This window comes from Tachyglossus aculeatus, chromosome 16 (assembly GCF_015852505.1).
Source record: "Tachyglossus aculeatus isolate mTacAcu1 chromosome 16, mTacAcu1.pri, whole genome shotgun sequence".
In the NCBI taxonomy this organism is placed as follows: domain Eukaryota; kingdom Metazoa; phylum Chordata; class Mammalia; order Monotremata; family Tachyglossidae; genus Tachyglossus; species Tachyglossus aculeatus.
The window spans coordinates 4,188,598-4,260,686 of NC_052081.1; the positions used below are offsets into that span (position 1 = coordinate 4,188,598).

The following is a 72,089-nucleotide window of genomic DNA, read 5'->3' on the forward strand; positions in this document are numbered from 1 at the left end:
CCAGCTCTGCCTCTGTTAGTAGCCTCCAAAGTGACTGTGCGTGTGTGTTTGTGTGTTCTGTTCTCCGTTGTAAATAAAGATGGAACCAGACAATTCGGCCGACTCCTTTATCCACCCCGGTAGGGCAGACTGACGGGGGTCTGAAGCATCTGGTCCGGTGAGGGGGCTGGAAGGGCCTTGTGGGTTTGGCAGAGGGAAGGGGGCATATTCACGAGAACGTTGCCCGTGTCCAGGTGCTCAGTACAGCGTTCTGCAATCAGTAGATAAAATTAATCCATCGGTTGATTGAAAGAGCAGCACAGCCTGGTGGCTAGAACATAAGTCTGGGAGTCAAAAGGACCTGGGTTCTAGTTCTGGCTCTATCACTTGGGTGTTGTCTTTGTTACTGGTACCCATTCATTCATTCAATCGTATTTATTGAGCGCTTACTGTGCGCAGAGCACTGTACTAAGCGCTTGGGAAGTCCAAGGTGGCAACATATAGAGACGGTCCCTACCCAACAGTGGGCTCACAGTCTAGAAAACTGTATTGTATTGTACAGTCAGTCTAGAAAACTGTAAAATGGTATTGGTTAAGCGCTTACTCCGTGCCAGGCACTGTGGTAAACCCTGGGGTGGATACAAGCTAAGCTGGTTGGATACACTCCCTAACCCCCGTGAGGCTCGCGGTCTTAATCCCCATTTTACAGATGGGGGAATTGAGGCCCAGAAAAGTGAAGTGACTCACCCGAAGTCACACAGAAGACAAGTGGCAGAGCCGGGGCTAGACTGTGAAACCGCTATTGGGTAGGGACCATCTCTATATTTTGCTGATTTGGACTTCCCAAGCGCTTAGTACAGTCCTCTGCACACAGTAAGCGCTCAATAAATACAACTGAATGAAAGTAGGCATCAATATACATAAATAGAATTATAAATGATAACAATGATACTAAGCACTTAAATAAAATGATAACAATGTATTTAAGTGCTTAATAACACTAAGCACTTAAATGAAATGATAACAATGTATTTAAGTGCTTAGTGTGTGCCAAGCACTGTTCTATGCACTGGTGGTAACCAGATTGTTACCTTGTGGGGGTCCAGCCTGAATCCCCATTTTACAGATGAGGGAACTGAGGCCCAGGGAAGTGAAGTGGCTTGCCCAAAGTCACCCAGCTGACAAGTGGCGGAGCCGGGTTTAGAACCCACCACCTCTGACTCCCAAGCCCGGGCTCTTTCCATTGAGCCGCGCTGCTTCTCTAGATAGGTGCACATCATTCACAAAATAAATAGAATTATAGATAGGTACTTAGAGACAGCAGTGCTGTGGGGCGGGGAGGGGGGGAGAGCAGAGGGAGGGAGGCGAGGCGATGGGGAGGAGGAGCAGAGGGAAAGGGGGGCTCAGTCTGCGAATGCAGACGGCTTGTGGGGGTTGGATGGTAGGGATTTTAGGGGGGCTGGAGGGGTCTGCACCCCAAGAGCTCACAGCCCAGAAATCCCCAATCAATCAATCAATCGTATTTATTGAGCGCTTACTGTGTGCAGAGCACTGTACTAAGCGCTTGGGAAGTACAAGTCGGCAACACATAGAGACAGTCCCTACCCAACAGTGGGCTCACAGTCTAGAAGGGGGAGACAGAGAACAAAACCAAACATACTAACAGAATAAAATAAATAGAATAGATATGTACATGTAAGATAAATAGAGTAATAAATATGTACAAACATATATATATATATATATATATAGGTGGTGTGGGGAAGGGAAGGAGGTAAGATGAGGGGGATGGAAAGGGGGACAAGGGGGAGAGGAAGGAAGGGGTTCAGTGTGGGAAGACCTCCTGGAGGAGGTGAGCTCTCCCAACCTTGGCTGTCTGGTGGGAGACCCTCAGAACTTTCCAGAGGTCGGGGAAGAGCAGATTGGGGAACAGAGCCTGGCATGCTTTGCACATAGTAAGCGCTTAATAAATGCCATTATTATTATTATTATTATTATTATTATTATGGAGTATTTGCTTAACAAATAACATAAAAAAAGAAAAGAAGGCCTGGAGGGTTATGAGTGGGGTAAATATCAAACGCCCAAAAGTCACAGATGTAATACAAATAACACAAAAAAAAAGGAAAAGAAGGCCTGGAGGGCTGTGAGTGGGGTAAATATCAAACGCCCAAAAGTCACAGATGTAAAACAAATAACACAAAAAAAAGGAAAAGAAGGCCTGGAGGGCTATCAGTGAGGTAAATATCAAACGCCCAAAAGTCACAGATAATAATAATATAATAATAGCATTTATTAAATGCTTACTATGTGCAAAGCACTAAGTGCTGGGGAGGTTACAAGGTGATCAGGTTGTCCCACGGGGGGCTCACAGTCTTCATCCCCATTTTACAGTTGAGGGAACTGAGGCCCAGAGAAGTGAAGTGACTTGCCCAAAGTCACCCAGCTGACAAGTGGCAGAGCCGAGATTTGAACCCGTGAAAAACAAATAACGTAAAACAAATGTAAAACAAATAAGATTAAAAAAAGGAAAAGAAGGCCTGGAGGGCTATGAGTGGGGTAAATATCAAACGCCCAAAAGTCACAGATATAAAAAGGATCGATGGATTGGCAGGTGTAGGATGACACAGAGAGCCTCACAGGGATGAGATCAAAATCGAGAGGCGCAGACCCCCCTCTCCCACCCTCCACCTCCCCAGGATATTTCCACCACTAGAAGAGTTTCTTCAAAGGGGCTCTGCTTTATTTATAATTTTAATTAGCTCTTGTGGCTGTTCCTCAGGTTCCCTCATCTGCTGAAATCCTCGGTTGTCATGGGATTCCCCCGTCCCCCATCCTCTGCGTGGTAAGGGTGCATCTGTCGGGATTGTCAGAGAGCCACAGGGGTGGTTTGGGACCAGACCATGGAGGTAATGTGGCCTGGTGTGACAGAGCCCGGGAGTCAGGAGGACCTGGGTTCTAATCCCGACTCCGCTGCTTGTCTGCCGGGTGACCGTGGATAAGTCACTTTATCATCATCATCATCAATCGTATTTATTGAGCGCTTACTATGTGCAGAGCACTGTACTAAGCGCTTGGGAAGTACAAATTGGCAACATACAGTCCCTACCCAACAGTGGGCTCACAGTCTAAAAGGGGGAGACAAAGAACAAAACCAAACATACTAACAAAATAAAATAAATAGATTTTTACTTTACTTCTCTGTGCTTCAGTTACCTCAGGGGGATGAGGACTGTGAGCCCCATGTGGGACAGGGACTGTGTCCCACCTGATTCATTTGTATAATAATAATACTGGTGGTATTTGTTAAGCGCTTACTTTGTGCCAGGCACTGAACTAAGCGCCGAGTTGGATACAAGCAAATTGCGTTGGACACAGTCCCTGTCCCACGTGGGGCTCCAAGTCTCCATCCCCGTTTTACAGATGAGGTCACTGAAGCATAGAAAAATGAAGTGACTTTATATAGAGAAGCAGCTTGGCTCAATGGAAAGATCATGGGCTTTGGAGTCAGAGGTCATGGGTTCGAATCCTAGCTCTGCTGTGTGACCTTGGGCAAGTCACCTCCCTTCCCTGGGCCTCACTTCCCTGCTCTGTAAAATGGGGATGGAGACTGTGAGCCCCATGTGGGACAGGGATGGGGTCCTACCGGAGTTGTTTGGATCCACCCCAGTGCTTAGAACAGTGCCTGGCAAATGCTATTATTATTATTATTTTATTATTATTATCATTAGAGGAAGTGAGCCCCTTCCTTCCTCTCCCCCTCGTCCCCCTCTCCACCCCCCCATCTTACCTCCTTCCCTTCCCCACAGCACCTGTATATATGGATATATGTTTGTACGTATTTATTTATGTATTTATTTTACTTGTACATATCTATTCTATTTATTTTATTTTGTTAGTATGTTTGGTTTTGTTCTCTGCCTCCCCCTTTTAGACTGTGAGCCCACTGTTGGGTAGCGACTGTCTCTATATGTTGCCAACTTGTACTTCCCAAGCGCTTAGTACAGTGCTCTGCACACAGTAAGCGCTCAATAAATACGATTGATGATGATGATGAGGTCATGGGTTCGAATCCCAGCTCTGCTGTGTGACCTTGGGCAAGTCACCTCCCTTCCCTGGGCCTCACTTCCCTGCTCTGTAAAATGGGGATGGAGACTGTGAGCCCCACGTGGGACAGGGACGGGGTCCTACCGGAGTTGCTTGGATCCACCCCAGTGCTTAGAACAGTGCCTGGCATGGGGAACAAATGCTATTATTATTATTATTATTTTATTATTATTATCATTAGAGGAAGTGAGCCACGGGCCATCACTTTCCCCTGGCGACGACCGTTTCCAACCCCATCATTAATCAGCCTGGAGAAGATGCTTCATCTTCTTTATCTGGGTGAGCAGGGACCCCCAGAAGGGAAGGACCCGAGGGGGTCGAGGGAGACCAATGCCATTATTATTATTATAATATAATACACATGTACATATATATGTATACGTATTTATTACTCTATTTTATTTGTACATATTTATTCTATTTATTTTATTTGGTTAATATGTTTTGTTTTGTTCTCCGTCTCCCCCTTCTAGACCGTGAGCCCACTGTTGGGTAGTGACCATCTCTATATGTTGCCAACTTGGACTTCCCAAGCGCTTAGTACAGTGCTCTGCACACAGTAAGCGCTCAATAAATACGATGGAATGAATGAATGAACGTATATGTATATGGCACATAGGAAGCACTTAAATGCCATTATTATTATTATAATGTAATATACTTATACACATACATGTATATGTATTTATTACTCTATTTTATTTATTTCATTTGTACATATTTACTCTATTTTATTTTGTTAATAGGTTTTGTTTTGTTCTCTGTCTCCCCCTTCTAGACAGTGAGCCCGTTGTTGGGTAGGGACCGTCTCAGGGTGTTGCCAACTTGTACTTCCCAAGCGCTTAGTACAGTGCCCTGCACACAGTAAGCGCTCAATAAATACAATTGAATGAATGAATGAACGTATATGTATATGGCACATAGGAAGCACTTAAATGCCATTATTATTATTATAATGTAATATACTTATACACATACATGTATATGTATTTATTACTCTATTTTATTTATTTCATTTGTACATATTTATTCTATTTATTTTATTTTGTTAATAGGTTTTGTTTTGTTCTCTGTCTCCCCCTTCTAGACAGTGAGCCCGTTGTTGGGTAGGGACCGTCTCTAGATGTTGCCAACTTGGACTTCCCAAGCGCTTAGTACAGTGCCCTGCACACAGTAAGCGCTCAATAAATACGACTGAATGAATGAGACGGATCATTTGTCATTCAGGCTTTCCTACTTGCCTTTTTAGCCTTTTCTCGCAGGCAATTAATTCTGGCTGCTTTCCGGGACGTGGCTTTGACTTTTAACGAGGAGTCGACAGCGAGCGGGGAGTCGACCGGCGGGGGAGAGGGTCCCCCTGAATTATTTAGGGATTATTTATATATTTATCCGCACATTCGGTTGGGAGAGTGGTTGTCGGATTAGAGGAGGGAGCAGAAGGAGCTATGAGTCCCCTGACTAATGCGATTGCATTGTCTCTCCCCTTACAGCAGCCTGGTTTAGTGGAAAGAGCAACGTTTTGGGAGTCAGAGGTCGTGGGTTCTAATCCCAACTCCGCCACTTGTCAGTTGTGTGACTTTGGACAAGTCACTTAATAATAATGATGGTATTTGTTAAGCGTTTGCTATGTGCCAAGCACTGAACTTCTCTGGGCCTCAGTGACCTCATCTGTAAAATGAGGATGAAGACTGTGAGCCCCATGTGGGACAGCCTGATGACCTTCATCATCAATCGTATTTATTGAGTGCTTACTGTGTGCAGAGCACTGTACTAAGCGCTTGGGAAGTACAAGTTGGCAACCTGTATATATGTATATATGTTTGTACATATTTATTACTCTATTTATTTATTTTATTTGTACATATCTATTCTATTTATTTTATTTTGTTAGTATGTTTGGTTTTGTTCTCTGTCTCCCCCTTTTAGACTGTGAGCCCACTGTTGGGTAGGGACTGTCTCTATATGTTGCCAATTTGTACTTCCCAAGCGCTTAGTACAGTGCTCTGCACATAGTATGCGCTCAATAAATACGATTGATGATGATGATGATGATACAGAGACAGTCCCTACCCAACAGTGGGCTCACGGTCTAAAAGACAGTGGGCTCACAGTCTAAAAGATGACCTTGTATCTTCCCCAGCGCTTAGAACAGTGCTTGGCACATAGTAAGCACTTAGTAAATATCATCAACATCAGCACTTGTGAGGGGAGAAGGGGAATAATAATAATAATGATAATGGCATTTATTAAGCGCTTACTATGTGCAAAGCGCTGTTCTAAACGCTGGGGAGGTTACAAGGTGATCAGGTTGGCCCACGGGGGGTGCACAGTCTTCATCCCCATTTTACAGACAAGGTAACTGAGGCACAGAGAAGTGAAGTGACTTGCCCAAAGTCACACAGCTGACAACTGTAGCCAGGAGGCTGTGGGATGCCGTCCATGAGTGAGGGAGAGCCTGTGTGTGAGGGGCTGTACGGTGATGATGATGATGGCATTTTTTTATTAAGCGCTTACTTTGTGCAAAGCACTGTTCTAAGCGCTGGGGAGGTTACATGGTGATCAGGTTGTTCCAAGGGGGGCTCACAGTCTTCATCCCCATTTTACAGGTGAGGTCACTGAGGCGCAGAGAAGTGAAGTGACTTGCCCAAAGTCACACAGCTGACAATTGTAGCAGGGAGGCGAGGGGCTGTACAGGACTCCTGTCCCTCCTGACCCCGGGGACTGGGGTCAGGGACGTCAGATTTGAGCTCTTAATCCAGTTTCCGTGGCCAGATCATCATCATCATCATCATCAATCGTATTTATTGAGCGCTTACTGTGTGCAGAGCACTGTACTAAGCACTTGGGAAGTACAAGTTGGCAACATATAGAGACAGTCCCTACCCAACAGTGGGCTCACAGTCTAAAAGGGGGAGACAGAGAACAAAACCAAACATACTAACAAAATAAAATAAATAGAATAGATGTGTACAAGTAAAATAAATAAATAAATAAATAAATAGAGTAACAAATATGTACAAACATATATACATATATACAGGAGCTGTGGGGAAGGGAAGGAGGTAAGATGGGGGGATGGAGAGGGGGACGAGGGGGAGAGGAAGGAAGGGGCTCAGTGTGGGAAGGCCTCCTGGAGGAGGTGAGCTCTCAGTAGGGCCTTGAAGGGAGGAAGAGGGCTAGCTTGGCGGAGGGGCAGAGGGATTGGGGGCATTCCAGGCCCGGGGGAGGACGTGGGCCGGGGGTCGATGGCGGGACAGGCGAGAATGAGGTACGATGAGGAGATTAGCGGCAGAGGAGCGGAGGGGCCAGATAAGCTGGGGTGCTGGTGGAGTGGGGCGTGAGGGGGCTCCCCCTGAGCCCTCCGCCTTCCTTGACACTCCAGTCCCTTCCACCCCAGAAAATAATTCTCCTTGGAGGAGACAGCCGGTTTCTCTAAAAGGATTAGGGCCGGTGGTTAGGGTCAGTGGTTCTGCTTGGGGGTTAGAGTTTAGGGGTGATGGCCAATGGTTGGTTTAGGGATTGGTCAGGAGAAGCAGTGAGGTCTGCTTAAAATTGTGATAACGTGATCACCTTGTAACCTTCCCAGCGCTCAGAACAGTGCTTTGCGCATAGTAAGTGCTTAACAAATGCCATCATTATTATTATTAGTGGTTAGACCCCAGGCCTAGGAGTCAGAAGGACCTGGTTTCTAATTGAATCTACCTCAGAGTGGCATCTCAGTGGCCTCCACTGTCTTCACACACTCTCTCCTGCCTTCCCCACTTCCTCTAAGTCCATCCATCAAAGGCATTTAACTGAGCGCTTCCCGTGTGCCGAGCACTGGACTAAGCGCTCGGGAGAGTCCGATATAGCAATGTAACAGATACATTCCCCACCCATGACGAGCTTACAGTCTAGCAGGGGAGGCAGACATGTGAGCCCACTGTTGGGAAGGGACCGTCTCTATATGTTGCCAACTTGTACTTCCCAGGCGCTTAGTACAGTGCTCTGCACACAGTAAGCGCTCAATAAATACGATTGAATGAATGAATGAATAGAAAAAAAGTAATAACAGATGTGGATGTAATCATTACGGAGCCAGCATAAGAACCCCGGTCTTCGGACTCCTCATTCTGTGCTCTTTCCACTACGCCGCCCTGCTCCTCGTATGAGTCAGAGGATCTGGGTTCTAATCCCAGCTCCTCCACATACCTGCTGTGTGACCTTGGGTAAGTCACTTCACTTCTCTGTACCTCCGTTACCTCATCTGTAAAACAGGGACTAAGACTGTGAGCCCCATGTGGGATCGAAACTATGCCCAACCTGATTATCTTGAATCTGCCCTAGTAAGTGCTTAACAAGTACTTTTTTTTTTAATGACCCATGGATCATCAATCGTATTTATTGAGCGCTTACTATGTGCAGAGCACTGTACATGGATGTCAAGTGCTGTGTCACACGTGTCAGTGACCAGTATTTACGGTCACTCTGATCACAGCCACCACCACAACTACATAGTACCATCCAGGAGGTAGGTAGTCGAGTACTTAAGGAAGGTGGAGAGATGCTTAAATTACCCCTCTAGACTGTAAGCCTGTAAAGTCGTCGTGGGTAGGGACTGTTTTCTACCAACTCTGCTGTATTTTTTTTAATGGCATTTATGAAGTGCTTACTATGTGCAAAGCACTGTTCTAAGCGCTGGAGAGGTTACAAGGTGATCAGGTTGTCCCACGGGGGGGCTCACAGTCTTCATCCCCATTTTACAGATGAGGGAACTGAGGCACAGAGAAGTTAAGTGACTTGCCCAAAGTCACACAGCTAAGTGGCGGAGCGGGATTTGAACCCATGACCTCTGACTTCAAAGCCCATGCTCTTTCCCACTGAGCCACGCTTCTACTCTCCCAATCCGTGGCTCAGTGGAAAGAGCCCGGGCTTTGGAGTCAGAGGTCATGGGTTCAAATCCCGGCTCTGCCAATTGTCAGCTGTGTGACTTTGGGCTAGTCACTTCACTTCTCTGTGCCTCAGTGACCTCATCTGTAAATTGGGGATTAAGACCGTGAACCCCTGTGGGACAACCCGATCTCCTTGTAACCTCCCCAGTGCTTAGAACAGTGCTTTGCACATAGTAAGCACTTAATAAATGCCATTATTACTATTAATATAGTGTTCCTCGCATAGTAAGCACTCAATAAATACGATTGATTGACCGATTGATTACCCACCATCACCTGAGGCATCCCAGAAGCTTTGGGAGGTAGGTGGCTTTTGTCTGAGTAAATTTACTGTTGGAAATGAATTTTTAGCTGGTGACACACTCCGGTTAAATGGATAAGTTATGCTCTGATATAATGCTGGTCACCCCTGTTGAAGAAATCCATCAGTTAAATGAATAATATATGCAATCCACTAATGTCCACTGCTGCTTAGTGCAATGAAACCAATTTTGAACCAACCTATTTACAGAAGAGATTTACCGTACAGCCGATGGAGGGCAGGGAATTAATAGGTTTCTGCTCAGTAATAAATTATAGATTTTGTCAAGTTAAATCTATCGGTCAGCGTTGTCTCTTTACACACTGTTTAAGAGACAGGGCGAACAGGTTGGAGACAGTCCCCGTCCCGTACATAGATCCGGGTTCCCCGTATTGAATTGGAAAGTCCAATTCAGCAAGAAAGAGAGGCGATCCCTGCCCACAACAGGCTCACAGTCCAAGCACTTCTCCTCTCCCGCCTGGAAGACTGCTTCAGCCTCCTTGCTGGCCTTCCCAGCCTCCTGTCTCTCATTCATTCATTCATTCAATTGTATTTATATGTTGCCAACTTGTGCACAGTAAGCGCTCAATAAATATGACTGATTGATTTATTGAGTGCTTACTGTGTGCAGAGCACTGGACTAAGCGCTCTCCCACTCCAGTCCATACTTCACTCTGCCCCGGGATCATTTCTCTACAAAAACGTTCAGTCCGTCTTCCCGCTCCTCAAGAACCTCCTGTGGTTGCCCACCCACCTCCGCGTCGAACAGAAAGTCCTCCCCATTGGCTTTAAAGCCCTCCGCCACCTCGTCACCTCCTAGCTGGCTTCCCTGATCTCCTATTTCGGCCCAGCCCTCACACTTCACTCCTCCAACACAAGCTTACTCTCTGCACCTCGGTGTCGTCTATCTCACCGCCAGCCCCTCGCCCACATCCTCCCTTGGGAGGATGTTAGACTGTGAGCCCACTGTTGGGTAGGGACCGTCTCTATATGTTGCCAACTTGTACTTCCCAAGCGCTTAGTACAGTGCTCTGAACACAGTAAGCGCTCAATAAATACGATTGATGATGATGATGATGACTGTGAGCTCACTGTGGGCAGGGATTGTGTCCACCGACTCTGTTCTTTAGGACTCTCCCAATTGTGGAATACGAGTCACTGCACCCAATAAGTGACCAATTAATACAATTAACTGATAATGTACTCTCCCAAGCATTTAGTACAGAGCTCTGCACAAAGGAGGAGCTCAATAATTATCCTTGATTAAGAATTCGGTCATTTTTGGCAGCCAGAAGAGGAATTGGGAAGTGTTATCAATAAGGGGAACCCCAATCTATGTCGGCAGAGGCAAAAAAAAATCTCCCTCACCCTCCCTGTTCCCCTATCCCGGCTTTCCCTCCCCACTCCAACATAACCAAGCGCTTAGTACAGTGCTCTGCACACAGTAAGCGCTCAATAAATACGATTGATTGATTGGAAAGAGCCCGGGCTTTGGAGTCAGAGCTCATGGGTTCAAACCCCGGCTTCGCCAATTGTCAGCTGCGTGACTTTGGGCAAGCCACTTAACTTCTCTGTGCCTCAGTTCCCTCATCTGTAAAATGGGGAATAAGACTGTGAGCCCCCCGTGGGACAACCTGATCACCTTGTAACCTCCCCAGCGCTTAGAATAGTGTTTTGCACATAGTAAGTGCTTAATAAATGCCATCATCATTATTATTATTATTATCCCTGGAGGACAGACATCGGAGAAGAGCATATATATGTTTGTACATATTTATTACCCTATTTTACTTGTACGTATTTATTCTATTTCGTTAATATGTTTTGTTTTGTTGTCTGTCTCCCCCCTTCTAGACTGTGAACCCGCGGGCTCACAGTCTAGAACAGTCTAGTCCCCTCCCCACAGCACCTGTATATATGTATATATGTTTGCACATATTTATTACTCTATTTTACTTGTACATATTTATTCTATTTATTTCATTTCGTTAATATGTTTTGTTCTGTTGTCTGTCTTCCCCCTCTAGACTGTGAGCCCACTGTTGGGTAGGGACCGTCTCTAGATGTTGCCAACTTGTATTTCCCAAGCGCTCAGTACAGTGCTCTGCACACAGTAAGCGCTCAATAAATACAATTGATTGATTGATTGATTGCTTTGCATGTAGTAAGCACTTAATAAGTGCCATCATCATCATTATTATTATTATTATGCCTGGAGGACAGACATCAGAGGAGAGCATATTCCAGGAGGAGCTGAAAGCAACGAAATGAAAAAGATGACTCTTTCCAACCCGGGCCCTACCGCGGTCTCGCAAAGGAGGCTCTCCATCCCCTCGCCCCCTCCTACCTCACCTCCCTTCTCTCCTTCTACTGCCCAGCCCGCACCCTCCGCTCCTCCACCACTAATCTCCTCACTGTACCTCGCTCTCGCCTGTCCCGCCATCGACCCCCGGCCCACGTCATCCCCCGGGCCTGGAATGCCCTCCCTCTGCCCATCCGCCAAGCTAGCTCTCTTCCTCCCTTCAAGGCCCTGCTGAGAGCTCACCTCCTCCAGGAGGCCTTCCCAGATTGAGCCCCTTCTTTCCTCTCCCCCTCGTCCCCCTCTCCATCCCCCCGCCTTACCGCCTTCCCCTCCCCACAGCACCTGTATATATGTATATATGGTTGTACATATTTATTACTCTGTTTATTTATTTATTTATTTATTTTACTTGTACATTTCTATCCTACTTATTTTATTTTGTTGGTATGTTTGGTTCTGTTCTCTGTCTCCCCCTTTTAGACTGTGAGCCCACTATCGGGTAGGGACTGTCTCTATGTGATGCCAATTTGTACTTCCCAAGCGCTTAGTACAGTGCTCTGCACATAGTAAGCGCTCAATAAATACGATTGATTGATTGATTGATTGATGGAGGTCACCTTTGATCCGAAGCTCCCGTCGTGCCCATGGGCCTAAGCCAGTGACCTCACTGGCTGACCGGGGGCCCCTTCAACCTGTTTAAGCGCTGGGATTACTCACTTATGGGCTGGACGATGGAATTAAAGTCTCCTTCCCTAATGAAATGAGGGCCGTAATTGTGTTAGCGGGCCCCGAGCCGACTGGATGGCTCCGCTCAAACACACACAGGCACACACGGTGTATTTTGTCTGTCCCATCTCCTTCCCCCCCAGCACCCAGACCAGAGCAGGGGAGAGGAGCTGGGGACTGGGTCTCCCTCAGAACGGAAGCCCCAAATCTCTCCTCCACGAGGAAGCCTTCCCAGATTGACCTCCCCCGCCCCCAAATTATAATAATAATGATGATGGTATTTGTTAAGTGCTTAGTATGTGCCAAGCACTGTTCTAAGCACTGGGGTGGATACAGGGTGATCAGGTTGTCCCACGTGGGACTCTCGCTTTTAATCCCCATTTTACAGATGAGGTAACTGAGGCACAGAGAAGTGAAGTGACTTGCCCAAAGTTCAAATCCCATCAAAGCAACCTCCACCTTTTCCAGTTACGCCCATTTATATCCATGCTCCTCCTTGGACGTATAGGTATATTTCATCATTTATCCAACTTTTTTATGGTATCCATTAAGCCCTTATTATGTGCCACACACTGTACTAAGTGCTGTTAATAATAATAATAATAATAATAATAATAATGACATTTATTAAGCGCTTACTATGTGCCAAGCACTGTTCTAGCGCTGGGGAGGTTACAAGGTGATCAAGTTGTCCCATGAGGGGCTCACAGTTTTCATCCCCATTTTACAGATGAGGTAACTGAGGCACAGAGAAGTGAAGTGACTTGCCCAAAGTTCAAATCCCATCAAAGCAACCTCCACCTTTGCCAGTTACGCCCATTTATATCCATGCTCCTCCTTGGACGTATAGGTATATTTCATCATTTAGCCAACTTTTTTATGGTATCCATTAAGCCCTTATTATGTGCCACACACTGTACTAAGTGCTGTTAATAATAGTAATAATAATGACATTTATGAAGCGCTTACTATGTGCCAAGCAATGTTCTAACGCTGGGGAGGTTACAAGGTGATCAAGTTGTCCCATGGGGGGCTCACAGTTTTCATCCCCATTTTACAGATGAGGTCACTGAGGCACAGAGAAGTGAAATGACTTGCCCAAAGTCCAAATCCCATCAAAGCAGCCTCCAACTTTTCCAGTTACACCCATTTATATCCATGCTCCTCCTTGGACGTATAGGTATATTTCGTCATTTATCCAACTTTTTTTATGGTATCCATTAAGCCCTTATTATGTGCCACACACTGTACTAAGTGCTGTTAATAATAATAATGACATTTATTAAGCACTTACTATGTGCAAAGCACTGTTCTAAGCGCTGGGGAGGTTACAAGGTGATCAGGTTGTCCCATGGGGGGCTCCCAGTCTTCATCCCCATTTTACAGATAAGGGAACTGAGGCCCAGAGAAGTGAAGTGACTTGCCCAAAGTCACCCAGCTGACAATTGGTGGAGCCGGAATTTGAACCCATGACCTCTGACTCCAAAGCCCGGGCTCTTTCCACTGAGCCATGCTGCTTCTCTGTTGTACTCTCCCAAGTGCTTAGTACAGTGATCTGCACACAGTAAGCGCTCAGTACATTCAATGGATGGATTGATTGACCAGTCAGCTTTCCCGGATCGCAGGGGTCCAGGAGCTTCCCAGCATCCTCTCATCATTCATTCATTCCATCGTATTAATTGAGCACTTACTTTGTGCAGAGCACTGTACTAAGTGCTTGGGAGAGGACAATAGAACAGTGAACGGACACATTTCCTACCTACAATGAGGGCACTAGAAAGTGTGTGAGCGTGTGCAGTAAAAATATATGGGTGGAGGAAAATCATTTTTCTCAAGTTGCCTAACTCCTTAATTGTCGTAGTCCTTAGCAACGGGGCGATGAGTGATCTTGAGAGAAAAGGGGGGCTTTTGGCAGCTCATATGTTACGAAGTCTTCATTTTTGAGAAGCAGCGTGGATTAGTGGCAAGAGCATGGATCCAATTTGTACTTCCCAAGCGCTTAGTACAGTGCTCTGCACACAGTAAGCGCTCAATAAATACGATTGAATGAATTTGGGAGTCGGAGGACATGGGTTCTAATCCCGGCTTCACCGCTTGTCTGCTGTGTGACTTTGGGCACAGTCGCCTCAGTTCCCTCACCTGTAAAATGGGGATTAAGACTGTAAGCCCCACGGGGGACAACCTGATGACCTTGTGTCTACCTCAGCGCTTAGAACGGTGCTTGGAAGATAGTAAATGCTTAACAAATACCATAATTATTATTATTGAAGCAAGACAGGAAGTTGGGGGACACTCCAGCCTCAGGGGGAGGTGGAGCTGGGAGGGGGAGGCGACTTTCTGGTTCGGTTTCGGGTTTGCAGTTCATCCTCAGGGGTTCTTGTCGTGGGATATTTCTCCGGGGGGGTCAGATAATGGGGAATAATAATAATAATAATAATGATCGCATTTATTAAGCGCTTACTATGTGCAAAGCACTGTTCTAAGCGCTGGGGAGGTTCCAAGGTGATCAGGTTGTCCCACGTGGGGCTCAAAGTCTTAATCCCCATTTTACAGATGAGGGAACTGAGGCCCAGAGAAGTGAAGTGACTTGCCCAAAGTCACCCAGCTGACAATTGGCGGAGCCAGGATTTGAACCCATGACCTCTGACTCCAAAGCCCAGGCTCTTTCCACTGAGCCACGCTGAATACCCCCCTCCAATCCACATATTGAGCCATAAAGGTGCAAATCAGCGCGTCGATAGCATTACTGAGTCACTTAATGAGTGCAGAACACTGTACTGAGCACTTGGGAGAGTCCAATAGAGTTAGTAGACATTATACCTGCCTTCAAGGAAGTCCTTGTTACCTCTGCAAACACACACACATACATACACAGACAAGTCTGTGACAAGACTGTGAGCCCACTGTTGGGCAGGGACCGTCTCTATATGTTGCCAACTTGTACTTCCCAAGCGCTTAGTCCAGTGCTCTGCACACAGTAAGCGCTCAATAAATACGATTGAATGAATGAATGAATGAAAGTCAGAATGACCTGTCTCTGTTTTTCCCTCTGTCTTTGTCTCTGTCTTTCACACACCTCAATACTTAGCACAGCACTAAGTGATAGCAGAACTCCGGGCTATTTCTGAAACAACAGTGACATGTGAGCCCAGAAAACCGCTCATAAAACTGGAAAGGCACGAAGCCTCTCTTCAGAAAATAAGGACCGCCGCTCTAATTGATTAAAAGCGGAAAAGAGAGGGGCAGGACAGCAGTTTGGAACGATTTAACCTGAGGGTGGAGCGAGGGCCGAAGGCTCGTTTGAATTGACTTCTCCTTTTCCCTTTCGGAGCGGTCGCTATATTCCCAAGCGTATTTGGATCGTCACTCCTTTTTAGCAAAACAGTCTGTGAGGATAAAAAGGCAGAGGAATTGTGAAGATGCTTTGGAAGGAAAAACATTTTGCCAGTGTGGTGTCTTGTTGCCTTATTATAGGGACTAAATGGCCACTTTTCTCTGAGGCTCACAAATCCCATCAAAAAGGGTTATTTTCCTAATCTCTCTCCCACCTCGCTCTGGCCTGTGTTGAGGCATTGGAGGAATGTACCTTGAATGGAATATAATGCCTTCTATTTTCCCAGATAAATCACAAGATTTATTCCCAGCTTTATCCTGGCATCATCCAGGATATATGCCTGTATATATGTATATATGTTTGTACGTATTTATTACTCTATTTATTTATTTATTTTACTTGTACATATCTATTCTATTTATTTTATTTTGTTAGTATGTTTGGTTTTATTCTCTGTCTCCCCCTTTTAGACTGTGAGCCCACTGTTGGGTAGGGACTGTCTCTATATGTTGCCAACTTGTACTTCCCAAGCGCTTAGTACAGTGCTCTGCACACAGTAAGTGCTCAATAAATACGATTGATGATGATGATCATCATCCCTGTTGGGCAGGGAGAGGCGGTTTCTATCACGCCCATTTTACAGACCCAAGGTCACCTTGAGAGCCCAGTTGGTTTGGAAATGTGAGAGGCCCCTTTTCTTTGCCTTTGGTGGGTTTGCCAGTGGCTTATGTGAGGGATAGGTCCTAGCTGGGAGTCGATGTGGGGGAAACCAAGGCAGAGAGTTATCACCGCTTCTCTGTGCCTCAGTTCAGCGTGGCTCAGCGGAAAGAGCAGGGGCTTTGGAGTCAGAGGTCATGGGTTCAGATCCCAGCTCCGTCAGCTGTGTGACTTTGGGCAAGTCACTTAATTTCTCTGTATATATGTATATATGTTTGTACGTATTTATTACTCTATTTATTTTACTTGTACATATCTATTCTATTTATTTTATTTTGTTAGTATGTTTGGTTTTGTTCTCTGTCTCCCCCTTTTAGACTGTGAGCCCACGGTTGGGTAGGGACTGTCTCTATATGTTGCCAACTTGTACTTCCCAAGCGTTTAGTACAGTGCTCTGCACACAGTAAGCACTCAATAAGTACGATTGATTGATGGATGGATTCTCTGGGCCTCAGTTCCCTCCTCTGTAAAATGGGGATTAAGACCGTGAGCCCCCCTGTGGGACAACCTGATCACCTTGTAACCTCCCCAGCGCTTAGAACAGTGCTTTGCACATAGTAAGCGCTTAATAAATGCCACCATCATTATTATTATTATCTGAAAACTGGCGGCTAAAACTGTGAACCCCAAGTGGGACAGGGACTGTGTCCAACCCGATTAGCTTGTGTCTACCCCAGGGTTTAGAAAAGTGCTCAACACATAGTAAGAGCTTAACAAATACTATTGTCATCATCATTGCTGTGGGAGAGGAGGGTGTTTGTGCGTGTGACCGCTCAGGACATGAGGACTCGATCCTAAAATGAGGGAAGATTCGCGTTGACCATTCTCTCCCGCATTTCCCACCCATCAAATCCCCGTTTCCTTCACTCCCCCGAGGGGCTGCCAATGAAGTGGGGGTGAAGAGCGACATTCTTCTAAAGCCCCCTGCCATCTCTGGCCTGGCTATTCCAGCCAGTGGTTACCGTCGTCTTCCCCGAGCGAAGCTCCTGGTTCTCTCGGCTCGCCGATTTTTCCCGGTGTCTCTCCTGTGAGGGAGAAGGTTCTGTAGAAAATCCAAGGAAGCAGACTGGCCTAGTGGAAAGAGCACAAGACTGGGAGACAGGAAGTCTAGGTTCTAATTCTGCCATCTGACGGCTGTGTGACCTTGGGCAAGTCGCTTTGCTTCTCTGTACCTCAGTTTCCTCCTCTGTTAAATGGGGATTTGATCCCTGTTCTCCCCCCTGCTTAGATTCTGAGCACCATGTGGGACCATGTGTCCGACTTGTTATCTTGCATCGAGCACAGTTTTTGGAACATAGTAAGCACTTAACAGTTCTATTTATTTTATTTTGTTAATATGTTTGGTTTTGTTGTCTGTCTCCCCCTTCTAGACTGTGAGCCCGCTGTTGGGTAGGGTCCGTCTCTAGATGTTGCCAACTTGTACTTCTCAAGCACTTAGTACAGTACTCTGTACATAGTAAGCGCTCAATAAATACCATTGAATGAACGAATGAATGAATGAACAAATCCCCCCCCACAACCAAATCAACAAGAAAACAGACTTTTGTTGCTGTTGAATACATACTGTATTTAACTTTTTTTTAAAATCCCAGAGAAGTGAAATGCAACATCTGTCCGACTTTACTAGACATCCCAAATCTGAAGTCAGAGTTTCCTCCTCTTGAAAGTCATTTTTTTTAAGGCACTCTGCAAAAATTCCACCTTCTTCCTTTATTCATCCCCCCCGCCTCACTAAACTGTAGCAGAATACCTGGTTTCCTTTTCTTTACGCGACCCCTTCACGGGGCTCACGTTCTTCACCCTCCCCGTCCCCCCGCCCCCAACTCCTCGACAACATCAAATACGGCACAATCGAAAGGGTGATGGACGGGAGGGAGGATGGAAGTCATTAAACCAATTTGGCGAGGGGAGGTGGAAAGGAAAGCCAGGGGAATGATGGAAGGGAGAGGACTGGGGCAAGGTGGAGAGTGGAGAAAAATTGGACTGGAATTTTTTGTTTCCTCCTGGTGTTTCTGCGTTTATTCAGCGGGTCGGCCTCTCTGTCCTTATCGTAGGGTAAGGAAAGAGTTCAGGACAAGGGTAAGGATGTGTGAGTGTGTGTGTGTGTGTGTATTTGTGTAAAAAAACCTCCTGTCTATACTGTTATCTTGGGCGTGTCTGTATGCATATCAATCAATCAATCAATTGTATTTATTGAGCGCTTACTGTGTGCAGAGCACTGTACTAAGCGCTTGGGAAGTACAAATTGGCAACATATAGAGACAGTCCCTACCCAACAGTGGGCTCACAGACTAAAAGACTGTGCCTAAAAGACTGTGTCTAAAGGAACAGTCTAAAAGACTGTTCGTGCATATGAAACCTAGACAACCGAGTTCATCTCCAAACCACAGTGGAGAAGCAGTGTGGCTCAGTGGATAGGGCACGGGCCTGGGAGTAAGAAGGTCATGGGTTCTAATCCAGGCCCCGCCACGTGTCTGCTCTGTGATCTTGGGCAAGTCACTTCTTAAGCGCTTAGCACAGTGCTCCGCACACAGTAAGCGCTAAATAAATACGATTGAATGAATTCCCCGGCCCTCAGTTGCCTCATCTGTAAAATGGGGGTGAAGACTGTGAGCCCCATGTGGGACGGGGACTGTGTCCATCCCCATTTACTTGTCTCCCACCCCAGCGCTTAGTACAGTGCCTGCACATAGTAAGCGCTTAACAAATACCATGATTATTATCATCTACTTGTCCTGACCCTGCGATTTCACTTCGTCGACTACTCCTTGCCGTCTTCTGTACTCCCTTGTCCCTGTGGCTTTTATCGGTCCATTCCCCCTGAACCGTGAGTCACCTCTGTCCCATTTAACTCCACTCCAGTATTTAGCACAGTGCTTGGCACATAATAAACGCTTAATAAATATCATTACAAACTAACTAATTCCTGGGACTTAGAGCAAAAACGAAGGGAGGTTTCTGAATTACGTCAACGAATCCGGCACCCAGTGGATTAGCCATCCCATTTCTGGTTGGGTCTCTGGGCGTAGGCATTGAGAAGCAGCGTGGCTCAGTGGAAAGAGCTCAGGCTTTGGAGTCAGAGGTCATGGGTTCAAATCCTGGCTCTGCCAATTGTCAGCTGGGTGACTTTGGGTAAGTCATTCACATCTCTGGGCCTCAGGTACCTCATCTGTAAAATGGGGATGAAGACTGTGAGCCCCCGGTGGGACAACCTGATCTCCTTGTAACCTCCCCAGTGCTTAGAACAGTGCTCGGCACATAGTAAGCATTTAATAAATGCCATTATTATTATTATTAGGTCCTCTAATATCTGGCCTAAGACGACAGTCGAAGGCTAAAGGTTGGGGAGGTCTTTTCAAGGGGAGAGATGGGGAGATAGAGAGAATGAATGTGAACGAATTTCTCCACAACTGAGGAAAGGTTTAGCTACGCAGCAGTCCCCGGATTCTTAGGGGAAGGATTAGCTTTGCCTTTCCTCAGGACCCCCTGAGTTCTACTGCTTGGGGTGACCCAGGCAGATCCTGGCGGTGAGGTTTTGGGCTTCGTGAGCATCTGGGAATGTGGGATGACCCTCTGGCTGCCCATGAGTTGAGGAGGGGAAGCCGGGGGTGGGGAGAAGGTGGGTCCTGGTTAGGCTGGGATCTTGTTAGGGGAGGCCTTAGTCCGGACCGGAGGCCCAACTTCAGGGGAAGAGAAAGAGGCCCCCATCCCAGCCCATGCGGAGCCGGGGGTGGGTTTGGCTGGGAGCGGGGAGGAATGGTCCTGAGGCGGAGGAAGCGCTGAGGAGGAGGAACTGCTCTTCATCCCTGGGCAAGATCGAGGGGCTGTGGTGATGGGCGGGTCGCAGGGAATACAAAAATAAATAACGACATTCCAAGGAGGAAACCTTAGGCCTCTTTGGTATCAAAGACGACTAAATAAATAAATAAATAAATGAATAAATAAATACTAATACATACCAACGAATACTAATGGTGCCCCCCAAAGAGAGCCCCTTTGCTTTGTCGCTCTGCCCCTTTCTGCGTGTGACAACTCTCCTCTTTCCCTAAGAAAGTCCTAGTCTTTCTGCCAAGCTCAGAGCGGCCCGGAAATTTCAGGGGCCAGGGCCCGGTCTCTGACGGGTGCAAGATCAGGAAGCATCCGAGTGGGACCCTGCCCCCTCCAGCTCCCCTAAATCTTGGCCCCAGACCGCAAAGAAGAGCTCTGAGTGGCAGCTCTCTTCTGTGCTTTCCCAAGGGGTGGGCCCAGAGCTTGTCACACGGGAGGCGTTCATCACTTTGGATTGGTCGTTGGAGACCGGACAGCCTGCTGTTGTCCTTCCAGATCTGTCCTGTTTCCACTGAGCCCAGCCCATGGACCCCGGGGATGGTGGGGGAGTCCTGTCGCATCCCGGTCGTTTTCCAGATGGGAAGTCGTGACTCCCGAGAGGCGAGGCGGTCGCCCGGCGTGCCAGCGGATGGGCCAAAACCAGGCCAGGCCTCCCTCCACCCCTCTGACACCAAACGTGGGCACATTTTTCCATCACCAAGCCCCGTTTCCCCATCGACATCGGAGAGGGGCCCTGGGGGCCTCCTGGGATCTTAGGTGAGGGTGCATTGACATCTCCAGGGGCCCACCGAAGCGGTGGCCAGTCCAGAACAGAGCCCATCTCTAATAATAAAGATGGTATCTGTTAAGCGCTAACTACGTGCCAAGCACTGTACTAAGCGCTGGCAACCGATGAGGCGCCAGGCCCCAACATACAGTAGACAGACTTGGGACTCAGAAAGTCCTGTGTCTGCCACCTGTCTGCTGGGAGACCTTGAGCAAGTCACTTCACTTCTCTGGGCCTCAGTCATCTCATCTGGAAGATGGGGATAGAGACTGTGAGCCCCAAGTGGGACGGGGACTGTGTCCAATCTGATTTGCTCGTGTCCACCCCAGAGCTTAGTACAGTGCCTGACATAGTAAGCACTTAACAGATACCACAATTATTTTTTGGTGGGCTGGGGGGAGGGAGGGAGCAGAGCGGGACATGGTTGATCTGGATGTGTCTTTGGTCGCCGTGCACTTGAGTGAGACGGTTCTTGGCCCGAAGCACGGAGTTTATATATTCGGGGCTTCCTCCCAGGTGTTGGGTCTTGGTGGGGAGAGTGAGGATGGGGAGATCGGGAGGTTCGCTATTTATCAGCCCTCCCAGCTTCCGTTCCCAGGAGCTCGAAGCCCTGGACGGACAGGAAAGTAAATCCTTTCCACCACATCAGCGGGAAAGAGAGAGCAACAAAGAGAGGCAAAATGGTGGGGTTGGGTGGTGGGGGGGGTGTCAATCCTTCTTCCTCCTACTTAGACTGTGAGCTCCGTGTGGGACAGGGACAGTGTACGACCTGATAAACGTATCTCTATCCCCAGCGCTTAGAACAGTGCTTGACATACGCTTAATAGTTACCATAAAAAAAAGCCACACTGTCCCCTTGTCCCTGGGGTCGGGTGTTGGGGCGGGGGTGGGGGAGTGGAGGGGCGTCAGCCCCTCAATCCTCATTTTCTCTCCCTATTTCTGCACTTACGGCATCAGAGGTCTTCCCAGGAACGAGCCTGTGGTGTGACCTTGGACAAGTCACCCACCTCGTCTCTGGACCTGTTTCCTCGTTTATCAAAAGGGGATCAGCCGCCTGCCTCTCTCTCCCCCTTCCCTCTCTCAGACTGTGGGACAGGGACCGTGTCCAAACTATGATCGCGCATCTATCCCAGCTCTTAGCCCAGCGTTTGTCACGGGGCAAGAGCTGAACAACTACGGTAACGAACCACGAAGGTTGAGGAGAGAGGAGACTGCCGCTGTTAAATTTTGAGGACCCGCTGAGGTTCTTCAGGAATGGAAACTAGCCAGGCCTGGCTCAGAATTCCTGGAGCCAATTTACTGGACAGCTGAGCCCAATGCATCATCGGAGGCAAAGATGCCCTCCCGCCGGGTCAATCTGAATGGTTCCTGAGGTTCTTTCCCGACAGCTCCACGGGGTGACCCTTCCCACCCTTTCAAATAATCGGTGCCAAGATCCAGGGTGGGAAAAAAGGGTTGGCTGAGGCCACGTGGTCACTGAGGTCCTCGAACTCCATTTTTTTTATGTTATTTGTTAAGCGCTTACTACATAACAAACCCTGTTCTGAGCGCTGGGGTAGATACATGTTTCTAAAGGTCTGCGAGTCCTGAACTTACCTTCCCTGAGCCTCAGTTCCCTCACCTCTGAAAGGGGGATTAAGACCGTGAGCGTGGGACAGGGACCGGGCCGAACCCGATTCGTTTACATCCACCCCAGCACTTAGTACAGTGCCTGGTACTTAATCAGCGCTTAACAAATACCACAATTATTATCATTCTCATAACTGAGCGCTGGGAGGGAGCATACAGGTGGGAATTAGACACGGACCTTCACGGGGCTCATAATCCATGAGCTCTAGCTGGGTACAATCTACGCAAACCTCCAGGGATTTCCCAGATGCTTCAAGTGAGGCGGTCGGGCGATATGTCATGCGGAGATGGTGTTTGAACACATCACCTCACCTATCAGCCCAACCTGAGGAAGGAAACGCTCCCTCATCCCCCTTCACGTCCAGAGCTAGGAGACCTAGCCGGCCAAATTGGCCAGGACAGGTCTTTTCTTTTGGCAAAAGTTAGGGCCGGTTTAGAGGAAGAACGGAACAGCTGTCGACTACGTGGCCCTTGGGGACTTTTCCTTCTGAAAACGCGAGGAGCGGAGGGGCTCCTGAAGATCTCGGCCTGCTGCACGACAGCGAGGAAACCCACGCCAACGGGAACGATACTCTGAGGAGATCCCGACCCCGGTGGGCGGCATCCACGGTGCCTAGCGTTGGCACCGCGGCTGCCCATTTCCCTCCTCGCGGACGACCTCCTGATTACCGATTCAAAAACCCGGAAAAAATGCATAGGTATAAACGTCCCGGCGACACGTGGGGGGCCTCCCCACCCTCACCCATCCCTTCCGGCCGGGCGGCGGGGGCCGGATCTGAAGGAAGCCCTCGCAAGACGCTCTTGGGGAGGCCTCCCAATTTCGCTTCCGGCCCGCGGGGACGCTCGATAAAGCGCCGTCGACGGATTGGGGACGCGACGGAGGCCCCAGGCGCTCTGCCGGATCGCGGGAAGACCTTCCCGGGAACCGGGATGGGGTGGGGACCCCCGAGGGAGACCCCTTCTCCCCCACCCCACCGCACAAGCCCCCCAGGGCCCGAGCGGCAGTCACGGTGAGAGGGTCTCCTTCGGCTCAGAGATTCAGTTTGGCCCCGGGCCCCCTCGACGATGCCCGGCGGACCCCTATTTGGCTGGGATGACGACCAGGGGCGGCCCCCGCTTGGGCCTCCACATGAGGACCTGGGCATCGTTGGCATTGGGCTTCCCCAGGGCGTTATGGGGGATGGGCTCCATCCGATGGAGGACGCGGGGCTGGTCCTGCTGGGCCCGGCCCACCAGCCGGGCCCGCTGACCCAGGACCCGCAGCGGGTCCACCTCGATGTCCACCCGCATCCTCCACTTGATGGTCTGCAGGACGATCTTCTCCTTGCTGGTGGCGTTCATGGCCACCAGCCAGGTGGTGAAGCTCTGGTCCCTCTTGATGCGCGTGAGCAGCGGCACGTTGCTGTCGCTCACGGGGACGGCCCACGTCACGCTGGGGTAGAAGTTGTCGTTCATGCTGACCGAGAAGCGGGAGGTCTTGCTGATGGGGCCGACCAGGGTCACGGTCTCCGTGGTGTTCCCGTACCAAGGGTAGCTCACCCCGTCCGAGTCGCTGATGGCTTGCACCCGCCCTTCCCTCAAGTCGGGAAGCTCCCAGCTCGACCTGGCGGAGCGGAACAGACGGAGGAGGATCAGAGCCGGGAGGGAGAAGGGGAGTAGACTGAACGCCTGCCCGTGGGCCGAGCGCCGGACCGAACGCTCGGCGGAGAGCGCGACGGCCTAACGACACCACTCAAGGTGAGGTGGACAGAGCCCCGGCCCGGGACTGGGAAGATCACGGGTTCCAATCCCAGTCTGCCGCCTGTCTGCTCCGTGACTTCCCTGGGCCTCCTTCACCTCATCTGGAAAACGAGGATTGAGACTGGAAGCCCCATGTAGGACAGGGACTGTGACCAACCCGATTATCCTGTATCTATTCCAGCGCTTAGTAGAGAGTCTGGCACAGAGTAAGTGCTTAACGAGTACCAGAAACCCCCCCCCACAAAAAACCAATAGACTGTCAGTTCCTTAAGGCAGGGGTCGCGTCCACCAACTCTGTCGCACTCTCAATCAATCAGTCAATCAATCAATCGTATTTATTGAGCACTTACTGTGTGCAGAGCACTGTACTAAGAGCTTGGGAAGTACAAGTTGGCAACATATAGAGACAGTCCCTACCCAACAGTGGGCTCACAGTCTAAAAGGGGGAGACAGAGAACAAAACCAAACACACTAACAAAATAAAATAAATAGAATAGATATGTACAAGTAAAATAAATAAATAAATAAATAGGGTAATAAATATGTACAAACATATATACAGGTGCTGTGGGGAAGGGAAGGAGGTAAGATGGGGGGATGGAGAGGGGGACAAGGGGGAGAGGAAGGAAGGGGCTCAATCTGGGAAGGCCTCCTGGAGGAGGTGAGCTCTCAGTAGGGCCTTGAAGGGAGGAAGAGAGCTAGCTTGGCGGATGGGCAGAGGGATTGGGGGCATTCCAGGCCCGGGGGATGACATGGGCCGGGGGTCAATGGCGGGACAGGCGAGAACGAGGCCTAACGGTGAGGAGATTAGCGGTGACAGAGGAGCGGAGGGTGCGGGCTGGGCTGGACAAGGAGAGAAGGGAGGTGAGGTAGGAGGGGGCCAGGGGATGGATGGACAGCCTTGAAACCCAGGGTGAGGAGTTTCTGCCTGATGCGCAGATTGATTGGTAGCCACGCTCTCCCAAGTGCTCCACACAAAATAGATTGTAAGCTTCCCAAGAGAGGGCAGGGACTCTCCCGGGCATTTTAGAATCGCGCTTCTGCATCCAGGAAGTGCCCAATCCAAACCACCGGCTGATTGACTGATCGAGTGGCGGCTCTGACCAACCCAACGCGTGGCCTCCGGACCCATGGCGCTATCTTGCCCGATGTCTCAGCTGCCTCCCGACCCTTTCAGACGCTCCCGGGGAATAACTCAGCACCCATTTCTCCCCCGAGGAGGATCCCCCACTTCCCGTCCAACTCTCGGTGCAGGCCGGTGGATGGGAAGCAGTATGGATGGCCTGCTGGTTAGAGCCGGGCCCGGCTCTACCACCTAATAATAATGATGATGATGGTATTTGTTAAGCGCTTACTATGTGCGAAGCACTGTTCTGAGTGCCGGGGGGATACAAGGGGATCAGGCTGTCCCACGTGAGGCTCGCAGTCTTCCTCCCCATTTTACAGATGAGGTAACTGAGGTATAGAGAAGCAAAGTGACTTGCCCAAAGTTACACAGCCGACAAGTGGTGGTGCCAGGATTAGAACCCATGACCTTTGACTCCTAAGCCCGGGCTCTTTCCACCAAGCCACGCTGCTTCTCACTGAGACACGCTAATCCCGGCTCCGTCACATGTCTGCTGTGTGACCTTGGGCAAGTCACTTAACTTCTCTGAGCCTCAGTTACCTCATCTGTAAAATGGGATTAAGACTGTGAGCCCCACGTGGGACAACCTGATCACTCTGTATCCCCCCCAGCGCTTAGAACAGTGCTTTGCACATAGTAAGCGTTTAACAAATGCCAACATTATTATTATTATTATTATTATTATTAGAAACGACGGCATTTATTAAGCACTTACTATGTGCAAAGCACTGTACTAAGCACTGGGGGAGGTTACATGGGGGAGCCCCACGTGGGACAACCTGATCACCCTGTATCCTCCCCAGCGCTTAGAACAGTGCTTTGCACATAGTAAGCGCTTAACAAATGCCAATTATTATTATTATTATTACAAGGTGATCAGGTTGTCCCATGGGGAGGCTCACAGTCTTAATCCCCATAATATCATCGATCGTATTTATTGAGCGCTTACTATGTGCAGAGTACTGTACTAAGCGCTTGGGAAGTACAAACTGGCAACATATGGAGACAGTCCCTAACAGTAACTGGGGTGTTTTTTCAGCGCTTACTATTTGCCAGGCACCTTACTAAGCACCGGGGTTGATACGAGATGATCGAGTTAGACCGGTCCCTGTCCAACATAGGGCTCCCCGTCTTAATTACAGATGAGGAAACTGAGGCACAGAGAAGCAAAGTGACTCACCCAAGGTCACACAGCAGACAAGTGACAAACTGGGATTAGAATCCAGGTTCTTCTGATTCCCAGGCCCGTGCTCTATCCGCTAGGCCACACTGTTTCACTTGTCTGCCGTGTGACCTTGGGCAAGTCAGTTCGCTTCTCTGGGGCTCAGTTACCTCATCTGTAAAATGGGAATTAAATCCTCCTCCCTCCTACTTAGACAGGGATTGGGTCTGACCTGATGAGCTTGGATCCACCCCAGCGCTTAGAACAGTGCCTGCCCCGTAGTAAGCGCCTAACAAGTCCCACAGTTATCATTCCCTTGGCGGAAGCGGGCCGCGGTGTTCCCAGAAGCTATTCATAGCTCCGGGAAAGCAGACGCAGCTCGGAAAATGGCAGATCCTAGGGTTCAGGCCGGGATATTCTCGGGAAGCGGTGGGGCAGACTGGAGAGGGGAGGGAAAGCAGCGGCAAAACCGAGGGCTGGGAGGGATCAGAGGACTGTACTAGGCCATGGTCATAGGTTCGAATCCTGACTCTGCTACATAATGATAATAATAATGGCATTTATTAAGCGCTTACTATGTGCCAAGCACTGTTCGAAGCCCTGGGAAGGTTACAAGGTGATCAGGTTGTCCCACGGGGGGCTCACAGTCTTCATCCCCATTTTACAGATGAAGTAACTGAGGCACAGAGAAGTGAAGTGACTTGGTCAAAGTCACACAGCTGACACTTGGCGGGGCCGGGATTTGAACCCATGAACTCTGACTCCAAAGCTCGGGCTCTTTCCACTGAGCCATGTCTGCTGTTCATGTCTCATGTGCTGTCACACAGCACACATGTCTGCTGTGTGACCTTGGGCAAGTCACTTCACTTCTCTGAGCCTCAGTTCCCTCATCTGCAAAATGGGGGTTAAGACTGTGAGCCCCACGTGGAACAACCCGATTATATTGTATCCCCCCAGCGCTTAGAACAGTGCTTTGCACATAGTAAGTGCTTAACAAATGCCATCATCTTTATTATTATCAGGGGTATTGATTGAGGGACTACTGTGTGCAGAACACTGTACTGAGCGCTCAGGCGAGAACAAAAGAATTAGTAGACACCATCCCTGCCCTCAAGGAGCTTCTAGTCAAGTATGTGCAGAGCACTGTACTAAGCATGTGGGAGAGTAAGACGGGGTGAGCAGAGAAGCAGCGTGGCTCGGTGGAAAGAGCCCGGGCTTGGGAGTCAGAGGGCATGGGTTCAAATCCCGGCTCCGCCAATTGTCAGCTGTGTGACTTGGGGCAAGTCACTTCACTTCTCTGTGCCTCAGTTACCTCATCTGTAAAATGGGGATGAAGACTGTGAGCCCCACGTGGGACAACCTGATCACCTTGTATCTCCCCAGCGCTTAGAGCAGTGCTTCACACATAGTAAGCGCTTAACAAATACCAGTATTATTATTATTATTATATAATCCCTGCCCTTGAGGGGTTTACAATCTAGCAGGAAGACAGGAACTCACACTACTTGTTTTGCTGTCTGTCTCCCCCTTCTAGACGTTGTTGGGTAGGGACCGCCTCTAATCTGTTCCCAAGTTGTACTTCCCAAGCGCTCAGTACAGTGCTCTGCACACAGCAAGCGCTCAATAAATACGACTGAATAAATGAATAACACCACCATTAAAGAGCCTGAAGTCCAAAAAGGTCAACGCTTAGCAAATACCAGCGATGATTAGTCTTTTAGACTGTGAGCCCACTGTTGGGTAGGGACTGTATATGTTGCCAAATTGTACTTCCCAAGCGCTTAGTACAGTGCTCTGCACACAGTAAACGCTCAATCAATACGATTGATGATGATGATGATGATGATTATTACCTCTCTACTTGAGACGCCCTCCCTCTCTCTCTCCCTGGTGTGAAACTCCACCTTCCTTTCAAGTCTGCCAGGCTCCATCTCTGCCTCTCCGCAAAGCCCTCCTCCTCTGAGAAGCCTTCTTGGGTTTATTTTCTTCCCCCCGGCTCCCCCGGCAAACCCACCAGTCGCATCTTTAAACATATCGGCCGACAGGTTCTGCTCTTTAAGTGCTCGTCTCACTCCCCTAACCGTCTTTCCGCTCTCTTTTTCCTCCTGTCAGGAAACGCAAATAAAAATAGTAACGACTGCGGTATTTTCCAAGTGCTTTCTATGCGTCAGACCCTGTTGGAGAAGCAGCAGGGCTCAATGGAAACAGCCCGGGCTTTGGAGTCAGAAGTCGTGGGTTCAAATCCCGGCTCCGCCACTTGCCAGCTGTGTGACTTTGGACAAGTCACTTCTCTTCTCTGGGCCTCAGTGACCTCATCTGGAAAATGGGGATGAAGACTGTGAGCCCCCCGTGGGACAACCTGATCACCTTGTACCTCCCCAGCGCTTAGAACAGTGCATGGCACATAGTAAGCGCTTAATAAATGCCATTATTATTATTATTATTATTGTTATTATTGCCAAGCACTGGGGCAGATACCAGAAGATGATCAGATTGGACACAGTCCCTGTTCCCCATGGGGCTCACAGTCTACGTAGGAGGGAGACAAGTGTTTGATCCCCATTTTGCAGAGGAGGAAACTGAGGCCCAGAGAGGTTAAGTGACTTGCCCAAAGTCACACAGTACGCGGGTGAAAGAACTGGGATGAGAACCCAGGGCTCCTTCCACGAGGCCATGCTGATTACCAAAATGATTGTGTCAGTCAATCGCATTTATTGAGCACTGATTGTGTGCAGAGCACTGTGCTGAGCGCTTGGGAAAGTAGAGAAGCAGTGTGGCTCAGTGGAAAGAGCCCGGGGTTGGGAGTCAGAAGTCGTGAGTTCTAATCCCAGCTCCGCCACTTATCAGCTGTGTGACTCTGGGCAAGTCACTTCACTTCTCTGTGTCTCCGTTCCTTCATCCTTCATCCTTTACCGGTAAAAATCGGTAAAGTTAGAGAAGCAGCCTGGCTCAGTGGAAAGAGCCTGGGCTTTGGGGTCGGAGGTCATGGGTTCGAATCCCGGCTCCGCCACACGTCTGCTGTGTGACCTTGGGCAAGTCACTTCACTTCTCTGAGCCTCAGTTCCCTCATCTGTCAAATGGGGATGAAGACTATGAGCCCCCCGTGGGACAACCTGATCACCTTGTATCTACTCGAGCGCTTAGAACAGTGCTTGGCACATAGTAAGCGCTTAACAAATGCCATCATTATTATTATTATTCTTAAAACGGGGATGAAGACTGTGAGCTCCACGTGGGACAACCTGATCACCTTGTATCTACTCTAGCGCTTAGAACAGTGCTTGGCACAGAGTAAGTGCTTAACAAATGCCATCATTATCATTATTATTAAAATGGGGATGAAGACTGTGAGCCCCACGTGGGACAACCTGATCACCTTGTATCTACTCGAGCGCTTAGAACAGTGCTTGGCACATAGTAAGTGCTTAACAAATACCATCATTATTATTCTTATTAAAATGGGGATGAAGACTGTGAGCCCCACATGGGACAACCTGATCACCTCGTATCCCCCACAGTGCTTAGAACAGTGCTTGGCACATAGTAAGTGCTTAACAAATACCATCATTATTATTATTATTATTAAAATGGGGATGAAGACTGCGAGCCCCACGTGGGACAACCTGATCACCTTGTATCTATTCTAGCGCTTAGAACAGTGCTTGGCACATAGTAAGTGCTTAACAAATACCGTCATTATTATTATGACAATACCACAGAGGCATTCCCTGCCCACAGTACTGTATGATCCTTGGGGGTGGGAATTGTGGTTTTTACCACGAATGTAAACCCTCTGCACCTAGTGATGGAGAAATATGATGGATGGATGGATCACACACACACACTCGCGCCTTTCCCCACATCTTTTCCCGGGACTGCGCCCACATCTATCAAAAACCTCCTGGATTCCCACGCTGTGTAAGTTGCCACTTTCAAAGACTATCTCTCCCTGGTCCCAGAGGAGGATTTTTTTCGCCAGTCTGATCCACCCTGCCGTACAAAACCGTTAATTTGGTTTCCTAAAGCAGTCGGCTTGGCCTCAGAAATCCCCGGCGGCTGTCCACCGAAGCCCCTAAAACGTGCTCGCAGTCTGATCAACTCTGCATTTTTTTTAACTCCCTATTTATACAGATTTAATTAGTTTTCCTTTGGCTGAATCCGATCGCGGGCTCTTGGATTGGAGTTTGAGATAAATTGCCGCTCTGGGTTTGCTCTCTAGGAGCTGGCCGGCATTAGTGGAGCGACCTTTTAGACTGTGAGCCCACTGTTGGGTAGGGACTGTCTCTCTATGTTGCCAACTTGGACTTCCCAAACGCTTAGTACAGTGCTCTGCACACAGTAAGCGCTCAATAAGTACCATTGATGATGATGATGATGATGATGACCGCCAGGCTCTGACTCCCGGGTTCGGAATTCAATCAATTGGTGGTGTTTAATAATAATGGCATTTATTAAGCGCTTACTATCATCATCAATCGTATTTATTGAGCGCTTACTATGTGCAGAGCACCGTACTAAGCGCTTGGGAAGTACAAATTGGCAACATATAGAGACAGTCCCTACCCAACAGTGGGCTCACAGTCTAAAAGGGGGAGACAGAGAACAAAACTAAACATATTAACAAAATAAAATAAATAGAATAGATATGTACAAGTAAAATAAATAAATAGAGTAATAAATATGTACAAACATATATACAGCTTACTATGTGCGAAGCACTGTTCTAAGCGCTGGGGAGGTTACAAGGTGATCCGGTTGTCCCACGGGGGGCTCATAGTCTTAATCCCCATTTTACAGATGAGGCAACTGAGGCACAGAGAAGTGACATGCCCAGAGTCACACAGCTGACAATTTGTAGAGCCGGGATTTGAACCCATGACCTCTGGCTCCAAAGCCCGGGCTCTCCCTATTGAGCCATGCTGCTTCTCATGAAGCAGTGCTTTACTGAGCGCTTACTGTGAGCAGAGGACTGGACTAAGCGCTTTGGGACAGTACAGTAAAGCAGAGTTGGTAGACACGTTCCCTTTCCGCAGCAAACCTCCATCCTATTCCAGATAATAGTAATAGTGGTAAATTGAAGTAATAATAAATAGTAGTTTTAAGTCATACTAGTATCATCAGTGGTATTTATTGAGCGCTCATTGTGTGCAGAGCACTGTACCAAGCACTAAGTAGCAGCGGTAATGATAATAGTGGTATTTGTTACGCGCTTACTATGTGCCAAGCACTGTACTAAGCACTGGGGGAAATAGGAGCTCATTAGGTCCCACCTGGGGCTCAGAGTCGAAGTGGCAGGGCAAAAAACTGAAATCCCCGTTTTGCAGATGGGGCAACTGAGGCCCGGAGAAGTGACTTGTCTAAGGTATCGCAACCTAGACTGGAAGCTTGTTATTCATTCATTCGATCGTATTTATTGAGCGCTTACTGTGTGCAGAGCACTGTACTAAGCGCTTGGGAAGTACAAGCAAAGTATACGAGAAGCAGCATGGCTCAGTGGAAAAAGCCCGGCCTTTGGAGTCAGAGGTCACGGGTTCAAATCCCAGCTCTGCCAACTGTCAGCTGTGGGACTTTGGGCAAGTCTATTCACTTCTCTAGGCCTCAGTTACCTTATCTGTAAAATGGGGATTAAGATTGTGAGCCCCCCGTTGGACAATCTGATCACCTTGTAACCTCCCCAGCGCTTAGAAAAGTGCTTTGCACATAGTAAGCGCTTAATAAATGCCATTATTATTATTATTATTATTATTACAAGTCGGCAACATATAGAGACGGTCCCTACCCAACAACGGGCTCACAGTCTAGAGGGGGAGTTGGACAACAAAACAAAACACGTAGACAGGTGTCAAAATCGTCAGAACATATAGAATTATAGCTATAAGCGCATCATTAACAAAATAAATAGGGAATGCGTCTACCAACTCTGTTAACTTGTACTTCCCAAGCGCTTAGTACAGTGCTCTGCACACAGTAAGCGCTCAATAAATATGATTGAATGAGTGAATGAATATCTTACCCTCCCAAGTGCTCAGTACAGTGCCTGGCACATAGTAAGCGCCTAACAAATACCATAGTTACTATTATTACAGTGTTCTGCACACAGTAAGGGCTCAACAAATACAATTGATGGATTTGTTTTTCTCCCAAACACTTAGTAAAGTGCACAGCAAGCGCTCAGTAAATACCACCGATGGATCAAGTGGCGGCTGATAGGGAGAAATGAATTATTCAATCGTATTTATTGAGTGCTTACTGTGTGTAGAGCACTGTACTAAGCGCTTGGGAAGTACAAGTTGGCAACATATAGAGACGGTCCCTACCCAACAAGGGGCTCACAGTCTAGAGTCTAAGTGAATGTGATGGAGCCCCCCCCCGTGGGGATTCATTCATTCATTCAATCATGCTTACTGAGCGCTTACTGTGTGCAGAGCACTGTACTAAGCGCATTCATTCAATCATATTTATTGAGCGCTTACTGTGTGCAGAGCACTGTACTAAGCGCATGGGAAGTACAAGTTGGCAACATCTAGAGACAGTCCCTACCCAACAAGGGGCTCACAGTCTAGAGTCTAAATGAATGTGATGGAGCCCCCCCCCCGTGGGGATTCATTCATTCATTCAATCGTATTTACTGAGCGCTTACTGTGTGCAGAGCATTGTACTAAGCGCATTCATTCAATCGTATTTATTGAGCGCTTACTGTGTGCAGAGCACTGTACTAAGCGCATGGGAAGTACAAGCTGGCAACATATAGAGACGGTCCCTACCCAACAAGTCTAGAGTCTAAATGAATGTGACGGAGCCCCCCGCGGGGATCATCATCATCATCATCAATCGTATTTATTGAGCGCTTACTATGTGCAGAGCACTGTACTAAGCGCTTGGGAAGTACAAATTGGCAACCTATAGAGACAGTCCCTACCCAACAGTGGGCTCACAGTCTAAAAGGGGGAGACAGAGAACAAAACCAAACATACTAACAAAATAAAAGAAATAGAATAGATAGGTACAAATAAAATAAATAAATAAATAAATAGAGTAAAAAAAAAAATAGGTACAAACATATATACAGGGGATGGGGAGGGGGCCTGAGGGATGGGGGAGACGAGCCACGGGAGCGTTGAAAAGCAAGACTAGTTTATTGTTTTCATTAACGCCCTTCCTTGTGCGTTTCACACCCCATATTTTGTTGCTTACTGAGCAGCGAGCTGACACAGCCTGTTATTAACGGCGGTGAGTTTGGGAGCCGGAACTGGGCCGAATCCAGGGGCTCAGCGGGTGAGCTGGGGGTCTGCCCAGAGAGATGGGGGGGATCATCATCATCAATCGTATTGATTGAGCACTTACTATGTGCAGAGCACTGTACTAAGCGCTTGGGAAGTACAAATGGGCAACATATAGAGACAGTCCCTACCCAACTGTGGGCTCACAGTCTAAAAGGGGGAGACAAAGAACTAAACCAAACACACTAACAAAATAAAATAAATGGACTAGATATGTACAAGTAAAATAAATAAATAAATAGAGTAATAAATATGTACAAGGACCCACGCTGCAAGGAAATCCCTTGGCACTCCGGGAAGGAGAGTCAGGGAGAACACTAGGGAGACATGTATGCGGAACTATCACCACACATGCTCACGTGTGTTCACTGCTCCTTCACACCCACGCAAGCGGCCCCCAGGGAGCTGCCCCTTCTGTGGCCGCGACCATCTCCAGAATCCACCCCAACCGCCCCCCACCCTGATCCAAGGAGAAGCATCGAGGTCCAATCAATCAATCAATCGTATTTATTGAGCGCTTACTGTGTGCAGAGCACTGGACTAAGCGCTTGGGAAGTCCAAGTTGGCAACATCTAGAGACGGTCCCTACCCAACTGCGGGCTCACAGTCTAAAAGGGGGAGAGAGAGAGCAAAACTAATCATATTAACAAAATAAAATAAATGGAATTTATTTATTCATTCATTCATTCGTTCAATCGTATTTATTGAGCGCTTACTATGTGCAAAGCACTGTTCTGAGCGCTGGGGGGGGATACAAGGGGATCAGGTTGTCCCACGTGGGGCTCACAGTCTTCATCCCCATTTTCCAGATGAGGGAACTGAGGCCCAGAGCAGTGAAGTGACTTGCCCAAAGTCACACAGCTGACAATTGGCAGAGCCAGGATTCGAACCCATGACCTCTGACTCCAAAGCCCAGGCTCTTCCCACTGAGCCACGCCGCTTCATTCATTTATTTAATTTATTTAGGTCGAGTGGGTAGAGCCCGGGCCTGGGTGTCTGGGGCTCCAATCCTGTCCCTGCCACTTGCCCGCTGGGTGACCCTGGACAGGTCACTTCACTTCTCTGTGCCTCGGTTCCTTTATCTGGAAAATGAGAATTCAGCATTTGTTCTCCCTCCTACTCACATCATCATCATCATCATCAATCGTATTTATTGAGCGCTTACTATGTGCAGAGCACTGTACTAAGCGCTTGGAAAGTACAAGTTGGCAACATCTAGAGACAGTCCCTACCCAACAGTGGGCTCACAGTCTAAAAGGGGGAGACAGAGAACAAAACCAAATGTACTAACAAAATAAAATAAATAGAATAGATATGTACAAAATAAATAGAGTAATAAATCTGTACAAACATATATACATATATACAGGTGTACCTACTACTGAGAAGCAGCGTGGCTCAGTGGAAAGTCCCGGGCTTGGGAGTCAGAGGTCATGGGTTCCAATCCCTCCCCCACATGTCTGCTGTGTGACCTTGGGCAAGTCACTTCACTTCTCTGAGCCTCAGTCACCTCATCTGTAAAACGGGGATGAAGACTGTGAGCCCCACGTGAGACAACCTGATCACCTTGTATCTCCCCCAGCGCTTAGAACAGCGCTTTGCATATAGTAAGCGCTTAATAAATGCCATCATTGTTATTATCATTATTATTACTCAGACTGTGAGCCCCCACGTGATACCCCACTACCTACTACTGAGAAGCAGCGTGGCTCAGTGGAAAGAGCCTGGGCTTGGGAGTCAGAAGTCATGGGTTCCAATCCCTCCCCCACATGTCTGCTGTGTGATCTTGGGCAAGTCGCTTAACTTCTCTGAGCCTCAGTTCCCTCATCTGTAAAACGGGGATGAAGACTGTGAGCCCCACGTGGGACAACCTGATCACCTTGTATCTCCCCCAGCGCTTAGAACAGTGCTTTGCACATAGTAAGCGCTTAACAAATGCCATCATTATTATTATTACTACAGTGCACAGTAAGTTCTTAAGAAATACCACTCTTATTATTCTTATCCTTATCCTTAGAAAATCCAGCGCCCTCAACTCGGTACTTCAGGAAGGCTGATTTCCCTGGCCAGACGCGGTTCTATGATGGCTACACGGATTCATTCATTCAATTGTATTTATTGAGCACTTACTGTGTGCAGAGCACTGTACTAAGCGCTTGGACAGTAGAAGTTAGCAACATATAGAGACGGTCCCTACCCGACAACGGGCTCACAGTCTAGAAGGGGGAGTCAGACAACGAAACAATTGTCACATATTCAGCTTGTGGTCACCTCCGACCCCGGGGTCCTCCTCCTTTGTCCTGGGGTCCGTCAGTCTTTCCCCCTTTTGCGGGCGGACCTGCCCCTCTGGCTGTCTTGAATTTCCTCCTGTTTTCCCAGGATTTCAAGGTCACTCTGAATTCCATCCCCGTCTTCCCAAGGAGGATCAATGCGCCATCGATTTAGCATGACTGCAAATTGAATGAGATTGGACCCACTCCCTGATCCACACGGGTAGACCGTTAGCCTACCTCATCCCCATTTTGCAGAGGAGAAAATGGAGGCTCAGAGAGGGTGACTTACTTGCCCAAGGTCACACCGCTGTGTTTCAACTGGCTACGGTTAAGGCATGGATACTGCTACTACTAATGACAATAATAATAATTGTTTTTATTTCCTCAGTGATTACTAGGTGCCAAGCATAGTAACTGGAGAAGCAGCAGTGGCTCAGTGGCAAGAGCCTGGGCTTTGGAGTCAGAGGTCATGGGTTCAAATCCTGGCTCCGCCAACTGTCAGCTGTGTGACTTTGGGCAAGTCACTTCACTTCTCCGGGCCTCAGTGACCTCGTCTGGAAAATGGGGATGAAGACTGTGAGCCCCCCGTGAGACAACCTGATGACCTTGTAACCTCCCCAGCGCTTAGAACAGTGCTTTGCACATAGTAAGCGCTTAATAAATGCCATTATGATTATTATTAAGCATGGAAGCAGCACGGTGCGGTGAATAGAGCCCGGGCCTGGTAATCGGAAGGTCATGGGTTCTAACCCCGGCTCTGCCACTAGTCTGCTGTGTGACCTTAGGCGAGTCACTTTACTTCTCTGGGCCTCAGTTCCCTCATCCGTAAAATGGGGATGGAGACTGTGAGCCCCACGTAGGACAGGGACTGCGTCCAACTCGATTTGCTTGTATCTACCCCAGCACTTAGTACAGTGCCTGGCACATAGTAAGCGCTTAACAAATACCATAATTATTATTATTACTATTATTCTACTAAGTGCTAGGGTAGATACAAAATAATCAGGTCCTACATGGGACTCGCAGTCTAAGCAGGAGGGAGAACCCGCACTGAACCCCCATTTTGCAGATGAGGAACTTGAGGCCCCGAGAAATGGGGAGACTTGCCCAAGTCACACAGTAGAGGAGCAGCATGGCTCAGTGGAAAGAGCATGGTCTTTGGAGTCAGAGATCATGGGTTCAAATCCCAGCTCCGCCACATGTCTGCTGTGTGACCTGGGGCAAGTCACTTAACTTCTCTGAGCCTCAGTTCCCTCATCTGTAAAATGGGGATTAAGACTGTGGCCCCTCGTGGGACAACCTGATCACCTTGTATCCCCCCCCAGTGCTTAGAACAGTGCTTTGCACATAGTAAGCACTTAACAAATACCATTATTATTATTATTAGTAGTAGTAGGCAGGGAGCAGAGGCGGGATTAGAACCCGCGTCCTCTGACTCCCAAACCCAGGCTCTTTCTTTTTTCTGATTGATTTTTCTGCATACACTTCCCTTCCCATTCTTAAATATACTTTTCCCTGCTAGATCTTGCTTCTCTTGCGCAGGCGCCTCCAGGCTGTGTCCTTAGGTCCCCTCCCCGCCCTCCACCCCCGTCTTCCCCACGGCTTCTTCATGGCGCCGGGCATCCCCTGTCCCCCAACGCCCAGATTGACGCCCACAGGAGCTGCCCGTCCCACTGGCTGGGCAGGTCTGCCCTTCCAGGCTGTGGGAGGTGGGTAAGGGGTGGTTGTCCCCCACCCCACCCCCCCTGGGGCCAACTGATCAATCATCATCATCATCAATCGTATTTACTGAGCGCTTACTGTGTGCAGAGCACTGGACTAAGCGCTTGGGAAGTCCAAGTTGGCAACATATAGAGACAGTCCCTACCCAACAGTGGGCTCACAGTCTTAAAGCTGATGGCCTGGCACTGGTGCCACCCCCCAAGATGCGGCCTTCTGCTTGGCAGCGGCGCCCAGCCTGCCATCTGGTAGCCAGGGCCGGAGGGCTCGGTGCCAGTTTGGAGCGGTTCTGGAAGCCGCCCGGGCTGGGGGTGAGGTACCCGCGGGCTCCTCGAGGCCCGTGACATTGGAGCCTGGGCCAATCAATCAGCCAATCAGTTGAGATTGGCCAAGCAGCATGGGGCAGTGAGCGGAAACCGGGCCTGGGAATCAGAAGGTCACGGGTTCTAATCCCGGCCCCACCGCTTGTCTGCTGTGTAACCTCGGCAAGTCACTTCGCTTTTCAGGGCCTCGGTGACCTCATCTGGAAAAAAATGGGGATTGAGAATGTGGGAAAGGGACTGGGTCCAACCTGATTTGCCTGTATCCACCCCAGCGCTTAGGATGGTGCCTGGCACAAAGTAAGCCCTTATTAAATACAATTATTATTATTATTATTGTTAATACCATTTAACTCGCCCACATAGCTACCAGGCCATAATAATAATAATGGCATTTATTAAGCACTTACTATGGGCAAAGCACTGTTCTAAGCGCTGGGGAGGTTACAAGGTGATCAGATTGTCCCACGGGGGGCTCACAGTCTTCATCCCCATTTTACAGATGAGGTAACTGAGGCACAGAGAAGTGAAGTGACTTGCCCAAAGTACAATGCCTGCCACAAAGTAAGCCCTTATTAAATACAATTATGATTATTATTGTTGTTAATACCGTTTAACTCACCCACATAGCCGCCAGGCCATAATAATAATGATGGCATTTATTAAGCGCTTACTATGTGTAAAGCACTGTTCTAAGCACTTGGGAGGTCACAACGTGATCAGGTTGTCCCAAGGGGGGCTCACAGTCTTAATCCCCATTTTACAGATGAGGTAACTGAGGCCCAGAGAAGTGAAGTGACTTTCCCAAAGTCACACAGTTGACAATTGGCAGAGCCGAGATTTGAACCCATGAACTCTGACTCCAAAGCCCGGGCTCTTTCCACTGAGCCACGTGGCTTCTCGCTGCTTCTCAGCCCAGTGCCCGTCACAAATTCATCATCAATAGTATTTATTGAGTGCTTACTATGTGCACAGCATTGTACTAAGCGCTTGGGAAGTACAAATTGGCAACATATAGAGACAGTCCCTACCCAACAGTGGGCTCACAGTCTAAAAGGGGGAGACAGAGAACAAAACCAAACGTACTAACAAAATAAAATAAAATAAAATAAAATAAATTAAGCACTTAATACCATAAAAAAAGCCTTTTCAGTACCTGACCCTATCAGGGTCATACACACACGTGCCTGTACACATGCGAAATGGGATACAGGGGAGGACGCGGCTAATTGCTCCGTGTTATTGATTCTCTCCTTCACCCACCCTATTTAGGGAATCAGAGACAGTGTAATTAGGCTATAGCTGTGGGCTGAAATTCCTCAAATAAAAAGAGAAAGGGGGGGGGGGGAGGGAGAGAGAGAGGCAGGAGAGAGGAAGGAGCAGTTGGAAAGAGGGAGGGAGAAAGGAGGACAGGATGGGGGGAGAGAGGGAAGAGTAAAGGTGAGGAGGAGAGGATGGAAGTGAGGGGGGAGCAGAGGGGGTGAGGGAGAGGAGGAAGAGGTCCAAGTCAGAGTGGGCCTGCGGCTAGGATTCCCCCTCCCCTTCAGAGCCCCCTCATCTGTCGCCTGGCCCAGGCTGGGTGGGCCTCGGCGACCCCCAACCATCTGCCAGGGGTGACAGCCCAGGCCGGGGGGCTCAGGACCTGCGGGGTTGCTCCCACATTCCTCCCAAGCCCCCCAACTCCCCACCAATTCCACCCCCTAGCCTCTCCCCAGACCAGCACATTTCCTGCCATTTGTGACGCATCCCGAGAACTTGACTTGTCTTTTCGGCTAATCGCAGCTCACACCCATCACTCAATTGTATTTAGTGAGCACACCAGAGCCCGTTCGCTCCCTCTTTCTTCTTTCCTTTCCCTCTCTCCCTCCCTCTCTCCATCTCTTCTGCCCTCCTTCCTTTCTCTCTCTTCCTCTCCCTTCCCCTCCTTCTCTCCCTTCCTCTCCTCGCCCTCCCTTTCTCTTCTTTCCTTTCTTTCTCTTCCTCTCCTCCCTCTCCTTCTCTCTCTCCCTCCCTTTCTCTTCTTCCCTCCCTTTCTCTTCTTCCCTCCCTTTCTCTTCTTCCCTCCCTTTCTCTTCTTCCCTCCCTTTCTCTTCTTCCCTCCCTTTCTCTTCTTCCCTCCCTTTCTCTTCCTCTCCTTCTCTTCCTCCCTCTTTCCCTCCTCCCTTCTTCCTCTCCCTCCTCTGTCCTTCCCTTCCACTCTTCTCTCCCTCCCTCTTCTCCCTCCCTTTCTTCTCTTCTCTTTCTTTCTTTCTCTCCCTCCCTTTTTCTTTTCTTCCTCCTCTCTCCTTCCCTTCCTCTTCTTCCCTCCTTCCTTTCTCTTCTTCTCCCTCTCCTCTCCCTCCCCTCCTCCCTTTCTCCTCTTCCTCTCTCCCTCCCTCCTCTCCGCACTTCAATCTGTGACCTTTGGTCATCTGATATTCGCCTCACCCCCAACCCCACAGCACTTATGTGCACATCTTTAAATTATATATTACAGATCATTTATCTACATCAACGTCTGTCCCCTCCTCCAGACAGTAAACTTGTTATGGGCAGAGAGCAAATCTACCGACGCTCTTGTACTGTATTTTCCCATAGCCCTTAGTAGAGTGCTTTGAACACAATAAGCGCTCAATAAATACCATGGACTGATTGATTGATTCTCTCCCCTTTTCCCACCCCTTTTCACCTCTCTCTCTCTCTCTCTCTCTCTCTCTCTCTCTCTCTCTCTGGCAAATGGCCAGGAATCTCTGTGTCCTGAGCTCCTCTTTGCACAGTGGAGAAGGGCAGCAGGATGGAGCTATAGCCTGGATGGAGTTCCCAAAGGCAGGCAGCTACTATGGAGCAGGAGAAAGACTGCAGAGGGTGGGTGGGCAACCGAGGAGGACCCACCCAGTAGACCACCCTTCAGGGGCCAGGGTGAGGAGGGGGCAGAAGGGCTGAGGACATCACTGAGGACTAAGCGCTTAGTACAGTGCTCTGCACACAGTAAGCCCTCAATAAATATGATTGATTGAATGAATGAATGAATGCCTGGGCTTATCAATTCATAGCATTTATCAATCATTTTGTATATATATATATTTGTATATATATTTTGTATGTATATATATATACATATATACAGGTATATATGTATGTATATACATATATACCTGTATGTATGTATATATGTTTGTACATATTTATTGCTCTATTTATTTATTTTATTTGTACATATTTATTCTATTTATTTTATTTTGTTAATGTTTTGTTTTGTTGTCTGTCTCCCCCTTCTAGACTGTGAGCCCGCTGTTGGGTAGGGACCGTCTCTATATGTTGCCTCCTTGGACTTCCCTAGCGCTTAGTACAGTGCTCTGCACACAGTAAGCACTCAACAAATATGATTTAATGAATCACTGTCTTATGGAAAGAGTCCAGGCGTCCTGCCAGACAGCAAAGGGGCAGCAACCCGAGGAAAAAAAAGATACCGCAGGGGTGAATTCACAGCCTTAACCCCCATTTTACAGATAAGGTAACTGAGTCACAGAGAAGTTAAGCGGCTTGCCCAAGGCCCCACAGCAGACAGGTGGCGGAGTCAGGATTAGAACCCATGTCCTCCGACTCCCAAGCCTGGGCTCTTTCCACTAAGCCACTGGGGTAGGAATCAATCGATGGTACTTATTGAGTGCTTACTCAGCGTGGCTCAGTGGAGAGAGCCCGGGCTTTGGAGTCAGAGGTCACGGGTTCAAATCCCAGCTCTGCCAACTGTCAGCTGTGTGACTTTAGGCAAGTCACTTAACTTCTCTGTGCCTCGGTTCCCTCATCTGTAAAATGGGGATGAAGACTGTGAGCCCCCCGTGGGACAACCTGATTGCCTTGTAACCTCCCCAGCGCTAAGAACAGTGCTTTGCACATAGTATGTGCTTAATAAATGCCATTATTATTATTATTATTATTATTATTATTATATGTGCAGGGCACTGCACTAAGTGCTCGGGAGAGTATACTACAACAGAATTAGCAGACACATTCAGAGAAGCAGCGTGGCTCAGTGGAAAGAGCATGGGCTTTGGACTAAGCCACTGGGGTAGGAATCAATCGATGGTTTTTATTGATCGCTTACTCAGTGTGGCTCAGTGGAGAGAGCCAGGGCTTTGGAGTCAGAGGTCACGGGTTCAAATCCCAGCTCCGCCAATTGTCAGTTGTGTGACTTTAGGCAAGTCACTTGACTTCTCAGTGCTTCAGTTACCTCATCTGTAAAACGGGGATTAAGACTGTGAGCCCGCCGTGGGACAACCTGATCGCCTTGTAGACTCCCCAGCGCTTAGAATGGTGCTTTGCACATAGTAAGCGCTTAATAAATGCCACTATTATTATTATTTTATTATTATGGTCCCCGCACAGCACAAGTTTACAGTCTAGAGGGAAGAGTGGAATTCATCACTGTAGTCTTTCTGAGGTCACAAGATTTCAGAAGAGGGGGAGAACTGAGGCCCGGAAATTTGGGCGGGGGGTATGGGATGGGGGGTGTGAATAAGTCCAGCAACAGGTCGGAGAATGAGGGTGAGAGGGTGAGTTTGAGGAGGAACACAGACAGGGCGATCTCCTAATTAGCCTCCCTAAAAGTCTCTTAGTGGCTTCATCTTGGGGTGGGAAGCAGCGTGGCTCAGTGGAAAGAGCCCGGGCTATGGAGTCAGAGGTCATGGGTTCTAATCCCGGCTCCACCACTTGTCAGCTGGGTGACTTTGGGCAAATCACTTCCCTGTGCCTCAGTGACCTCATCTGTAAAATGAGGATGAATCAATCAATCAATCAATCGTATTTACTGTGTGCAGAGCACTGGACTAAGCACTTGGGAAGTCCAAGTTGGCAACATATAGAGACGGTCCCTACCCAACAGTGGGCTCACAGTCTAAAAGGGGGAGATGGAGAACAAAACCAAAACATACTAACAAAATAAAATAAATAGAATAGACATGTACAAGTAAAATAAATAAATAAAGAAATAGAATAATAAATCTGTACAAACATATATACAGGTGCTGTGGGGAAGGGAAGGAGGTAAGATGGGGGGAAGGAGGACAACCTGATTACCTCGTATCTCCCCCAGTGCTTGCCACATAGTGGAAAGAGCACGGGCTTTGGAGTCAGAGGTCATGAGTTCAAACCCCGGCTCCACCAACTGTCAGCTGTGTGACTCTGGGCAAGTCACTTAACTTCTCTGGGCCTCAGTTACCTCATCTGTAAAATGGGGATTAAGACTGTTAGCCCCCAGTGGGACAACCTGATCACTTGTAACCTCCCCAGCGCTTAGAACAGTGCTTTGCACATAGTAAGCGCTTAATAAATGTCATTATTATTATTATTATTATTATACCATCATCATATTTATTATTATCTGGATGAGTGACTGAGATGTCGAGGAGAATTCTCCATTTACGGGGAACTGTGGCGGGTGGCGGGGGAGTCTGACTTAAGGGTTTTTTTTTCTTCATTTTGGAGCCCTTCAAGACCCATTATGCAGACAACAGATAAATCCTCTTGGGGTAATGGAACCTGCTTTTAAAGTGCCCACTAGAATATAGTGCTCTCCGTCTTCTTCCTGCTCTCCACGGAGGGGGGAACGATGATTGGAAACCCCACCTAAGTCACTCTCCCTGGCTTAGAATCACTCCACAACGCAACAACATTAACAGAGGGAATTTCTTCATCCTCTGCAGCTGGGGAGGGCAGGGTTGTAGTTGAAGATAGAAGAGAATAATAATAATGATGATGATGATGGTATTTGCTAAGCACTTACTATGTGCCAAGCACTGTTCTAAGCGCTGGGGTAGATACAAGGCCATCAGGTTGTCCCACGTGGGGCTCACAGTCCCAATCCCCACTTTACAGAGCCACGCTGAGCACTGTACTAAGCGCTTGGGAAGTACAAGTTGGCAATGTATAGAGACGGTCCCTACCCAACGATGGGCTCACAGTCTAGAAGGGGGAGACAGACAACGAAACAAAACATGTGAACAGGTGTCAAGTCATCAGAATAAATAGAAGTAAAGCTAGATGTGAGCCCACTGTTGGGTAAGGACCGTCTCTATATGTTGCCAACTTGGACTTCCCAAGCGCTTAGTACAGTGCTCTGCACACAGTAAGCGCTCAATAAATACGATTGAATGAATGAATCATTAACAAAATAAAAGAAATAGAATAGTAAACTCTGCCCACTGGGCCACTACCAGTGGGTATTTGCCAGTGCGACTGACCCCGACCATGGTCTCCCAGGGCCCCCAAAGTCTCTGCCCCGGTGACAATATATGTTTGTATGTATTTATTACTCTATTTATTTATTTTACTTGTACGTATTCTATTTATTTTATTTTGTTAATATGTTTTGTTTTGTTCTCTGTCTCCCCCTTCTAGACTGTGAGCCCGCTGTTGGGTAGGGACCGTCTCTAGATGTTGCCAACTTGGACTTCCCCAGCGCTTAGTCCAGTGCTCTGCACACAGTAAGCGCTCAATAAATACGACTGCATGAATGAATGAGACTGCGTTTCATTGAAGCAGCGTGGCTCAGTGGAAAAGAGCCCGGGCTTTGGTGTCAGAGGTCGTGGGTTCCAATCCCGGCTCTGCCAATTGTCAGCTGGGTGACTTTGGGCAAATCACTTCACTTCTCTGTGCCTCGGTTCCCTCATCTGTAAAATGGGGATTAAGACTGTGAGCCCCCCGTGGGACAACCTGATCACCTTGTAACCTCCCCAGCGCTTAGAACAGGGCTTTGCACATAGTAAGCGCTTAATAAATGCCATTATTATTTATTTATTTATTTATTTATTGGGTCTTTAAGCCACTCTGGGTCACTTGATGCCAGAGGAACCCTCAGGATTAGGACCGATTCTAGCTCTACCCACTAGACTTCCCTGCCACTCCTTCGGTTGTGGACAAGGGGACTCTCCTGGGCTCTCATCAGCTGGGGATCAGCCTAGCTTTATCTGTTTATCGAAGGGTTTACCGTCCACAAGAGCCTCACTGGTTTCCTAATTACTTTAATCGCCTGTCCCTTCCACCTGTTATTCTCTCCAGGAGTCCAGTCACCTCGTCCCTTCCGCCTGCATTTTCTCCAAGCCTCTGAGCACACGGCGAGCATTTAACCAGCACCACAAAAAAATAATAAATGCCACTGATCGACTGGGGCAGCGAAATGTTCTGTGCAACAGAAGTTCTGGATGGCAAAGTATAATAATAATAATAATAATAATAACACCTCCTGAGCCCCCTCCTTCCTCTCCCCACAGCACCTGTATATATGTTTGTACGTCTTTATTACTCCATTTCTTTATTTTATTTGTACATATTTATTCTATTTATTTTATTTTGTTAATAGGCTTTGTTTTGTTGTCTGTCTCCCCCTTCTAGACTGTGAGCCCGCTGTTGGGAAGGGACCGTCTCTATGTGTTGCCAAGTTGGACTTCCCAAGCGCTTAGTACAGTGCTCTGCACACAGTAAGCGCTCAATAAATACGATTGAATGAAAGAATGAATAAATAAGATTGAATGAATGAATGAAGGAACGATATTTGCTAAGCGCTTACTATGTGCCAAGCACAGTACTAATCGCTGGGGTAGATAATAATAATAATGATGATGATGATGGCATTTATTAAGTGCTTACTATGTGCAAAGCACTGTTCTAAGCACTGGGGAGGTTACAAGGTGATCAGGTTGTCCCACGGGGGGCTCACAGTCTTCATCCCCATTTTACAGATGAGGGAACTGAGGCCCAGAGAAGTTAAGTGACATGACCAAAGTCACACTGCTGACAATTGGCAGAGTCTGCATTCGAACCCATGACCCCTGACTCCAAAGCCTGGGCTCTTCCCACTGAGCCACGCTGCTTCTCTTAATCAGGTTGGACACAGTCCCTGTCGTCCATGGGGCTCAGGAGGAGAGAGAACAGGGAGATAATCCTCATTTTAATAATAATAATAATGATGATGGCATTTATTAAGCGCTTACTATGTGCAAAGCACTGTTCTAAGCGCTGGGGAGGTTACAAGGAGATCGGGTTGTCCCACAGGGGGCTCACAGTCTTAATCCCCATTTTACAGATGAGGGAACTGAGGCCCAGAGAAGTGAAGTGACTTGCCCAAAGTCACACAGCTGACAATTGGCAGAGCTGGGATTTGAACCCATGACCCCTGACTCCAAAGCCCGGGCTCCTCCCACTGAGCCACGCTGCTTCTCTTAATCAGGTTGGACACAGTCCCTGTCCTCCATGGGGCTCAGGAGGAGAGGGAACAGGGGGATAATCCTCATTTTACAGTTCAGGAAACTGAGGCCCAGAGAAGTCAGGTGACTTGTGAGATGAAAGGGTGACAGTAAGATGATAGATAGCCAACTTGTACTTCCCAAGCGCTTAGTACAGTGCTCTGCACACAGTAAGCGCTCAATAAATACGATTGAATGAATGAATGAGTACCCAAGCGGGTACTGGACGTTATCGGAGGTGGGATTCCTAGGGAGGGAAGACCAAGAGCTTAAAGACACCGGGGCAGAGACTTCAGGGGCCCTGGGAGACCACGATCGGGGGTCAATCCCACTGGCAAATACCCACTGCTAATAACAATAAGAATAATAATAATAATGATGGCATTTGTTAAGCACTTACTATGTGCAAAGCACTGTTCTAAGCGCTGGGGGGGATACAAGGTGATCAGGTTGTCCCATGTGGGGCTTACAGTCATCATCCCCATTTTACAGATGAGGTAACTGAGGCTCCGAGAAGTTAAGTGACTTGCCCAAGGTCACACAGCGGACATGAGGCGGAGTCAGGACTCGAACCCATGACCTCTGACTCCTAAGGCCGGGCTCTTTCCACTGAGCCACGCTGGTAATGGCTCAGTGGGTAGAGCCCGGGCCTGGCAGTCCGAAGGACCTGGGTTCTAATCCCCGCTCTGCCACCTGTCTGCTGTGCGACCTTAGGCAAGTCACTTCACTTCTCTGGGCCTCAGTTCCCTCACCTGAAAATGGGGATGAAGACTGTGAGCCCCGCGTGGGACGGGGACTGTGCCCGACCCGATTACCTTGTATCCACCCCGGCACTTAGTACAGTGAGAAGCGGCGTGGCTCAGTGGAAAGAGCATGGACTTTGGAGTCAGAGGTCATGGGTTCAAATCCCAGCTCTGCCAATTGTCAGCTGTGTGACCTTGGGCAAGTCACTTCACTTCTCCGGGCCTCAGTTACCTCATCTGGATAATGGGGATTAAGACTGTGAGCCCCCCGTGGGACAACCTGATCACTTTGTAACCTCCCCAGCGCTTAGAACAGTGCTTAGCACATAGTAAGCGCTTAATAAATGCCATTATTATTATTATTATTACAGTGCCTGGCACATAGTAAGCGCCGAACAGATACCACAATCATCATCATCATTATTATTACGCACATTCGATGTGGAATGGAAGTTCAGTTCATGGGTTCCCTTTTAGACTGTGAGCCCACCGTTGGGTAGGGACTGTCTCTATATGTTGCCAATTTGTACTTCCCAAGCGCTTAGTACAGTGCTCTGCACATAGTAAGCGCTCAATAAATACGATTGATGATGATGATGATTCGCTCAGTAAGTTCTCTGGACGGATACCGACGGTGAGGTCCTGTTGGGTACAGGAGGCCAGAGGGTCAGGGCGGCCAGGGGTCACTAGGACGTCACCATCCGTATCCTCAATAGCATTTACTGAGCACCTCCTGCGTGCAAAGTACTGTACTGAGCGCCTGGGAGAGTCCGACAGACGCCCCCACACACGCGCCTAAATACACAGAGGTGAAAGGCTCGATTTTCATTCCTCCAAGAGGACAAATGCAGGGTTTTAAGAGACAAACAAGAATATCTTGGATTTAAATAGCATCTTTCTTTCTAGGAACTCCGAGTACTAGCACGTCTCCAGAATGATCACACTTCATTCCCACGGTATCGTCACGGGACGGAAAGGGAGGCAGCGAATTATTGCCCCTTTATGGGTGGGGGAAACCGATGCTCAAAGCCATAAAAGTCACTTGGCCAAGGCCCTTCGATTATTATAATAATGATAATAATTGTGGTATTTATTGTGGTTAAGCGCTTACTATGGGCCAAGCACCATACTAAGCACTGTGGTGGGTGCAAGCAAATGGGGATAGACGCGGTCCCTGTCCCACGTGGGGCTCACAGCCTCAATCCCCATTTTACGAATGAGGGAACTGAGGCACAGCCAAGTGAAGTGACTTGTCCAAGGTCACACGGCAGACAGTCAATCAATCAATCGTATTTATTGAGCGTTTACTGTGTGCAGAGCACCGTAGTAAGCGCTTGGGAAGTACAAGTTGGCAACATATAGAGACAGTCCCTACCCAACAGTGGGCTCGCAGTCGAAAAGAGACAAGTCGCGGAGCCACTGATTAATTCTATAATCTGCAGTTGGCAGAATCCAAAATCAATCAATTGTATTTATTGAGCGCTTACTGTGTGCAGAGCACTGTACTAAGCGCTTACTTTTACTACTTACTTTTACTAAGCAAAAGAACCCAATTTTCCCCCGCCCCCCTTCCCCAAGTCCTCTGCCCTTTCTGCCCTCCTCCTGGGCTGACCCCCCGGGGTTTCATTCATTCATTCATTCAATCGTATTTATTGAGCGCTTACCGTGTGCGGAGCACTGTACTAAGCGCTTGGGAAGTACAAGTTGGCAACCTCTAGAGACGGTCCCTACCCAACAGTGGGCTCATACAAAGCTACAAAACCCTAGACTACTGAGCCACCCTGCCCACCCGGCCTAGTGGAAGGAGCAGGGGCTTGGGACTCAGGGGTCGTGGGTTCTAATCCCGGCTCCCCCACTTGTCAGCTGGGTGACTTTGGGCGAGTCACTTCACTTCTGCGGGCCTCAGTTCCCTCATCTGTCAAATGGGGATGAAGACTGTGAACCCCACGTGGGACAACCTGATCACCTTGTATCCCCCTCCAGCGCTTAGAACAGTGCTTGGCACATAGTAAGCGCTTAACAAATGCCATTATTATTATTATTATTATTATTATTATTATTAGTCTTAACTGCTGGGAGGCTCCAACCCAAATCACATCCCTTCCGTTTCACCATCCACCTGGTGGTCTTCAAATTGAAGGAGGACGGCTTACTGAATAGAACCCGGGCCTGGGCGTCAAGAAGGACCTGAGTTCTAATCCCGGCTCTGCCGCGATTAATGATCTTCATTAATGATGAAGATATCATTAATAAAATAAAATAAATGGAATAGTAAACTCTACCCACTGAGCCACTACCAGTGGGTATTTGCCAGCGCGACTGACCCCGACCGTGGTCTCCCACGGCCCCCAAAGTCTCTGCCGCGGTGACAAGAAATTGAGACTGTGTTTCATTGGATCTTTAAATGGGGATGAAGACTGCGAGCCCCACGTGGGACCGGGACTGCGTCCGACCTGATTACCTTGTATCTACCCCAGCGCTTAGTACAGTGCCCGGCATCCAGTAAGCGCTGAGCGACTACCATAAAAAAAAAAATTCTGGCTGAGAAACACAGCTGGGCTGGATGTGTGAATTGCTTCTATAATGGCATTTATTAAGCGCTTACTATGTGCAGAGCACTGTTCTAAGCGCTGGGGAAGGGATGCTTAGATGGAGAGTCCCTTGAGAGACCGGATCCGTGTCTAATTCCTACCTGCTCACTCTCTGCCAGAGCTTAGTACAGTGCTGTGCACGCAGTAACCGCTTAATACGTACCCTTACTATTAAGCAGGGTAAGTTTTTAATATCGAAAATCAGTCAAAGTGCGGTAGGGCCTAACAGGCTTAATAGGTCGGAAGTTCGGTGCTCAAGTTTCAAAGCCAAATCCAAAGCAACAGTAGGTGCGATCCAACGGGAATGCTGAATTCCACCGGCACGCCAAGCCCCATCCTCACCGCGGTCCTCTTCGGAGCCAAAACCGCAGCAGAAACCACCAGTTCAACCAACTGGGGTTAACAGTCTGGTGATCTGGGCTTTGGAGTCAGAGGTCATGGGTTCAAATCCCGGCTCCGCCAACTGTCAGCTGGGTGACTGTGGGCAAGTCACTTCTCTGGGCCTCAGTTACCTCATCTGGAAAATGGGGATTAAGACTCTGAGCCCCCCGTGGGACAACCTGATCACTTTGTAAGCTCCCCAGCGCTTAGAACAGTGCTTTGCACATAGTAAGCGCTTAATAAATGCCATTATTATTATTATTATTATCTGGTGATTTTTGGATCACGATAAACATCCGCAACTGGGGGAGTCAAAAGTCTGGTAGCTTTTTTTTTTTTAATGGCAGTTGTTAAGCGCTAACAAAGTGCTCGGCACTGTAAGCGCTTAATAAATGCCATTATTATTATTATTATTATTATTATCTGGTGATTTTTGGATCACGATAAACATCCGCAACTGGGGGAGTCTAAAGTCTGGTAGCTTTTTTTTTTTAATGGCAGTTGTTAAGCGCTAACAAAGTGCTCGGCACTGTAAGCGCTTAATAAATGCCATTATTATTATTATCTGGTGATTTTTGGATCACGATAAACATCCGCAACTGGGGGAGTCTAAAGTCTGGTAGCTTTTTTTTTTTTAATGGCATTTGTTAAGCGCTAACAAAGTGCTCGGCACTGTAACTAAACAACTCCGGGGCATATACAAGCTAATCAAGTTGGACACGCTCCCTGTCCCACATGGGGTTCCCAGTCTTCATCCCCATTGCGCTACTTTGACCGTCACTGCCCAACTCGCTTTGGCTCCCTTGCGGTGTCTATGTTAGGGGATTTTTCTTGTTGTTGTTGTTGTTTCTAGACTGTGAGCCCACTGTTGGGTAGGGACTGTCTCTATATGTTGCCAACTTGGACTTCCCAAGCGCTTAGTAGAGTGCTCTGCACACAGTAAGCGCTCAATAAATACAATTGATTGATTGATTGTTGTTGTTAACCCAGGGGTTAACTTAGAGATAAGTGCTGCTAATACAGTCCTCTGGACTATAAACTCCCGGTGGGCCGGGAGTCCGTCGACGCTGTTGTAGTGTCCTCTCCCAAGCGTTCGACACAGTGCAGGAAGCGCTCAATAAATACCACTGATCGATTAGCAATCGGCGAGGTAGGCACAAGCTAAGGACACAGTCCGCGTCCCACTTACTCTGCACACAGTAGGCGCTCAATAAATACTATCCACGATGATAGTGATCAACTGAGCTCATTCTCCCTCCCCGTTCACTAAATTTGCAAGAAGTCTTCTAATAACAGTTTAAGAAGACACACATGCACAGACAAATCATTCTTCAGAGGGTGTGTTTCTTTTTTTCCAAAGCATGATTCATCCAAAATAATAAGTCCCCATTTTATCACAGTTCAGCTGCCTGCCGGATACCAAAAAATCTCCGGCCTTAGAACGACGTGGAAAGTTTAGCGGCGTTCAACGGGGAAAGGATGGAAGCCTGCAGCCGATCCCTGGGAGCGTAATCCGCCGGCTCCTTTCCAACCTGCCGTCTGTTTTCCGGTTTGGGATAACTGGCTGGAATGGGCCTCCACCTGAGCTCTAGGTAAATCTCCTTCCCTTCGAGAAAGAGGCCTTTTTTATGGTATTTATTAAGCGCTTCCGATGTGCCAGGCACTGTACTGAGCGCCGGGGTAGATACAAGTTACTCAGGTTGGACACAGTCCCTGTCCCACATGAGGCTCCCAGTCTTCACCCCCATTTTCCAGATGAGGCACCCGAGGCCCAGAGACGTGAAGCGACTGGTCGGAGGTCACACGGCAGACAAGCGGCGGGGTGGGGATTAGAACCCAGACCCAGGCTCTAGCCGCCAGGCCTTGTGAACGAGGCGTCTTTTCAAGAGGGGCTCTCCGCTACGGGCTCCTTGCTAACACATAATAATGATAATAATGATGGCATTTGTTAAGCGCTTACTATGCGCAAAGCACTGTTCTAAGCGCTGGGGAGGTTACAAGGTGATCAGGTTGTCCCACGGGGGGCTCACAGTCTTCATCCCCATTTTCCAGATGAGGGAACTGAGGCTCAGAGAAGTTAAGTGACTTGCCCAAGGTCACACAGCAGACGTGGCGGAGCGGGGATTCGAACCCATGACCTCTGACTCCAAAGCCCGGGCTCTTTCCACTGAACCATGCTGCTTCTCTGAAGAAGCATGAAGAAACACATGCGTCTCTTCTATCGACTTTGCTCATTTAATAGCCAATTCCGACCACAGCAGGGAAATTCTTTTAGGCAGTGCCCTGGCCACCTGCTTATCAATCAATCAATTGTATTTATTGAGCGCTTACTGTGTGCAGAGCACTGGACTAAGCGCTTGGGAAGTACAAGTTGGCAACATATAGAGATGGTCCCTACCCAACAGTGGGCTCACAGTCTAAAAGTCTGCTTATCAATCAATCAATCCACCAACCAACCAATCAACGGTACTTATTGAGCGCTTACTATGGGCAAAGATTTCATTCATTCACTCGATCGTATTTACTAAGCGCTTACCGCGGGCAGAGCGCTGTACGAAGCGCCTGGGAAAGGACAACAGAGCCATAAGGAGGGGCGATCCCTGCCCACAAAGAGCTCACGGTCTAGAGCGCCATACTGAGCTCTTGGAAGCAGGGAATCCGCAGACACGTTCCCTGCTCATAAGGGGCTCATCCCGAAGTGGGGATCGGGAAGAGGGGGAGATCAATCAATCAATTGTATTTATTGAGCGCTTACTGTGTGCAGAGCACTGTACTAAGCGCTTGTCAAGTACAAGTTGGCAACATATGGAGACAGTCCCTACCCAACAGTGGTTTTGTACTCTGTCTCCCCCGTCTAGACTGTGAGCCCACTGTTGGGTAGGGACCGTCTCTATATGTTGCCAACTTGTACTTCCCAAGCGCTTAGTACAGTGCTCTGCACTCAGTAAGCGCTCAATAAATACGATTGATTGATTAACAAATACCATCATTATAATAATAATAATAATAATTGGCATTTGTTAAGCGCTTACTATGTGCAAAGCACTGTTCTAAGCACTGGGGAGGATACAGGGTGATCAGGTTATCCCACGTGGGGCTCACAGTCTTAATCCCCATTTTACAGATGAGGGAACTGAGGCCCAGAGAAGTGAAGTGACTTGCCCAAGATCACACAGCAGACATGTGGCGGAGCCGGGATTCAAACCCATGACCTCTGGCTCCCAAGCCCGTGCTCTTTCCACTGAGCCACGCTGCTTCTCCGATAATAATATTATTATTATATATTATTATTATTAAACTGAACCCCACTTTTCCTCATCTCCCACTCCCTTCTGCATCGCCCCGACTTGCTCCCTTGGCTCTTCCCCCCTCGCAGCCCCACAGCACTTATGTACATGTTTGTCTTTTATTTAATTATATTGATGTCTGCCTCCCCCAGTAGACCTTAAGCTAGGAATATCACCGTTTATTGTTGCATTGAACTTTCCCAAAAGCTTAGACAGTGCTCTGCAGACAGTGAGAGTGCTCGATAAACACGATTGAATAAATGAATGAAGTGGGGAGAGAAAGAGGTTAATTTTTCATCTCCCCAAGTCCTATCCCTCCAACAAATACGACTGAACAAATGAATGAAGTGGGGAGAGAAAGAGGTTAATTTTTCATCTCCCCAAGTCCTATCCCTCCAACCGCCCCTCAGCACTTTGGTTCCAACTAGGACTGACATGTTTGCCTTCGGTCAATCAATCGATGATATTTATTGGGTGTCTTCTGTGTGCAGAGCACTTAATAAGCGCTTAGTCCAGTGCTCCGCACACAGTAAGCGCTCAATAAATACGATTGAATGAATGGGCTCACAGTCCAAAAAATGAGATGAGTGGAATTACTTAGCCTTAGGGCCATCCCACCTGCCCCCGCCCAATCCTGCCTTTTGGGGCATCCCTTAGCCTCCGGTGGATGGATGGATGGATGGAGGGATGGAGGGATGGATGGAAGGATGGATGGATGGGATGGATGGATGGGAGGAGGGATGGAAGGATGGATGGAGGAGGCCGGATTGCTGAATGAAGTTGGAGAGCTCCCAGCACGGCGGAGAGGAGGAGGGATGGGAGGCGGCAGCCGGCAGACGCTTCCCACATGCTCTCACCAAAGTTTGGAAGCCGAAAAGGACAACACACATCTTGCCCCGGCTGATTTCTCGGCCTCCCTGCGCGACCCCCCTCTCCCACCCTGCCGGAAACTCCCCCTTTCCACCCACTTCTGCATCATTCACTCATTCCGATTTATTGAGCGCTCACTGTGTGCAGAGCACTGGACTAAGCGCTTGGGAAGTCCAAGTCGGCGACATCTAGAGCCGGCCCCTACCCAACAGCGGGCTCACAGTCTAGAAGTGGGGGGGTGAAAAGACAACAAAACATCTGGACAGGTGTCAAGTCGTCAGAACAAATAGAATTAAAAGCTCGATGCACATTAACAAAATAAATAGAATGGTAAATACGTCCAAGTCAAACCAAATCTCACCCTATTTACTCAAAGGCAATTGTTATAAACTTTACAAATTAAGAGTGTCTATTCCCGTCACCGTTATTTGGACTCTGTTCTTATATCTTTGCAATCTTCTGAGCCCAATGGTGAGTAGGGACTGTCTTTACATGTTGCCAATTTGTACTTCCCAAGCGCTTAGTACAGTGCTCCGCACATAGTAAGCGGTCAATAAATGATTGATTGATTGATTCTTTGCTCCTTGGGGCCAAGGCCCCGGGACACAAGAACCCCCTTTTTAGTCCATCGGGAGCCCACCGCCCCCCGAAAAAACCACTTAACCCCCCGAAGAAGCCAGCCTCACACAGACCCTCTTCCCTAAGATCCCCCCCTCTTCTCTGCCCAAGATTCCCAAGGTGGGGGAGCCCCCCCTCTTCCTCCCTTCCCCATCCCCGGAATGGGGGTGGGCTTCAGGTAGGGAAGGAAGGCGTTTCCCCCACCTCTCCTCTGGACCCCGGCTTTAAAAGAAAAAAGAAAAAATGCTTTTCGGATCCTCCTTCGTTCCGGGGAAACAAAGGCGGAGGGCGGGGGAGAGAGAGGGGTTGACAGGGAGGGGATTTTGGAAAGGGGACGGAGGGAGGGAGGGAGGGGGCGGAGGAGGGGGTCCCCCATCTCTTTCTGTCCCTGGGGGTGGGGGGGTCCCCCACCTCTGGCTCTGGCTCGCTTACATGCCCAGGTCGCTGTAGGTGTTGAGGAACTCCATGTGGTTGCAGGCCTGGATCCAGCCCACCACCCAGGTCTCTCGGCGGGGGATGGGGGGCATGGCCACCCGGGCGGAGGCTCGGAAGTAGGGGGTCTTGTAGCGCAGGACGATGGGGGAGGTCTCCTCGATGAGCGTGGGGCCCCGCTCGATGCTGGCGGCCACGTCGGACACGGCGATGCCCTCCCGCCGGACCCGCGCTTTGCAAGTGATGCTGTGCAGGCAGCCCATCCTGGGCACCGGCCGGCCGGGGGGAGCGGGGGGGAGGGCACGGGGGGGGGGCAGGGGGAGGGAGGGCACCGTCAGCCGGGGACGAGACCCCCGACCCCCTCGGCCCCCTCCCCTCTTCTTCTTCTTCTTCCTCTTCTTCTTGCTGCTGCTGCTGCGGGACTCAGACTGCCCCACTACCCGCCCCCTCCCCTCCCTCCTCCTCCTCCTCCTCCTCCTTCCCCCGGCTGGGCTGGGGGCGGGGGTCTCAGCCTGGGGGTCTCAGCCTGCCCCCCTCCCTCCCTCCTCCTCTTCCTCTCCCTGGCCGGGCGGGGGCCGGGGGGTCTTTCCCCTGGGGGTCTCAGGCTGCCCCACTAACCACCTCCCCTTCCCCCTCTCCCTCCCCCTGGCAGGGCAGGGGTCAGGGGGTGCCCCCCTTGGGGGGTCTCAGGCCGTCCACTTCCCCCCTCTTCCTCCCCCTGGCCGGGCAGGAGGCGGGGGGCACCTCCCTGGGGGTCTCAGGCTGCCCACTACCCTCCTCCTCCTCCTCCTCCTCCCCCTGGCTAGTCCCTGGGGGTCCTCAGGCTACCCACTACCCTCCTCCTCCTCCTCCTCCTCCTGCCCCTGGCTAGTCCCTGGGGGTCCTCAGGCTACCCACTACCCTCCTCCTCCTCCTCCTCCCCCTGGCCAGTCCCTGGGGGTCCCCAGGCTGCCCCACTACCTGCCCCCTCCTCCCACCCGTCTGGGCTGGGGTCGGGGGTCTCCCCCCTTGGGGGCGCTCAGGAAGCCCGCCCCTCCCCCTCCCCCTCCCCTCCTTCCTCCTGCCGTCGGGGGGGGGGGTGTCGGGGGGTGTCGGGGGCGTCCCCCCCCCCGCCCCCTAAGGGAGGGGCCCCGGGCAGGGGGTACCCCCGGGCATGGAGGGAGCCGCGGGGACACCGGCAGGGGGCAGCAGAGGAGGGCAGGGGGCAGCAGAGGGCAGGGGGCAGCAGGAGTCAGCAGGGGGCAGCAGAGGGCAGGGGGCAGCAGGGGCAGGGACCAGCAGAGGGCAGCAGGGGCAGCAGGGCCAGCAGGGGGCAGCAGAGGGCAGGGGGCAGCAGAGGGCGGCAGGGGCCAGCAGGGGGCAGCAGGGGGCAGCAGAGGGCAGGGGCAACAGGAGTCAGCAGAGGGCAGGGGCCAGCAGGGGGCAGCAGGAGGCAGCAGAGGGCGGCAGGGGCCAGCAGGGGGCAGCAGGAGGCAGCAGAGGGCGGCAGGGGTCAGCAGAGGGCGGCAGGGGTCAGCAGAGGGCGGCAGGGGTCAGCAGAGGGCGGCAGGGGTCAGCAGGGGTCAGCAGAGGGCAGCAGAGGGCAGCAGAGGGCAGCAAGGGGGCGGCGACAGGGACCAGGATCTGCAGCAGCTGCGGCCGCCGCGGCCCCCGCCGCCGCCGCCGCCGCCTGCACCGCTGCACAGCTACTGCCCCCCCCATCAGCAACGCGCCCGGCGGCGGCGGCGGCGGCTCCACCTCCTCCTGCTCCTCCTCCTGCTCCTCCTCCTCCTGCTCCTCCTCCTCCTCCCCCCCGCCGCACGGCCCACCCGCCCCGAAAGCCGCGCTCATGTCAGCCTCCGGGGGGCGGCGGGGGGCGGCGGGGGAGCGGGGCCGGCAGGGCGGGCTTCGCGCCCACTAGCCGGGTCCCTCGCCGGCCGCCGTCCGGGGAGGGATGGGAGCGCGCCTGCGCCTCACGCGGAGGGGGCGGGGTGGGAGGGAGGGGGGAGGAGGAGGCAAGGGGAGGGGGCGGGGCTTCGGGAGGGAGGGGAGGGGCACGTGGGGAGGAGCGGTCACGTGGTGGGGTGGAGGAGCACGTGGAAGGGCAGGGCTTCGGGGAGGGGCGGGCACGTGGGGCGGGGCGGTCACGTGGTGGGGGCGGGAGAGCACGTGGTAGGGCGGGGCTCCGAGGAGAAGGGGCGGGGCTTCGGGAGGGAGGGGCGGGCACGTGGGGTGGAGGAGCACGTGGTAGGGCGGGGCTTCGAGGAGAAGGGGCGGGGCTTCTGGAGGGAGGGGAGGGGTGGGCACGTGAGGTGGAGGAGCACGTGGTACGGCGGGGCTTCGGGGTTGGGGGCGGGGCTCCTGGGAGGGGCGGGCACGTGGGTGGAGCACGTGGAAGGGCGGGGCTTCGAGGAGAAGGGGCGGGGCTCCTGGGAGGGGGTGGGCACGTGGGGCGGAGGAGCACGTGGTACGGGGCGGCTTTCGAGGAGAATAATAATAATAATAATAATAATAATAATAATGGCATTTGTTAATCGCTTACTATATGCAAAGCACTGTTCTAAGGGCTGGGGAGGTTTACAAGGTGATCGGGTTGTCCCACGGGGGGGCTCACAGTCTTCATCCCCATTTTACAGATGAGGGAACAGGCACAGAGAATAATAAAATAATAATAATAATAATAATAATAATAATAATAATAATGGCATTTGTTAAGCGCTTACTATGTGCAAAGCACTGTTCCAAGCACCGGGGAGGCCTGCAAAGTGATCAGGTTAAGGGGGTGGGGTTGAGGGGCGGGGCTTCTGGGGGGCGGGCACTTGAGGTGGAGGAGCACGTGGTAGGGTGGGGCTTCTAGGAGAAGGGGCGGGGCCTCGATGAGGGGGCGGGGCTTAGGAACGGGCGGTCACGTGGGGTGGGGGAGCACGTGGTGGGGTGGAAGAGCACGTGATAGGGCGGGACTTTGAGGAGAAGGGGCGGGGCCTCGATGAAGGGGCAGGAATTCGGGAGAGAGGGAGAGGCGGGCACGTGGCACGGCGGGGCTTCGAGAAGGGGGCGGGGCTTCTGGGAGAGGCAGACACGTGGGGTTGGGGGCACGTGGTAGGGCGGGGCTTCGAGGAGATGGGCGGGGCTGCTGGGAGGGGAGGGCACGTGGGGTGGGGCCACGTGGTAGGGCGGGGCTTCCTGTCGAGGGGCGGGGCTTCGAAGAGGGGCGGAACTTCAGGAGAAAGGGGGCGGGGCGTCCGGGAGGGGCGAGCACATGGGGGTGGAGGAGCACGTGGTACGGCGTGGCTTCGAGAAGGGGCGGGGCCTCGGGGTGGGAGTGGGCGTGGCTTCTGGAAGGGGCGGGGGCTCAAGAGCGGGGCTTTGGAGAGAAGGGCGGGGCTTCTGGAGGGAGGAGAGGACACGTGGGGGACACGCGGCAGGGCGGGGCTTCCGGTCGAGGGCGGGGCTCCTATGAGGGGGCGGAGCTTCGGGAGGAAGGGGCGGGGCGTCGGGGGGCCGGGCACGTGGGATGGAAGAGCACGTGGAAGGGCGGGGCCTCGAGGAGAAGGGGCGGGGCTTCTATGAGAGGCGTGACTTCGGGGTGGAAGTGGGCGTGGCTTCGAGAAGGGACGGGGTTTTCGGGGAGTGGGCGGGGCTCCGGGCGGAGGGGCGGGGCCTCTGGGGGTGGGCGGGTGGGGTGGAGGAGCACGTGGGAGGGCGGGGCTTCGAGGAGAAGGGGCGGGGCTTCGGGGGCAGGGGGCGGGGCGGAGCCCCGGAGCGCCTGACGAAGCCGCGTGGCTGAGTGGAAAGAGCAGGCCCTGGGGAGGCCGAGGCCCTGGGTTCGAATCCCACCTCCGCCGCTCGTCTGCTGGGCCACCTGCTGGGGGAAGTCACTTCACTACTCTGGGCCTCGGTTCCCTCCTCCCTAAAATGGGGAGGAAGACTGGGAGCCCCACGGGGAACACCTGATCGCCTTGTAGCTCCCACAGCGCTTAGAACAGCGCTTGGCACCTAGTAAGCACTGAACAAATACCATTATTATCATTAGAATACAAACCAAAAATTTCCTCCTTCCCCTTCTTTTCTTTCTCCTTCTCCCCCTTCTCTTCCTCCTCCTTATTCTACTTCTCCTTCTCTTCCTCCTCCTCCTCCTTATTCTACTTCTCCTTCTTCTTTTCCTCCTCCTCCTCCTCCTCCTCCTCCTTATTCTACTTCTGCTCCTCCTCCTTCTCTTCCTCCTCCTCCTCTGTATTCTAATTCTCTTCCTTCTCTTCCTCCTCCTCCTTCTGCTCCTTTCCCTTCTCCTTCCCCTTCTTCTGTTCCTCCGCCTCCTTCCCTCCTCCTTCTCTTCCTCTTCCTCCTCCTCCTTCCCCTCCTCCTTCTGCTCCTTCTCCTCCTCCTTCTCTTCCTCCTCCTCTTCTCTTCCTCCTCCTCCTCCTTCTGCTCCTCCTCCTTCCTCCTCCTTCTCTTCCTTTTCCTCCTTCTCTTCCTCCCCTTCTGCTCCTTCTCCTCCTTCTCTTCCTCCTCCTTCTGCTCCTTCTCCTCCTCCTTCTCTTCCTTCTCGTCCTCCTCCTGCTCCTCTTCCTCCTTCTGCTCCTCCTCCTCCTCCTCCTTTTCTTCCTTCTCCTCCTTCTCGTCCTCCTTCTCCTGCTCCTTCTCCTCCTCCTCCTTTTCCTTCTTCTCTTCCTCCTCCTCCTCCTCCTCCTCCTCCTTTTCCTCCTTCTCTTCCTCCTCCTCCTCCTTTTTCTCCTCCTTTCCATCCTCCTTCTTCCCCTTCTCCTCCTCCTTTTCCTTCTCCTCCTCCTTTTCCTTTTCCTCCTTCTTCTCCTTCTCTTGCTCCTACTCCTCTCCTTCTCCTCTTCCTTCTTCCAGCTCTCACACACCTTCGGTGTAAGTGTCTTCACTTCCCTCCTTAGTTGTCAAGTTCTAATCTTTTTACTTTCTGTGCTTTTGGCCTATTCATTCATTCACCCCATCATATTTATTGGGCGCTTACTGTGTGCAGAGCACTGGACTAAGCGCTTGGGAAGTACAAGTCGGCAACATGTAGAGAAGGTACCTACCCAACAACAGGCTCACAGCCTGGAAGGCTTTCAAACGACAAAGTAATCCAGTTCCTCTAGTGAAAGTTATATTTTGGCTACCCTTACTGAATCAATCATATTTATTGAGCGCTTACTGTGTGCAGAGCACTGTACTAAGCGCTTGGGAAGTCCAAGTTGGCAACATATAGAGACGGTCCCTACCCAACGGTGGGCTCACAGTCTAGAAATGTGGTAAGCATCCAAGTACCCACACTTTGACCCATTTCATAAGCTTGTCCTCTTCACTGTAAGCTCACTGTGGGCAGGGAACATGTCTACCAACTCTACTATACTGACCTCTCCCAAGAGCTTAGTACAGTGCTCCGCACACAGTAGGTACTCAAGAAATTTGATTGATTGGTTAATTAATTAATTCCCACTGCTGTATTGTGGTCTTAGAGGAAGGAGGATATTTATTACCTGCTTTTAAAAACTACCCTGCGAATGCAGTGGTTTTCAGAAACACAAGAAAGGCTTACTGAAGAAAAAGAAAAATCATAAAGAAATTACAATAAATCGTATTTATTGATGTGCAGATACTAAGCGCTCAGGAGAGTACAACACAAGACACACTCCCTGCCCACAGTGAGCTTACAGTCTAGAGGTTATTGTGCTTGCAGAGTGCCAAGCACTGAGCTAAGCGTTGGGTGAATGCAAGGTAATCAGATGGGCTAAGGTCCCTGTCCCACACGGGGTTCATTGTGTCACCAAGCTATGGTATTTATTGAGTGCTTACTGTGTGCAGAGCACTGTACTAAGCGTTTGGGAGAGTATAAGGCAACAGAATTAGCAGATCTGTTTCTTGCCCATACTGGGCTTTCTGTCTAGAAGGCTGGGTAAGATGTGATTCGCTGGAACTCTTAGAACCAGGATAGATTCTAGGGGTGGATTTGAAGTAATATTATGATATTTATTAATTATTTATTCTGGGCTAAAGCCCTCTACTAAGATCTAGGTAAATACAGGTAGTCAGAGCCGTTCTTTTTTGAGCCTCCGTGCAAGGCTCGTAGACTTTTAGGGTTTTATTGTTGTATTGTACTCTCCTAAATGCTTACTGCAGTGCTCTGCATACAGTCATTGCTCGATAAATATCATCGATTGATTAACTGATGTAACCCAATCCACCCAGTTCCTGTCTCATATGGAACTCCCTTGTTTTGAGGTCTTTCTCCCCCCTTCTTGACTGTAAGCCCATTGCGGGCAGAGATTGTCTCTCTTTGTTGCTGAATTGTACTTTCCAAGTGCTTAGCACACAGTAAGCGCTCAATAAATGCGATCGAATGAATGAATGAACTCACGATCTAAGAGATGGCATGTAGTAAGCACTTAACAAATACCTTTTTAAAAAAAACAAAAGAAAAAAACCTTCCTCACTACTAGGGTGATAAACTCTAGACTGTGAGCTCATTGTGGGCAGGGAATGTCACTGTTTATTGTTGCGTTGTACTTTCCCAAGTGCTTAGTACGGTGCTGTGGGCACGGTAAGCACTCATTGAATGAATGAATGAATGAATGAGTATTGGCAGGGACCCCCCCAATTTCCCCACACCCCATAGAGGTTCTTTAAGAGGCATTCACCTGCCCGGAGGCAGGGGGTTGGACCCGATGACCTCCCAGGGTCGCCCCTTCTCTCCCACCCCCCCCAACTCAATAATCCCAATATTCTGCGATCGAGGTCAGCCACTGGGCACTTTGTCATTAGGGGTTTACGTAACGTTTTATGAGCCGCAGCATCCCATATTTCAAAGGGCCTTTAAGTTCACTGAAGTGGGACGCATGGGGGAGAAGAGATGTGAAAACACACACACACACACACACACCACAAATCATCGCCGGGCTCTCCGAGGACCAGTGGGCCTCCCCTGATCCCACCCGTGATCTCTGCCCTGCTCAGCACGACAGCACGAAATCTCTTTTCGTCGAGTGCTTCGCTATGATTTTGCTGAATTAATTCTCCCCCCTCACCCCCGCGCGGGAGGGAGGGAGGGAATTGGATGGATTGTGTTTCGCTGATGGGGCCCGCAGCGGATAAATAAGTTCACCGGCCCTGAAGATTAGCCCGCGACCCCGTAGAGTCCAAAAGAGGACAGGCTGGGTCCAAATGAAATCGTGCAGTGGGCCCGGGGGGAAGGGGCACAAAGACCAAGAGAAGCAGTGCGGCCTAGTGGGTCGAATCCGGGCCTGGGAATCAGAAGGACCTTGTACATATCTGTTCTATTTATTTTATTTTGTTAGTATGTTTGGTTTTGTTCTCTGTCTCTCCCTTTTAGACTGTGAGCCCACTGTTGGGTAGGGACTGTCTCTAGATGTTGCCAACTTGGACTTCCCAAGCGCTTAGTACAGTGCTCTGCACACAGTAAGTGCTCAATAAATACGATTGATTGATTGATTCTAATCCTGGCTCCGCCACTCGTCCGCTGAGCGACCTTGGGCGAGTCACTGCTAGCATGTATCGAGTGCCTCGTATCCCCACAGCACTGTACCGGGCCCGCGAGAATGTGCAAAGAAGAGAAAATTGCCCACGAGGAGCTCACAATCTAAAGAGGGCGGGGTGAGACAAAAGCAGAAACAAGTAATAATGATAATAATTTTGGGGGTATTGGTTAAGCGCTGACTATGTGCCAGGCACTGTACTAAGCGCTGGGGTGGGTGCGAATAAATCGGGCTGGACACAGTCCCTTTCGCAGATGGGGCTCACGGTCTTAATCCCCAGAGGAGGTAACTGAGGCTCAAAGAAGTGAAGCGAAGTAGCCGTTGAACATCAGAGTTGACCTACCTTTGTCCGAGCAAAGGCTTCTGGGAATATCTCCCTTCTCTCTCCATCCCCTTGGCAGAAACAGAAGCAGTTCAGAGTTCTAGATCCGCTTTCTCCCTCCTTCCGCTCCCGATGGATTATTATTATCACCATATTGTTATGATCATATTATTGTATTTTTACTATTATTATGATTATTATAACAAATGCCATCATTGTTGGGTAGGGACCATCTCTATATATTGCCAACTTGTACTTCCCAAGCGCTTAGTACAGTGCTCTGCACACAGTAAGCGCTCAATAAATACGATTGAATGAATGAATGGATGTGGGGTCGTGGGTTGGACCCTGAGTTCCCTGGCAAAACTAGCAGGGAGGGCCGACGCTTTGACCCCTATGGTAGAAACCCCCAGGGTTTTATAGCAGGAACCTTTTTTGTGGTATTTGTTAAGCACTAACTATGGGACAGGCACTGTACTAAGCGCTAGTGGAGATAATAATAATAATAATGGCATTTATTAAGCACTTACTATGTGCAAAGCGCTGTTCTAAGCGCTGGGGAGGTTACAAGGTGATCGGGTTGTCCCCACGGGGGGCTCACAGTCTTAATCCCCATTTTACAGATGAGGGAACTGAGGCCCAGAGAAGCGAAGTGACTCGCCCAAAGTCACACAGCCGACAGTTGGCAGAGCCGGGATCCGAACCCGTGAACTCTGACTCCAAAGCCCGGGAGATGAAAGCTAATCAGGTCAGACGCAGTCCCTGTCCCTCGTGGGGCTCACAGCCTTGATCCCCATTTTACGGATGCGGGAACTGAGGTCCAGAGAAGTGAAGTGACTTGCCAGGGTCACACAGCAGACCAATGGCGGAGCCAGGGTTATTATTATTACTAATACTAATAATGGTATTTGTTAAGTGCTTTCTATGTATTAGACTTGCCAGGGTCACACAGCAGACAAATGATGGAGTCAGGAGTGTTATTATTACTACTGATAATAATACTAATAATGGTATTTGCTAAGCGCTTTCTATGTGCAAGGCACTATACTAAGCGCTGGGGTGGTTACAAGCAAACCGAGTTGGACACAGTCCCCGTCCCTCGTGGGGCTCACGGCCTCAATCCTCATTTTATAGGTGAGGCACAGAGAAGTGAAGAGACTTGCCCAGGGTCACTCAGCAAAGTGGAAGAACTGGGATTAGAATCAATCAATCAATCAATCGTATTTATTGAGCGCTGTGTGCAGAGCACTGTACTAAGCGCTTGGGAAGTACAAATTGGCAACATCTAGAGACAGTCCCTACCCAACAGTGGGCTCACAGTCTAAAAGGGGGAGACAGAGAACAAAACCAAACATACTAACAAAAGAAAATAAATAGAATAGATATGTACCGGCAAAATAAATAAATAAACAAACAAACAAACAAACAAATAAATAAATAAATAAGTAGAGTAATATGTACAAATATATATATATATATTTATATATAAGCCATGACCTTTCGGCTCTCAGGCCCGGGCTCTTTTCACTGGGCCACGCTACTCCCGCATGGTTTAGGGGAGGATGCTAGACTGTAAACTCCCCGAGGACAGGGACCAAGTCTTCTAACTCTATTGGACTCTCCCAAGCGCTCAGTACGGTGTTATGAACACAGTGGGACCGGAAGCTCCTTGAGGGCAGAGATCACTGTCTAGCAACTGTATTGGACTCCCCCAGACACTCCGCACACAGTAGCCCGTACACTCCTGGAAGCGTACGTGTTTGCCAAATTTATGGAGTAGTCCTAAGCGCTTAGCAGAGAGGTGCTCAGTTTATACTTCCCATTGAGTATTGCTGCAGTCTGATGCTGAGAGGTCAATCATCATCATCATCATCATCAATCGTATTTATTGAGCGCTTACTGTGTGCGGAGCACTGTACTAGCGTGGCGCAGTGGAAAGAGCCTGGGCTTTGGAGTCAGAGGTCATGGGTTCAAATCCTGGCTCCGCCAGTTGTCAGCTGTGTGACTTTGGGCAAGTTACTTAACTTCTCTGTGCCTCAGTTCCCTCATCTGTAAAATGGGGATTAAGACTGTGAGCCCCGCGTGGGACAACCTGATCACCTTGTAACCTTCCCAGCGCTTAGCACAGTGCTTTGCACATAGTAAGCGCTTAATAAATGCCATTATTATTATTATTATGTCCAAGTTGGCAACATATAGAGACAGTCCCTACCCAACAATGGGCTCACAGTCTAGAAGGGGGAGACAGAGAACAAAACCAAACATATTAACAAAATAAAATAAATAGAATAGATATGTACAAGTAAAATAAATAAATAAATAGAGTAATAAATGCATACATTCATATATACATATATACAGGTGCTGCGGGGAAGGGAAGGAGGCAAGACGGGAGGCATGGAGGGGGGATGAGGGGGAGAGGAAGGAGAGTCTTTTAGACTGTGAGCCCACTGTTGGGTAGGGACTGTCTCTATATGTTACCAATTTGTACTTCCCAAGCACTTAGTACAGTGCTCTACACATAGTAAGCGCTCAATAAATACGATTGATGATGATGATGATGAGGGGGCTCAGTCTGGGAAGGCCTCCTGGAGGAGGTCTTTCTTAGCTTATAAAATGGACGTGCTCAGAGCTGACACGGAAAGCAGTCTGGGGAAGGTTATTCGCTTATTGTTTGGGGAATTGAAAAAAAAATCTCTTCATTTTCTGCGAGGTAAGAAGGGCAGTCGGTAGCCCTCTCATCCTAATTAAAGGCTCTTGTCCGGCTCATTTAAATTCCACCCTCGATTAAGGGAGGATGTATTTTCTGCTCGCTCGGGGTATCCCCTTGGGAAGGCTTTTCTTTCGGTCCCTTTTAACCTGATTTCTGATGGCCTTTACGTGGCCCGTCCCCGACCTCGCCGTAGGAGGAATCTGCCATCCTAGCTGGAAAATTGGCCTCCCGTTAACGGCGTGACTCAGTGGGAAGATCAGGAGATTGGAAGGCTCAAGCCTTTGTTCTAAACCCAGCCTCGCCACGTATATAATAATAATAATAATAATTGACATTTGTTAAGCGCTTACTATGTGCAAAGCACTGTTCTAAGCGCTGGGGAGGATACAGGGTGATCAGGTTGTCCCACGTGGGGCTCACAGTCTTCATCCCCATTTTACAGATGAGGTGACTGAGGCCCAGAGAAGTGAAGCGACTTGCCCAAGATCACACAGCAGACATGTGGCAGAGTCGGGATTCGAACCCATGACCTCTGACTCCAAAGCCTGTGCTCTTTCCACTGAGCCACGCTGCTTCTCGTATATGCTGCGTGACCTTGGGTGAGTCGCTTCTCTGCACCTCAGTTTACCCATAGGTTAAATGGATGTAAGATGTCTGCTCTCCCTCCCTCTTTTTTTAAAAAAAATTTTATTTGTTAAGCGCTTACTCTATACCAGGCACTGTACTAAGCGCTGGGGTGGATACAAGCAAATCGGTTAGGACACAGCCCCTGCCCCGCGTGGGGCTCAGTCTCCATCCCCATTTTACAGATGAGGGAACTGAGGCCCAGAGAAGTGAAACGGCTTGCCCAAGGTCACACGGCAGACAAGCGGAGGAGCCCGGACTCGAACCCAGGCCCTCGCTCTCTTCACTAGGCCATGCTGTTTCTTTTAGGCTGTGAGTCCCATGTGGGACAGAGACTGTATGTGTTCTGATGATCTCATATCGACCCCAACACTTGGCATGTAGTGGTTAATAAATGCCGCGATTATTATTATTTCATTATTATAATTATATATTATTATTTTTATTGTTATCATCATCTGTACTTAGAACATTTCTGACCATTGCAACTTGAGGATATAGATTATAACTGGATGTGGATATAATAATAATAATGATGATGACGATAATAATAATAATAATAATGTTGGTATTTGTTAAGCGCTATATGTGCCAAGCACTGTTCTAAGCACTGGGGGGATACAGGGTAATCAGAGTTGTCCCACGTGGGGCTCACAATCTTAATCCCCATTTTACAGATGAGGGAACTGAGGCCCAGAGAAGTGAAGTGATTTGCCCAAAGTCACCCAGCTGACAATTGGCGGAGCCGGGATTTGAACCCATGACCTCTGACTCCAAAGCCCGCGCTCTTTCCACTGAGCCACGCTTAGGCGCTTACTACGTGCAAAGCGCTGTTCTAAGCGCTGGGGAGATTACAAGGCGATCAGGTTGTCCCACGGGGGGCTCACAGTCTTAATCCCCATTTTCCAGATGAGGGAACTGAGGCCCAGAGAAGTGAAGTGACTTGCCCAAAGTCACCCAGCTGACAATTGGCGGAGCCGGGATTTGAACCCATGACCTCTGACTCCAAAGCCCAGGCTGTTTCCACTGAGCCACGCTTAGGCACTTACTACGTGCAAAGCGCTGTTCTAAGCGCTGGGGAGATTACAAGGCGATCAGGTTGTCCCACGGGGGGCTCACAGTCTTCATCCCCATTTTACAGATGAGGGAACTGAGGCCCAGAGAAGTGACTTGCCCAAAGTCACCCAGCTGACAATTGGCGGAGCGGGATTTGAACCCATGACCCCAGACTCCAAAGCCCGGGCTGTTTCCACTGAGCCACGCTTAGGCGCTTACTATGTTCAAAGCACTGTTCTAAACACTGGGGAGATTACAAGGCGATCGGGTTGTCCCACGGGGGGCTCACAGTCTTAATCCCCATTTTCCAGATGAGGGAACTGAGGCCCAGAGAAGTGAAGTGACTTGCCCAAAGTCACCCAGCTGACAACTGGAGGAGCTTAGGCGCTTACTATGTGCAAAGCACTGTTCTAAGCGCTGGGGAGATTGCAAGGCGATCAGGTTGTCCCACGGGGGGCTCACAGTCTTAATCCGCGTTTTACAGATGAGGGAACTAAGGCCCAGAGAAGTGAAGTGACTTGCCCCAAGTCACCCAGCTGACAATTGGAGGAGCCGGGATTTGAACCCATGACCCCAGACTCCAAAGCCCGGGCTGTTTCCACTGAGCCACGCTTAGGCGCTTACTATGTGCAAAGCACTATTCTAAGCGCTGGGGAGATTACAAGGCGATCAGGTTGTCCCACGGGGGGCTCACAGTCTTAATCCCCATTTTACAAATGAGGGAACTGAGGCCCAGAGAAGTGAAGTGAGTTGCCCAAAGTCACCCAGCTGACAATTGGAGGAGCCGGGATTTGAACCCATGACCCCAGACTCCAAAGCCCGGGGTCTTTCCACTGATCCACGCTCATTCATCCTGGTTTCTCCCAGAAGCGACTGTCGTTTTGTAATGAGGCGAGGTCAGCTCTCGGCCCGCTATCTATCCATGCCGCACTCCCACCACACCACTTTGCTCCCTGAACACCAGCCTATTCACTGCTCCCTGCTCTCATTTCCCACCTCGCTCACATCCCCTCTCCTCCTTCACGTCCGAAAGACCACCGCTCTCCTCGTCGAAGCCCTCCTAAAATCGGGCCTCCTCCAGGAAGCCTTCCTTGATTAATCTCTCTCAGTCTCTCTCTCATCCCCCTATTCTCCCTCTCTGCTGGATCAGCGGTGCATTTAGGTCTGTACCCCAAAGCCCCCGCACAGAGTGGACTGTGGACAGACCGCACAGAGCGTCCAATAGTTAGTAGACTTGATCCCTCCCCTCAAGGAGCTTGCAGTCTAGATGGAAAACCGACACTAAACTAAATTATAGGTAGGAGGTAAAGCAGTAGAGTATAAAGACACGGACCTAAGTACAACAGGCTTGAGCGGGAGGCAACATGTGTAGTAAAAGTGTTTTGGAAGAACTGAGTGAATTGAATTTTCTCGATTAGTATGGGTCCCCAAAGCCCTGAAAAGAAGTCACATCATGAAAGTCAGACGTTTTTCCCAGCAGGCCCGTCCACCGAGAAGCACAGTAGCTAGTACAATGAACAACACCAGTTTTCTTTTCTTTAAACAGTTACTTGCCTTAGTATGTTTGGTTTTGTTCTCTGTCTCCCCCTTTTAGACTGTGAGCCCACTGTTGGGTAGGGACCGTCTCTAGATGTTGCCAACTTGGACTTCCCAAGCGCTTAGTACAGTGCTCTGCACACAGTAAGCGCTCAATAAATACGATTGATTGATTGATTGATTGTCAGCTCTTGGAGAGCTCACCTCCTCCAGGAGGCCTTCCCAGACTGAGCCCCTTCCTTCCTCTCCCCCTCGTCCCCCTCTCCATCCCCCCCATCCTACCTCCTTCCCTTCCCCACAGCACCTGTATATATGGATAGATGATTGTACATATTTATCACTCTATTTATTTATTTTACTTGTACCTGTCTATTCTATTTATTTTATTTTGTTAGTATGTTTGGTTTTGTTCTCTGTCTCCCCCTTTTAGACTGTGAGCCCACTGATGGGTAGGGACCGTCTCTATATGTTGCCAGCTTGTACTTCCCAAGCGCTTAGTACAGTGCTCTGCACACAGTAAGCGCTCAATACATACGATTAATTGATTGATTGATTGACTGTACCTATTTTATTTATTTTACTTTGTTAGTATGTTTGGTTTTGTTCTCTGTCTCCCCCTTCTAGACTGTGAGCCCACTGATGGGTAGGGACCGTCTCTATATGTTGCCAGTTTGTACTTCCCAAGCGCTTAGTCCAGTGCTCTGCACACAGTAAGCACTCAATAAATACGATTGATTGATTGATTGATTGATTGATTGTACCTATCTATTTTATTTATTTTATTTTGTTAGTATGTTTGGTTTTGTTCTCTGTCTCCCCCTTCTAGACTGTGAGCCCACTGATGGGTAGGGACCGTCTCTAGATGTTGCCAGCTTGTACTTCCCAAGTGCTTAGTACAGTGCTCTGCACACAGTAAGTGCTCAATAAATACGATTGATTGATTGATTGATTGATTGGAGGGCAGGGATCCTATCAACTAACTCCCATGGACACTCCCAAGGGCTCAGTACAGTGCTCTACATACGGCAGGTGCTTTTATTTATGACTCTATTTATTTTACTTGTACATATTTACTGTTCTATTTATTTTGCTAATGAGGTGCATAGAGCTTTAATTCTATTTGTTCTGACGATTTTGACCCCTGTCTACGTGTTTTGTTTTATTGTCTGTCTCCCCCTTCTAGACTGTGAGCCTGCTGTTGGGTAGGGACCGTCTCTATCTGTTGCCAACTTGAACTTCCCAAGCGCTTAGTACAGTGTTGTGCACACAGTAAGCGCTCAATAAATACGACTGACTGAATGAATGAATGAATACTACTACTACTACTACTAATAATGATGGTATTTGAATGAATGAATGAATGAATACTACTACTAATAATAATAATGATGGTATTTGTTAAGCGCTGACTCTGTGCCAAGCACTGTTCCAAGTGCTGGGGCAGATACAAGGTCATCATCAGGTGGTCCCAAGCGGGGCTCATAGTCTTCATCCCCATTTTTCAGATGAGGTAACTGAGGCTCAGAAAAGTGAAGTGACTTGCCCAAAGTCACACAGCTGACAAGTGGCGGAGGCAGGATTCGAACCCACGACCTCGGACTCCCAAGCCCGGGCTCTTTCCAGTGAGCCACGCTGCTTCTCTGATGCCTCCTGATTATCAGGCTTCCTTTTCTCTAACTCCTTGGTCGTGTTTTTTTTTTCCCCGTCGTATTTATTGAGCGCTTACTGTGTGCAGAGCGCTGTACTAAGCGTTTGGAAAGTGCAATTTGTCAACCTCTAGAGACGGTCCCTACCCAACAATGGGTTCACAGTCTAGAAGGGGGGGAGACAGACAACAAAACAAAACAAGTAGAAAAGTAGACGGGTAGAGAAGCAGCATGGCCCAGTGGAAAGAGCCCGGGCTTTGAAGTCAGAGGTCATGGGTTCAAATCCCAGCTCTGCCAATTCTCAGCCGTGTGACCTTGGGCAAGTCACTTCGCTTCTCTGGGCCTCAGTTACCTCATCTGTAAAATGGGGATGAAGACCGTGAGCCCCCCGTGGGACAACCTGATCACCCTCCCAGCGCTTAGAACAGTGCTTTGCACATAGTAAGCGCTTAACAAGTGCCATTATTATTATGTGTCACGAAGCCTGCTTTCTTACTGACATTTTCTTTCTTCCTGGTGCAGTTCGATGTACCAGAAATAAAAAAAACCTATTATTTCCTTAACAAGTGCCGTCATCATCATCATCATCATAGGCATCAAAATAGAGAAATAGGATAGATATACTGTAGATATACATGTTCGAATCCTTTTCTCCCAGTCATTCATTTAACACATCCAGCCCATGTGTCTAGAGAAGCAGCGTGGCTCAATGGAAAGAGCCCGGGCTTTGGAGTCAGAGGTCTTGGATTCGAATCCCGGCTCCGCCACATGTCTGCTGTGTGACCTTGGGCAAGCCACTTAACTTCTCTGGGCCTCAGTTACCTCATCTGTAAAATGGGGATGAAGACTGTGAGCCCCCCGTGGGACACCCTGATCACCTTGTAACCTTCCCAGCGCTTAGAACAGTGCTTTGCATATAGTAAGCGCTTAACAAGTGCCATTATTATTATGTGTCACGAAGCCTGCTTTCTTACTGACATTTTCTTTCTTCCTGGTGCAGTTCGATGTACCAGAAATAAAAAACCCTTTAATTTCCTTAACAAGTGCCGTCATCATCATCATCATAGACAGGCATCAAAATAGCGAAATAGGATAGATATACTGTAGATATATATGTTCGAATCCTTTCCTCCCAGTCATTCATTTAACACACCCAGTCCATGTGTCTAGAGAAGCAGCGTGGCTCAATGGAAAGAGCCCGGGCTTTGGAGTCAGAGGTCTTGGATTCGAATCCCACCTCCGCCACATGTCTGCTGTGTGACCTTGGGCAAGTCACTTCACTTCTCTGGGCCTCAGTTACCTCATTTGTAAAATGGGGATGAAGACTGTG

General features: G+C 49.4%; 1 protein-coding gene across 1 annotated transcript; it reads right to left on the bottom strand.

Annotated features, from left to right (window-relative positions):
- Positions 1-22,736: 22,736 nt before the first annotated feature.
- FAM78B (family with sequence similarity 78 member B) lies at positions 22,737-55,644 on the bottom strand. Its single transcript, XM_038758404.1, has 2 exons — positions 55,382-55,644; positions 22,737-24,223 (listed from the first exon to the last, which is right to left on the bottom strand). Exons 1-2 carry the CDS (start codon positions 55,642-55,644, stop codon positions 23,701-23,703), a joined length of 786 nt encoding a protein of 261 aa, XP_038614332.1. The 3' UTR covers positions 22,737-23,700.
- Between the last annotated feature and the right edge of the window lie 16,445 nt (positions 55,645-72,089).

Coding starts and splice junctions, on each gene's coding strand:
- FAM78B (XM_038758404.1), bottom strand. CDS start 55,644: ATGGGCTGCCTGCACAGCATCACTTGCAAAGCGCGGGTCCGGCGGGAG. Junction 24,224..55,381: donor ACCTACAGCGACCTGGGCAT/GTAAGCGAGCCA, acceptor CCGCTCCGCCAG/GTCGAGCTGGGAGCTTCCCG.